The 56,554-nt window shown below is 33.6% G+C and overlaps 2 protein-coding genes across 2 annotated transcripts; both read left to right on the top strand.

Annotated features, from left to right (window-relative positions):
• Positions 11,922 to 14,667, top strand: LOC109350083 (BTB/POZ domain-containing protein At5g66560-like). Its single transcript, XM_019591210.1, has 4 exons — positions 11,922 to 12,258; positions 12,393 to 12,462; positions 12,599 to 13,891; positions 14,000 to 14,667. The coding sequence occupies exons 1-4, from the start codon at positions 12,218 to 12,220 to the stop codon at positions 14,609 to 14,611; spliced, it is 2,016 nt and encodes a 671-aa protein (XP_019446755.1). The 5' UTR covers positions 11,922 to 12,217; the 3' UTR covers positions 14,612 to 14,667.
• LOC109350840 (cold-regulated 413 plasma membrane protein 2-like) lies at positions 25,018 to 28,739 on the top strand. The gene is made up of 4 exons (XM_019592148.1): positions 25,018 to 25,269; positions 26,212 to 26,319; positions 26,435 to 26,505; positions 28,325 to 28,739. Exons 1-4 carry the CDS (start codon positions 25,088 to 25,090, stop codon positions 28,570 to 28,572), a joined length of 609 nt encoding a protein of 202 aa, XP_019447693.1. The 5' UTR covers positions 25,018 to 25,087; the 3' UTR covers positions 28,573 to 28,739.

Below are 56,554 nucleotides of genomic sequence, written 5' to 3'. Positions count from 1 at the left end.
ATTAAGTTTGTTTTCAATTGTAATAAGGCACATGTGCCAAGTCTTTTCCTACTCGAATTTAGTCTAGATTAGGAGTAGATTCATTGCTTATAGAGTATCCAATGTAAACGTGCAAGGCATGCACTCTTAGTTTCCAACCGAGGGAGCCTTGATGGCTTGCCTATATATGTAATGTTCTATGTTGAGGAATAAACAACTTTGAGTCAAACTAAATTGTATTCCTTTGTGAATCAAAGAGGATTATATCCTTGTGAGAGTATTCTCCAAACCTTCTTGGCTGAACCAAGATTAAAAGTTCTTATCAAGAACCAAGTTCTTGTGGCGAGCATCACTTGGCTTATCAAACAACTGAATTGTTTGTGGCGCCTCACCTCATCTCTTTTCCATCTTCTTTTATCCAAAACACAAGTTATTTCCGCTGCATATCTCAAAGGCTTAACTCAACCGTGAGCCTAGGCCATACACCAACCAAGATAGATTGTTTCAAGAGCCTTTTACCCAAGAGGTTCACATCAGTTGGTTGATAGGCTCTTGGAGCATATCTACATCTCATCACCATCTTCAATTTCTCCCAAGTACCAATTGGTTTGGCACCACATCTACTCCTCTCCTTTTGTACTTGATCCCACCAACTTAAGGCATATTCCTTAAATCCTGAAGTAGCCATCATAATTTTCTTCTCTTCATTGTAAAAATTATAATTGAAGACATTTTCCATTTTCATTTCACACTTCAAATAGGCTTTGGGATCATTTTTGTCAATAAAGGTTGGAACCTTTATTTTGGCTTCTTTTATAGGAAGTTTCCTATCCAACTCTAGCCTCATTTGTTCCATTTGGTTTTGAAAGGCTTGGACTTGGTTTGTAAACATGGCATACAACGTGGATGTGTTTGACAAATTGGCACTTGACACTTTTGACTCAATGTTTTTCAAACGTTTTGATTCTTGACTCATTTTTGACACTTTGCATGGACAATTTTCGGATAGACATTTTTAGACTCTCTTTGGACAATTTTCGAATAGACACTTTTAGACTCTCTTTGGACAATATTTTTTGGGTTGAAATGGGTTGGACACTTTGGTTGGACACTTTTTGGTTTTCGACAAATTTGTTTTTGGTTGACTCGTGTTTGACATTATGGCTAGACACTTTTAGTTTTGATTTGACACTTTTGTTTTTGACTAACAGTGAGAAGAAAAATAAAGATATGACTCAAGAAGGACTTGATACTTAAAAAGTGGTCTAGACACCAAACAAGAAGTGGCTCCGATACCACGTGACGTGAACCGCCTTTGGGATGGTTTTCATTTCACGATCGTTCTTGGATGGTGTATCACCTTTGGCCAAGATTGCTTGAGCATGGCCTAGGCTAGCTTTAATTTTGGCCGAGACAAATAGAGTAAATTTAGGCAGCGAAAATAAACTTGATTGGATAAAAGAAATGGAGAAGATATAAAGATGATGGCGCCACAAACAATTGAGTTGTTTGATAAGCCAAATGATAATCGCCACAACGAAGGATCCTTGATATGATTGATAATTCTTGGTTCAGTCAAGAATGGTTTTAGGAGCTCTTGCTCAACTAAAGGAAATCAATTCCAAAATAAAATTCCAATTCAACCTTTTTTTTCATTTAGCAAATTGAAGTACATTTATAGGCAAGCCATCATGGTTCCCCACGTGACCCTAATATGAATTAAGACTCATTTTGGTCTATATTAATCCTACTTCATGGCTGGTTACATTGGATCTTTTTCCTGCCATGATTGGCACGAAATAAAGCAAGTAAATATCCCACATGGGAATTCCTAAGTAATTAAATTACAAAATGCAAGATACTTTGAATTTCCATGAAGTGGTGCAGCCAAGTGAAAGAGAAATTCGGCCATCCTTTAATGCCCTGGTCCCCACGAGTTTAAGGAAACAATTTTGGACTTTGAATTGTGCATAGACCTTGGCTGGATGCATTGCACGAAACTCACACCCACATTTATCATGCTTGAGTTCCCCATTCGGTTGTATTAAGTGGATGGAGGCTTTGCACGAAAATTATACTCTTCATTTATTAATCTGGAGTTCCCCATTTGGATGCGTTAAGTGAGTGCACGAAACTCACACCCTCATTTATCATGTTTGAGTTCCCCATTCGATTGTAGAAAGTGGGTGGAGGCTTTGCGCGAAAATCATACTCTTCATTTATCAATCTGGAGTTCCTCATTCGGATGCATTAAGTGAGTGGAGACTTTGCACGAAAATCACACCCATAATTAATCATTCTTAAGTTCCCAATCTGGTGCATTAAGTACAACCTCTCTCCAACTTTTAATGATGTTGAATGAAGTTAATGCTATGGTCCCCACGAGTTTAAGGCAGCCTTTATTTTGAATTCAAATAAACAAAAGTAAGTTAGAACTAGTAAAAACAATTAGGACACATTAAAGATGTCCTAGCCATGCCTTGGACACGGCCTTGGCCCAATTAAGTTGTTTGGGAAATATTTTCCCCATTTTGGCCAATATGCAAAGTCACATAATGAATACTCAGGCCACGGGTCTGGGCAAGGCGCCAAAAATGGCCCTGGCACGTAGCCAGATGCATTAGGCTCCATTCCTGACCGAGACAACCCTGACCGGGTTCGGGAACTTGGTGCGCACAGTGATGCACCAGGTGCTGGGCCAGACTGGCCTGGCCAGGAAATCTGACCGAGGCGCATGCGCCTAGCATGCTGCATCAAGCGCTGGGCGTGGCCTGACCGAGTCAGGCCTAGTCAATTTAATAAGTATTGAGTCATCTTAATTTCTATAATAAATGTGCGGGCTAACTTTTGTCCAACACTTAGTTTAATTAATTTAAGTCTGTTTGTCATAAATCTACCCATAAAAATTGAACATAATAAAATTTGACTCATGAGTAGTTAAAACAAGCCTAAAAGTGTAACCGACACTTTAATGCTTGGACCAACTTAATATTTTCATGAACCAAACTTATTCTAACATTGTCTAACATTATTTGGCAGGTAATTAGAGTCTAATATGGCCGTTGGAAGACATTTGCTCGAGGGAATCTTCAAGATGACCGTGGAGAGGCTTAAAGGAGCATTTATGGAGCTTTAAGGCTATGTCTGGACCGTTGGAGCTAAAACCACCTTAGCATAATTCATTCTAAAGCATCCTAAGTCATTTCTAAGGCTGTTGGAGCAAAGTTGCTCGTGTGGAAATTGCATATGGCCGTTTGAGGCTTTATTGGTGCATTAAAGGTGCTTTATGCACATAACTTATCCGTTGGTAGCCTACCAACTCATCCCAACGGAATCCTATGATATTTATTGAGCCTTTTAGCCACACTCGAACGTGGAGCATTCTCCTTGATGCCTTTCATGAGTAGTCCTAGTGGCTCTTGTACCTGTTTGGCCCTTGCGCTTGTCATGGGACCACCAATGCCTCTTAGTTCATCATGATCCAATCTTGACTCATTTGGGTTCACATCAGTGGGAGTCTTATGTACTAGACAATATATTGAGCTTAAACATGACTCGTCATTACAACATGAAGAATCTGCATCAATAACATTAAATTTTTTTAATCTTCAATACATGATTAAAAGTTTGCATGGAACACACTTGTCGGAGGTGTATTCCCTTTACATAATGTCCTGAGTTCGTAGGAATATCTTATGTCGTTTATGAGAAGTGGATTTTTCATTTTCATGTGAAGATATGACTAAAGTACATGAACAAACTAATGAAACTCTTTATGTTATACCTCTAAAGAAGATGAACAAACTAATGAAGCCAACAACACCAACTTTTGACTCAATCTCAAATAGTCAGGATTTACTTCGCATCACGACAATCTCTATTATCTCATGATTTAGGTAACTCCACCCAAAGAAAAAATCAATTCCATAAATAAATAGAAGAAGATATTTCTTGGTACTATCAATGAGATCTCCACAACCTATGAGTAAAGAATTAATCTCTTTTGAGTTATGTGAATGTCCCTCCCAACTAGTGTCTGATATGATCCACAAAAGGCCCAACATTGATGAAGAGCATAAGGTCATCAAGTGCATCATCCAACTTGAAGAGCCATCTGATGGAGGCCACATTTTTCTTAGGAAGACATAAGATTTTTAAGTTGCATTTAATGAAGTGTGGGTCTTTAACCCCACATGTAGAGTAGAAGTTATTTTCCTTTTCTTATTTGAAGAACAATTAGTAGTTTCCTTTTTGGCTTAAGGTGGCCCAATTATTGGTTGTACTTTAGACATTAATATTTGTGTAAATCAAGTACAAAACCATGAGATTAAGGGTGGAATGAATGCATTCCTTTTTGGAAGAGGGCGTGTGATTTCATATATTGTAGCTTTCAATGGTTCATCAAGCAATAAAGATTGTTTCCTAAACAAGGTGGGACGTGAATTACAAGGTAAGATAAAGTCATTCATTTACATATTTGATCCAAGTCACGATCCTATTATTCAAATCTGATTTGGGGCGTGAATGGCAACATTTTATGGCTTATCCAACAATTACCAATTATGGAGAGCACATGTGATTCCCTATATGGAAACCCTCAATGGCTCATCAAACAATAAAGATTTTTTCCTAAACTAGGAGGGGCGTGAATCACAAGGTTGACTGATTTATTTCTTTCCATACTTGTTCTACATCATCCATCATTTAAATCTGATTTGGGACATGTAATTCAAATAATGAGGATATTTTTCCCTTGAAAACTTGCCTAAATGGAAGCAACATGCATGGAAATACATTAAGACAATTAAATCTTTCCTTATTGATGCCAATAGAATTGAATCTACCCACCAAAGAGACTTGGTACACGACTTCAATGTGTGGAAGGACAAAGGGAAAATTTCCATACAAGAACAACTCAAGATGGCAAGAATTCATGGGCATTATTTCTCATTAAAGTGTTTAACAAGTTTTTTATTTGGATTTGAATTCTTAGGAATGTCTTTGAATGTCAATAAATGCATTTTACTCCATTTTCACATGGGATCAAGACTTGGCCAAATTCCCCACTATATGTAACCAATTTACACATTTGAATAAGACACTTCAGATTTTGTTTGGATTAATTCCTTTTTAGTTGAACTTTGCTCCTAACTTAGAACTTATCAAGGAACCTTACTTGTGGAGTTCATAGGCTTATCACCATTGGTGTGATGCCTTACCTTAGTTCTCATGAAGCATCATTGCTTGTGGCGAATAACCTTGGCTTATCAAACACTTGTGTTTGTTGTGCCTTTATCTTTTAAATATTTACCATATTCTCTTATCCTAATCAAAATATAAATCCATTTACTCAAACACAACTCATTCATACACATTCCATCTCCAAATAAATACACTCATCATCTAATCAAGTTCATACAAATTTCAATCATCAATGATTTACAAATACAAATAGACCTTCAATCAAGAAGATCGACAAACAAAGACAACTCATTCAAGAAGGTTCGTATCAGGTGGTAATCAGAGCTATTTTTTCTTGAAAGTCTAAATACAATGTCCAGCCCAGATAGAACTCCAACAACATCCCCAAGGACGAACAACATGATTATGACCTTACAGGCGATGAACACTCAACTCCAAGCCCTTTAAAGGCAACTGGAGAAATTGAGGGTTCCAAATGGGAGGCGACGTGGTAGTGACTCAAGTGATTATGGGTCAGAAAGGAGGAGGAGGCGTGGGGAAAGGAGACATGAGGAAAGAGGCCGAGGAGAGAGGAGGCATAATTATAGGCATGGTGATGAATAAAGTGCATATGCTAGTGAAAGAATGAGGAGGCCCCGAGGAGGGAAGCATGAAGAATAAAAACATGGAAAAAGGAGGCCTGGAGATAGGAGTGATGGAGTAAAGGTTAAAGTTTCAACCTTTTTAGGTTTGAACAATAGAGAAGCCAACTTGGAGTGGGAACTCAAATCGGAGCAGGTATTTGATTACCACACATATAGTGAAGGGAAGAAGGTCAAGGTGGCAGCCTTGGAATATAAGGAGTATGTCATGGTGTGGTAGGACCAATACAGAAGGATACACAAAGGTGTGGAGCTGAGCCAATTGACACTTGGGAGGAAATGAAGATAGTGATGAGGAGGAGATTTTTGCCTAGTTCCTACAAAAGGGACATCCACAACAAACTTCAGAGGCTAACCCAAGGCAACAAATATGTGGATGAATACCACAAGGAGATGGAGTTGGCCTTGCTGAGGTCAAATTTCCATAAGGAACATGAAGCCACTATGGCATGATTCCTTCATGGGCTAAATCACGACATCCAAGATGTGGTGAAGCTACAACCCTATGTGAAGCTGGAGAGTTTGGTGGAGAAGGCCATAAAGGTGGAACATCAATTGAAGAGAAAAAAGTCTAAGTATTCCTCGAAGTTTCCATCTACATATTGGAGGGATGAGCCAAATAAGGAGGGAACACCTAACAACAAGGAGGTCATGGGTGTTTCAAAGAATCACGGCAAACAACCTTTGGAACTAACTAAGATTCTTGATGTAAAATTTTTGAAGTGCTTAGGTCATGGACACATTGCATCACAATGTCCCACAAAAAGGACCATGGTGCTTTTGTATGGGGTGGTGGAGTCTCAATCTGAGGCCTCAAGTGTGGAGGATACTGATGGAGATGCATTCATGCCTAATGGTGCCCTACTCATGGTGAGAAGGCTCTTGGGGAGTCAAGTAAAGGAACATGAGGAGGACCAAAGGGAAAATCTATTTCACTCTAGGTGCTTGGTAGAGGGACATGTGTGTTCCTTGATCATAGATGGTGGAAGTTATGCCAATGTAGTTAGCACAAGGTTGGTTTTCAAACTAAACCTTATGACTAAGGCACACCCTAATCCTTATCGGCTACAATGGCGAAGTGAGGATGGGAAAATGATGGTGGGCCAACAGGTTGAGGTTCCCTTTTCTATAGAGAACTATGAAGATGTGATTTTTTGTGATGTAGCACCATAGAGGCCAGCCACATATTGTTAGATAGGCCTTGGTAATTTGATAAGAGGATCATTCATGATGATTTCTCTAACAAGATCACCTTCATGCATAAAGGCAACAAAGTGATCCTAGCCCCTTGTCTCCAAAACAAGTGAGTAAAGATAAAAAAAAGAGAAAAAAAAAAGAGGAAAGTGAATTTGACAATAAAAAAGAAACAAAAAAAGAGAATGGTGAAAAAGCAAAGAAAGTTTGTATTGCAATAAAATGGGGTTGTAAAACTCAAGGCTTTTAACACTAATTTGCCTAGTTTTGTGAAAGTCTCTTTGCAGGAACTAGGTAAGGTATACAAGTTTGGTAATAATGATGTGAATTCAAGGTCGAATTCACTTCAAGAAGGAGGGTATGACGTGACCCAGAAAAGGCCCAACATTGATGAAGAGCACAAGACCATTAAGTGCATAGTCCAACTTGAAGAACCACTTGATGGAGACCACATTTTTCTTAAGAAGACATAAGATTTTTAAATTGCATTTAATAAAGTGTGGGCCTTTTACCCTACATGTAGAATAGGAGTTATTTTCCTTTTCTTATTTGAAGAACAATTAGTAGTTTCCTTTTTGGCTTAAGGAGACCGAATTATTAGTTGTATTTTGGATATTAATACTTGTGTAAATCAGGTACAAAACCATGAGATTAAATGGCTCATCAAGCAATGAAGTTTGTTTCCTAAACAAGGTGGGACGTGAATTACAAGGTAAGATAGAGTCATTCATTTACATATTTGATCCAAGCCAAGATCATATCATTCAAATCTGATTTGGAACGTGAATGGCAACATTTTATGGTTCATCCAATAATTACCAATTATGGAGAGCACATGTGGTTCCCTATATGGCAACACTCAATGGCTCATCAAACAAAGAAGACTGTTTCCTAAACAAGGAGGGGCGTGAATCACAAGGTTGATTGATTTATTTCATTCCATACTTGTTCCAAATCATCCACCATTCAAATCGAATTTGAGACATGTAATTCAGATTATGAGGATATTTTCCACTTCAAAACTTGCCTAAATAGACGAAACATGCATGGAAATACATTAAGACAAATAAATCTTTCCTTATTGGTGCCAAGAGAACCGAATCTACCCACCAAAGAGACTTGGTACACGACTTCAATGTGTGGAAGGACAAAGGGAAAGTTTCCATACAAGAACAACTCAAGATGGCAAGAATTCATGAGCATTATTTCTCATTAAAGTGTTTAACACGTTTTTTATTAGGATTTGAATTCTTAGGAAAGTCTTTGATTGTCAATCAATATATTTTACTCCATTTTTCACATGGATCAAGGCTTGGCCAAACTCCCCACTATATGTAACCAATTTACACATTTGAATAAGATACTTCAGATTTTGTTTGGATTAATTCCTTTTTAGTTGAGCTTTGCTCCTAACTTAAAACTTATCAAGGACCTTCCTTGTGGCGTTAATAGGCTTATCATCATTGGTGTGGCGCCTTACCTTAGTTCTCATCAAGCATCCTTGCTTGTGGCGAACAACCTTGACTTATAAAATACTTGTGTTTGTGGCGCCTTCATCTTTTCAATCTTTACCATATTCTCTTATCCTAATCAATATAAAAATTCATTTACTCAAACACAACTCATTCATACACATTCCATCTCAAAACAAAATACACTCATCACATAATTAAGTTCATACAAATTTCAATCATGAATGATTTACAAATACAAATAGACCTTCAATCAAGAACGATCAACAAACAAACACAACCCCCTTCAAGGAGGTTTGTATCAGAATTGCTCTTAGGAATTGAACCCATAACATTTTGGCTATTACAAGGATCAACTGGAGCCTTACACCAGTAGATGAACTTTTGTTGGTTAAACAGAAGAAAATGTAGAAGTATCAGATACTCGAGCAAGAATCTCCGTTAATTATAGCATTTACACCCATTCCTGTTTTACTGAGATAAATTCCATTCCGTATGACTTGTTTGGATGTGGAACTTTGGTCATTGTTGGCCCCAGCCTCGTTTAAAGGCCAGCCAAACATTGCAGGATGAGTGGAGGAAGCTTTAGAGATTATTAACTATATGCATCATAATTGACATTTGTATGGATGAAAAATCATATTATAATTTATTGGACATGACACATAGAAAAATTAGAAGCAGAAAATCATATGATATCAGTTGGTTCAACAAAAAATTCATATATTGGTTCATACAAAAGTTATATTGATTACGCAATTATATTAAATAGAACCGGTTAAAATTGGGCTGATTTACTAAAATGTTATTGTAGAGGATCAAACACATAAATACTTTTATTTGCATTTCTAAAACATGATCTATCTTAAAGTCAAATATTTTATTTTAACAAATAATGTAAATAAAAATATTTCTCAACTTCTTTATTAGTTTTTCAAAAGTGTGGTCAAAACAATGAGAAAAATATTATGGTATGAGTTTCTACAGTTTAATTGAATATTTTAAACTCAATTTTTTAGAAACCTTAATATTGAGATACGGTAAATTTTCGAAATAAGATTTGTCAATAATTCAGTTCCTTTTCAAAACACTCAATTATTTGAAATATTTAAATAACTACAAAATGAAATGCCTAATTGAATTCAAAATCAAATACAAAAACGCAGCTAGTTGTTTAGTAAAATTGCTTGAATGACTTCAATCACAAAAAACGTGCACTTTATAAATGTCATTTATTTATTATTCTAATTACAAAACAATATTATGTCATATTATATTAATTTTTACATACACAATTATCTTTTTATATAATAAAATAACAATTACGTCAATAATAAATAAATAAATAAAATGTGTGGATTTATTTGCCCGGGCTAAATAACTAACTATAATATAATTCGGTTATATTATATATAGTCTATTTCCCTGAAAGATTAAGAGTTATTTTAAGAGTATTAAGCTGGTCCTATTCTTGGAGTGTCGACCCATCAGTTTGACTGTATTTTCAACATTTTCAACATCAAGTTTGATTGTTTTTTCTCTCGTGTTATTGATGAATTCAAATGTCTCATTTTACTTTAAAACACCCCTCTATTCACTTTGAACGTGTGATTGGAATAATGTACGTTACAATGGTTGTTCATACATTAAAGGCCGCCATAAACTCTAAGGAAGTAAGGATGAGAGGGTAGGTATGGCATCATAAATGCATGGCAAACTCCTTTACCTTTTTTTTTGAATAAAAAATTCTTTTGTTTGAAGAGAAAGGGAGAGATTTTGCATATTTGTTGTCCTTTAAATTGTGTTATTACATATATTATTAGCTGTGTTTGGTCAGAGAAATAATAAATTATTAATTTTTAACTTCAATATTTTTTCCAACCAATTATACACTAATAAGATATGCAATGAGGAAGGTGGGGTTCTAGAAGATAGACCATTGTTACAAGAATTTGAAAGCTAAAGAGATCTTAAACATTGATTTAGAGATTCAAATCAAGCAACTTTCTTTTTATATAGCTTGTGCTAGGTATAAATATTTATACATACACAGATATACCATTTTGATAAAGTAGCAATTTTTGAACCAACCTAAGGCCGTATGAGATTTATGAGCTGGAGCATGATGGTGGTCACAAATCTATAATCCTTATGATTTTCATTTATGCAATAAAATAGATATGTGGTCCTAGTGAATTTGCATGCTTTTCCTCAAATATCTTGATTTTGAACAATTTTAGTTGATCTATTCTTTGTAAATGACAGACAAAAAGAAACTGCATTACTGTATAAGTATTTTATTTCTAGCTGTATGAATATAGAAAAAGACTTGCTGAGTTTCATGCTCTCGTGAAGTCTATTACATCCTTAATAAATGCATTGGTTTAGCTTAAGACATGGACAGTTATCTCACCCATTCAGTGTAATAATAGGACTACAATGGTAACTGGTTCATTAAACTAAGTGGTGGCAATTAAGTGGTCCACTAGTTTTTTTTTTTTTTTTTTTATGTTTTCCATAGGTATCCTTGCACTAGAGGCAATCCTGTCCGAGCCGGAAACATCCACAGGTACGTGAGACTAACTCTCCCATCGGACATTTTTTTCATCCACAAGACTCGAACTCATGTTCTTGCTTAAGGAGAATCAAGCATGTAACACTTGAACCAACACCCTTTTGATAGTGGTCCACTAGTTTAGTGTGTAAACACAGAGTTAAACTTGAAATAAAGTGTAATATAATTTAATGCCTAAATAAATTATAATTTACTGTGTAATTTGTTTAGCTTTATATAACATATCAATAAATTTTGTTTTCTACCTTCACTTTTTTTAATTTCTTTTTAGTTAGTTCTATGTATTCTTTTTATTTCTTTTTATTTATCATTACACCCTCAGATTTGTTAGCTCATTCTAAAATGAATACTAATTTGCACAAAAATGGGAAACGGCCATGCATACCCCCGTTTTTTATTTGCTAGCTTTTTGTGGATACAAGAACTGGGGACCAAGTCACAAGGACATGAAAATTAAATTAATAAAATTTGCATCATTCACCCAAGTGCAAGAACCTGGTTGGCATGCAATGAGATATGGACTAATGGGTGACTATTGTCTTTTCAAGTGTTTTAAGAAGAAAACTAAACAAATGATTATTTTTGTTTAGTCTATTTGCCCTCTTCAATCATGAGAGAGAAACGAATAGTAGGTGGGAGTGGGATTCTGATCTGATTCACTCAAAAGAAAAAGGATGAAAGAGTTTGGTAAAGGAAGGAAAAAATATCCAATATATGACCCCTTTTGGGAATTTGCGCAAGGCCCATTTGTCCTCTTTGAGATTGTGGATTCCATTCTGTTTCACCACTATTTTTATTTTCTTTTCTCTCTCTTTTTCTTAGTTTATGTTGCTTTATTTCTCAAAACCTCAACAAAAAGCACAAACAAACAATTTCTTTCATTCCCATCTTCTATTTCTTATTTCCAATTGGCAGACCAAGTCAAGTCTACTTGAACCCCTCTACAAGATCACCACATTTCTTGGGTTTTCTCAAAATCCTATTTTTGCCCCCATTTTTTCCTTGCATTTGTTTCCACACATATTCATAAAATTTTCAGTATCTTTGGATTCCATTGTATAACTTAAGTCATTTGCATCCATTGATTCTCATGGATCTGACTTTCCATTAACCTTGACTGAGATATTCAAAACAATAATCACACACAGAGGATAATGTCATCAGTAGAAAAACCCAGCAACAAAGGACAAGCATGGTTAGATATGAATATATTTCTCTCTCTCTCTCTCTTTCAGTTTGAAACTGCAGAAACTTCATTATTCTTATACACCCACTTTTCCATACAATATATCACTTTTAACAAGATTTACTCACAATTCCACTATGCAGGTTTTGTACAACTGGATTACCAAGTGACATTGTGGTTGAAGTGGATGACATGTCCTTCCATCTTCACAAGGTAAGCCTAACTTCAAATAACACCAATTTTTCTAGTGCACACACTTGAATTTAGAAACTTAGGTCTATTTCCACTTCCAGTAAGGACAACATTCCTATACCCTAACTTCTAAACTTTGTCTATGATACCGTTTCAGTTCCCTCTGATGTCAAAAAGTCGAAAGCTCTTCAACCTCATAACACAACAAGAATCAAATCAAACAAACTCTATTCAACCACAACAACAACATGAACAAGACGAAATTGACGAAGACGAAATCGTGGAAGAACAATGTCACGTGACATTCACGGGTTTCCCTGGCGGCCCTGAGGCATTCGAGACAGCTGTGAAATTATGTTATGGTGTGAAGATTGAGCTATCCTCTTCCAATGTGGCTTCTCTCCGTTGCGCAGGAGAATTCCTCGAAATGACAGAGGACTACTCTGAAGACAACCTTGTCTCCAAAACAGAGAGATTCCTCTCCCAGAAAGTGTTCAAGAGCATCAAGGACTCAATAAAAACCTTGAAATCATGTGAGGTATTGATTCCTCTAGCAGAGACTCTTGGAATCAAGCAAAGATGCATTGATTCAATAATATCTAAAGCTTCCTCCATTGATCCAGCATTGTTTGGCTGGCCTGCAAACGAGGCCGGAGCGAGCAATGATCGATGTTCCACATCCAAACAAGTCCTATGGAATGGAATTGATCCCTCTACAAGAAGAAAATGTGTCAATGCTATAATGAACGAGGATTATTGGTTTGAGGATCTCACACTTTTACGTTTTCCTCTGTTTAAGGAATTAATTTCCGCTATGAGAAGTGCTGAACTAAACCATGAGCTCATAGAGATTTGTGTGATGCATTACGCGAAGAAATACATTCCCGGCGTTTCGAGATCGATTCGAAAGCCGTTACCGTTGACTTCATCATTTTCTTCATCTTCTACAGAGGCGGAACAGAAAGAGCTTCTAGAAACTCTGATTTCTAACCTTCCATTGGAGAAGAGTTCGAAACCGTCGACGGCGACGAGGTTTCTCTTCGGGCTATTGCGAACGGCGAATATACTAAACGCTTCGGAAGCTTGCAGAAAAGCGTTGGAGAAGAAGATAGGGTTGCAGCTCGGAGAAGCAACGCTCGATGATCTTCTCATACCTAGTTACTCGTATTTGAATGAAACGTTATATGATGTTGATTGTGTAGAGAGGATTCTTAGTCACTTTTTGGAAAGTTTGGATGCAAGAAACGTCGCCGATGAAGAAGGAAACGACGGTGCAGGTACGTCGCCGGTGTTGATGATCGTCGGAAAACTCATCGACGGTTATCTCTCGGAAATAGCTTCCGACACAAATCTGATGCCAGATAAGTTTTACAATTTCGCGATCTCGCTTCCAGATGAGGCTAGACTCTTCGATGATGGTCTCTATCGCGCTATCGATGTTTATCTCAAGGTACAGATTCTGCAACATTTTTTTCTATTTTCTCTAAATTTTCAGATTTAGAATCAAAGACTGTGATTAATTAATTATCATGAAATTGATTATTTTCTTAATTTTCAGGCGCATCCTTCGGTATCAGAATTGGAGAGGGAGAAAATTTGCGGATTATTGCAGTGTGAGAAACTGACCTTAGAGGCTTGCACGCACGCGGCGCAAAACGAGAGGCTTCCGCTGCGTGCGGTGGTTCAGGTGCTATTTTTCGAGCAGCTTCAACTACGTCACGCCATTGCCGGAACACTGATGGCAGCGGAGGCAGCCGCCGTGGAGCCGGAGAGTCACTCAGCGGCGGCGCTGGAAGAGGAAGATGATGATAGAGAAGGATTGAGATTAGAATTAGGGTTGGAGTTAGATGGTGCACCGCACGTGCAAGAAGGGAGCAGCACGTGGCGTTCAGCGGTGAGGGACAATCAGGTCTTGCGGTTGGACATGGATAGCATGAGGACGCGGGTGCATCAACTGGAACGGGAGTGTTCCTCTATGAAGAAAGTGATTGAGAAGATTGATAAGTCGGGTTTACACGGCGGCGCTGGCGGCGGTTGGAGGGCGTCGCTGGGGCGGAAGTTCGGTTGCAAGTTCAAAACTCAAGTGTGTGATTCGCATGAGTCCACGGTTGTTGATACACGTAAGACACGGCATCAACAGCAACGGCAGCATCATCCACATCATGAATAGGCAACACGCTAAATTTTCTTCGTCACGTGACAATCATTAATGTAGTAAATTTCATATGCAACTTGTAATTGTTCTTTTTTTATTTCTCTAAATATAATTTTGATGAGTTAATTAATTAATATAAATAATTTTTCACCATCAAATACTTTTTACATCTCATATTTATCTTACTTGATTTAATATATTATAAAGGAAGCTTTATCCAACTTTACTTACCTAAAAATAAGAATTAATCATCCACTATCAAATCTAATACTAAAAAAACATCATTGTGGGAAAATTGTCTGATATTTTGTTACCTTTTCTACTGTTTTCTAGCCTCGTGGCACCAATTATTTTGATGATTAATCTATATTTTTGTGGTAACGGGGCTTTTGAGGTGATGGGTATAGTTTGTCACATAATATTAAAGGATATCAATGATAGTGGGTGGCATGGTTTAAACAACGAATAGCTAATGGAAAATTCTTATAACCTCTTATCGAAGTTTGTATGATTGTTATCGTTGGTGACGGAGTGACAGTACTCAATTGTGCTCATTATTGCTTCTGCTGAAAGTTGAAAGTACTTATGAATTATAATCATCATATGCATAAACAGTAACCACTACGAAGTACAAAGGTTACTTCACTTTTTGAGTTAAGAAGCTGGGAAAATTATTGATTTACTTCCATATCTTGTGGGCGACAGTGCCTTTGGTTGATTTTTGTTTTGTATTGGGTAGGTGACAGTAGCCAAACTTATTGTTTCACTTGTGTTCCAAAATTCTTCAACCCATCATCATTATATGTTGGGGAGTAGGATACAAATAAAAAAATATTATTTAATCGCTTGGTATAAAGTTATGGTACCGTTTGATAGACAGATTAAAATGAGATAGAAATGCCATGAACTTCATTTATGAGAAAAAAGATATGGAGTAATTATGTGAGTTTTATATATTATTATTGTATATTTCATCATTCATGTATAATTATTAATAACTCTTAAAAAATGTAATACAAACGAATAATGAATGAAATATTAAATGCATATAAATCTTTATACTTACTCTACATACATATTATAATATACTCTTCATTTATATATTATCCACGTTACGCTGCATGGATGCACTGTTAAATGAAGGTAGGATCTTATTATTATCTCACATTTTGCCATTTTCCATACTATAATTAAATAATTGTCAAAACACAAGTAAATCTAATTAGAAATTTGCAAATCATAATATTTTTATGAATCAATATTTTGACACGGAAAATGACAGTGTTATACACGGTGAGAGTTCCATGTGCAGCAGATTTGAGAACAAGATGTTGGAAGCAGTTGAGTGCATTGCTGGTGGGTGTTGTGTGGGAGGTGATGAACAACTTAAAACTGGAGGAGAGAGAGGGAAAAGAAGAAAAGAAAGAGAAAAGAGAAATCTTCGGTCATTTGATTGCAAGGAAAAAGAGGGAAGAATGAAAGAAAAAAATGGTAGGTTGCACGCTTTTTTTTATGCACTTAATTGGGTGGAAAAGAGAAGGAATTACCGGAATAGAGATCATCCGTCTTTTAATGGTGTTTCAATCTAATTAAAGATTGTTATATAGTTAAAAAGAATAATCATTAAAGTATATAATAACTTTTGTATGTTACTTATTGAAATGTGATTGATTTGAGACATGATAACAGAACTTTTTAGGACAGAAGATCTTTGTTGGTAATGACTGTTAGTCATAGTAATAATATTAAGATAGAGATCACTTGTTCCATTTGGTGTCTTTATTTGTGTCTTTATCTAATTATAAAGTGACACTTAATTAGAAAAAGAAGAAGTTATAAAGACATAAATTAATATTTGTATTTACTTACTGAAATTTGATTGGCATAGACATGAAAACATGTGTTTTTGGGATATGTGACTCTTGTTCATAATCCTGACCAACTCTTAAAAACTAGGCATGACAATAAATTCAATCAACTTGGTATTCGTTCAAAACTTGACTCATTATCTAGCTCGATAAAATTGATTCATGAACCAAATTATCTGAATTTAAGCTGAAAATTGAGCTCATTAAATAAACGAGTTAAACTTGAATTGTACACAGTTCGATTCGTTAGGTTCATGAGCTGACTCGATATATTTATTTATTTACATATATATTTATATATATAAACTATTTTTCTATGTTTATTGTGACTCATGCCTTATTTTTTTATTTTTAGTAAACATATATAAAAAAATTATATTTATATATAATCTTTGGTAGTATATTTTTTTAAATGAGTTACTTATTTGAGTTGTCCAAATGAACCAATTCGGTCCAGTTTGCGAACTTTAATTGAGCCAAATTCAAGCTAGAAAACAACTCGTATCAAACTCAAGACTAGTTTTGAGCTGAGCAAATCCTTATCAAGCTGAATCAAGTTGAACTCTAAAATAACTCGATTCGACCCATTTCCAACCCTCCATAAAACTTAAAAAAAAACTAACAACTACATAAATTATGCATAACCTCATTCAAATTTGAAAAGGGACACTTGAATTAGCTAGCACTTGTATAATTTTTTATTTAAATTATTCTTTTCTTCTTATTATATTTTCCTTTTCTATAATACCAAACTTTACATTTATTTTACTTTCTAGTCTTTACTATTCTCAATAATTCTTTCCATGAATTTCATTTCCAAACCTAGAACAAATTTAATTTGCACTCTAAAAAAATATTTTGGGTGGGATTGAGATCATTGATGCAACAAAAGTGATTGTTGTATATCATTGACAATAAACAATCAAATAAATGATAAAGATGAAATAGAAGATAATAATATAAAATATTTGCTAACATGATTTGACAAATTATACATATGTCTACTAAAGAGTTCAATGCAACCAATATAATATAAGAAATTAAGATTAACAACTACAACCACACTTTCCAACACATAATATTTATAGAACACATGTATATTGCCATCTACTTGGAGCCAATACATAACTCTACAAACCAATAAACAATTTCTAGAATCTACATGCAAAATGTTGATATCTATTAGCGGTAGCCACGATCCATGACCATATGCCCATACATGACTTTGTCGTGTGGCGCTGCCTATCACTAGATTTATCGCCTAAATGTATGTGGGTCATTCTACACCCTTGTCTTGGTACTAACTATAATTTTGTGTCTTATAGTGCTTTGAGAACACGATTATGTATCCCTTCACAGTCTGCTCATATTCCACTTGAATATGACCAATTTTTAAAACAATTTTCATCTTAGCGAATTTCCAGCTCCATACGCAATATGTACTGTTAGGTACCAGTGGCAGACTACACCTAGAAGGGGGTTGAATAGGTGTGACGGAGCTCAAGTTCCACCTTTTGGGTTTTTGCACACTTGCTGAAAATGACTAGTTAATCGATTAAGCACTATGGTTAATCGATTAAACACAGTAAAAACGGGACGCAGAAAAACTTGTTTAACTGCTCTTTTGCCCAACAGGTTATGAGAAATCAAGCAATGATATAATAGATGTTTTTACATGAAATTAAACTAGTTATAGCATAGAACCAGTACACAAATTATCACATTATATCATGCAATATTACAACTTGAAATGTAAAAGAGAAAGGGATAGAAAAGATTGTGCAAGGATTTTATCCTGATTCGTTTTGCTGTCCAATGCAAAACTACATCCAGTCCTCCCCTCTGATCCGGAGATTTTCCTTCTTCACTATAGAACACAATGTACATTACATACACGCTTCTAAATACAGGACTCGAACGCTCCTTTCTTGGAACCCAAAGAACTTCGTCACCCTTGGTTTGACATTTCCCAAAACCGCCTCCAAGAAAACCTTTCTTACCGCGATTCGACCACAACCAAGGTATCAGTCTTTATCCCAAGACCTCCAAGTCTTTGTGAAGAATACCTTACCTAACCGCAGCTAGGATTTTCCAAATCCTTGAATAGCAATGCTTTGAGTTATCAATGAGTATTTAATACTCGAATATTACTATAAAGATCAAAGCCTAAAACCTAAGCATGAACTCACAAGACTTCCTAGTCTAATATGAATGTACATGCATGAGGTTTATGAAATTATGCAATCAATAAAACACTTTCTCTTTTCTTTTCAAGAAACACAAGAATGATGCAAGAAAGCTTTTTCAAAGAACATGCAATATGAATGTGAAACTTAAAGCCTTAGCATGACCTAATCTTCCTTCTAATTCAATGCTCTCTAATAGATTCTAACAATGATGATCTATCTCTATTCTTTGTGTTTTTCTCTCTTTTTCTTCCACACTCGTTTCTGCAATTTGCCAGAGTTTATACAAAATAGATTTTGCCTCCAAAAACGGTTTTTTCAGTTATGTAGTTGAACCAGTAGAAAACAGACACGTTAATCGATTAAGCCATGAGGTTAATCGATTAACCAGTGTAGTTTTATTACATGATTAATTGGTAAACTACTTATATGTTATGCTTGATTCCTATACATATTTTAGCCATTATGTTATGCCTAATATGCACATATAACATGTATGATTATTGCATGAACATATAATGAACTAGATGATGTCTCATTTTAGTGGATTAATTACTTTATTAAGTCTTGTGAGACTCACTCCTAGGTTTATCTAACCTAGACTCAATATCCATGGCAAACATCTTAGACTTCTATAAAGATAATAAAGAATTATAACCTAAGTCTAATAAGTCACCACTTCACCACTTGAGTCATTGGTATATTGATTATTGAGCCATCTTCAAGCTTTAATAAAACCTTGTCTTCATCATAACATAGGCAAAGCATTGCTAATGCAATCCTTGACACTTTGCACTTTTAATCTCCCCCTTTTTGATGATGACAAACACCACATCAAATAATGCATTACATTTGATGAATTAGCTTGACGATGTTGTACATTTGCATAATGGTTGTGGATTTAAAGTTGAAGCGCTTTGCTCTCCCGCTTAGGTAAGCACTTATATGTCCTTATCCCCCTTAGGTAAACACGGAACCTTTTATAACAACCTGCAAATAACATCAAACACAACAAACAACCTTTCTCCCCCTTTTGACATTATAAAAAAGATACAAATACTCAATTCTATTCAAAAGTAAGAACAGATATATCAATTTATTTTGAAAAAATTGTAATTATTAACATAGGCAATAACCAGTTTGAGAAGCTTAAACAAATGCATTGATTTCTGACTCTAAAACTGATTATAGACAGATTTTGCATGACATATCCATTATGTAAAGAGTTATTACATGGAATGATTAAACATATATGTATGCCACTTGTTAGCACCACTTGTGAGATGCCATTATCACCACTTGTTAGATGCCACTTCTTAGCACTTATTAGGCAATTTTCATTTTAAAACATATTTCAATCATTCAATTATAATACACAATTAAGACATGTTCAAGATTCACGCAAAAACAAATTCTATTTAACATAATTAACAAGGTTCAACATAGTTACAAAATACTAAAAGAGGGTACATCCATAACGATGAGATGTACTTGAATCAAAACAACAAGAATTAAATTTTAAAAAAAACTTGAGCCCATATAATCGATTAACATAAAATTTAATCGATTAACATGATTTAGTTCAGAAAGATTTAGCTAAAAAGCTTTAGCTACTGCAACTCATTTAATCGATTATACTGAGGGTTAATCGATTAATGACAGAAAGTTGACAATTTTAAGCATAATTTTGAGCTTACTAAGAAATAATTTTGTAACCTTGTTAATATAATTACCTTACTTACCCTTTGGTGATAGGTCAAGATTACCACTTGTTTGATGAAAATTTTAATGATATGATCAATGTTGTGAATTTGACATTCAAAGTGCGTTACTCCCCCTTTCATTATTCTTCTCTTTATCTTCTCCCCCTTTATTACTTAGAGAAGTACTCTTGGTAGGTAGCATAATACGGAAGCTCATTTAACATCCTTTCTCAATAACTTTTCTTCTTAATAACCTTGATCTACTCACCAACCTTGTGTATAGAACATCNTTGATTTATCCCTTGATGATCAAATGTCCTTTGGCACACCTGCAAACACAATTTACTTGTCTCTTTCGGGTACCCAAGTTATTTTTGGTCCCTTCTTGTTAGTAACTAAGGGATCTTGCCCCTTCTTTAAACAACCATATTTGCCACTTGACACACCAAATTTTCTAATAAAGCATGTAGTGCATGTGTGACCATGTGTACCACAATAGAAAAAAGTAGGCATGTTATTGTTTAACTTCTTATACATATGAACTACTTGATTTCTATATGGTCTTTTCTTAGGTTCAGGTTTATATCCAATTCCAGATCGGTTACCAACGTTTCTTGTATTAGCTAGCAATGTGTTAAGGTTTTCTTGACTATATGTGAGCTTTGAAAGTTTTTGTTTCAAAATAGAACTTTCAGCATTTAACTTCTCACAAGTATCACATATAGTGGTTGACATAATTTAGAAGTAGAGCAATCACATGAGACACATGCATAGATAAGATCAAGAGTTTCATTTTCAAGTTTAAGTTCATCTAATTCATTTTGCATTTCAATTATTTTATTTTCATGCAAGGAGATAACTATTCCTCTATCTATATTTATTTTAACAATTTTCTTTAATTCCTCATGCATTTTGACTAAAGCTGCATATAATTCATCGTATGAAGGAGAGTCATTAGAGCATGATGAAGGATAGAAATGTACCTCAATAGAATCATCTTCTTCACTAGATGTGCACTTCTCATGCACTTGTGCTATTAGGAATACCTTTGAATTTTTCTCCTCACTAGATGAGCTTGAAGTCGAATCTTTCTCGGAATCGTCCCAAACAATGTATGATCCTTTTGACTTGGACATTCGAGAGTTACTCTTCTTGTTCTCGACTTTCTTGAGGTGGCTTGGGCACTGATGCTTCATGTAGCCCGATTTTCCACACTCATAGCAAGTGAAGCCTTCTTTGGGAATCTTGCTTTTCTTGGTCGAGTTCTTGGCTTCTTTCTTGAAATCTTGTAGCCTTGAGTGTGATTCTGTTCTTGACTGATTCTTCATTCAGTGTCAAGCGCCCTAACTCCATTTCATGTTCTTGGAGATTCCCAAACAGAGACTAATGGTATATTGTCTAAGTTCTTTGACTCCATTATCGCGGTTACCTTTGGTTGCCATTTCCTATCAAGACAACGCAAAACTTTGTTAGACAAATCAGCATTAGTAAATTTTTTATCAAGGGCGACCAAATGATTTACAACATGAGTAAAACGTTTTTGCATATTACATATAGATTCATTAGGAAGCATGCGAAATAACTCATACTCATGCGTAAGTGCATTTAGTCTAGCGCGCTTAACTTCACTTGTGCCTTCATGGGTAACTTGCAAAGTATCCCATATTTCTTTTGCATTAAGGCATTGCGAGACTCTAAAGAATTCGTCATAAGATAAGACCGAAGTAATCATGTTCTTGGCCTTAAGGTCATGTTGGACCTTTCTTTTCTCAATATCCGTCCATAAGCCTTTAGGCTTTTCTTTAGGCTCGTCATCCACCATATAAAGTGGAATGTATGGACCATTGACAACGGAATCCCAAATGTCCGTGTCAATTGCCTTGATATAGATTCTCATACGAACCTTCCAATAGGCTTAACCTTCGCCATTGAATATGGGAGGGCAGTTAATGGATGCGCCATCACCGTCAAATGGGTTAATAGAGCCCATGTGTAGTCCCTCTCGGATCACGCGGATGCGGTTGAGCTTGAACGTCGTACTAGCTCTGATACCACTTGTTAGGTATCAGTGGCAAAATACACCTAGAAGGGGGGTTGAATAGGTGAGCGGAGCTCAAATTCCACTTTTTTGGTTTTTGCTCACTTGTTGAAAAATGCCTAGTTAACCGATTAAGCATTGTGGTTAATCGATTAAACACATTAAAAACAGAATGCAGAAAAACTTGTTCAACAACTCTTTTGCCTATCAGGTTATGAGAAATCAAGCAATGATATAAGAGATGTTTTTAATAGAAAAGATTGCACAAGGATTTTATCCTGGTTCGTTTTGTTGTCCACTGCAAAACTACATCCAGTCATCCCTTCTGATCCGGGAGATTTTCCTTCTTCACTATAGAACACGATGTACGTTACATACACGCATCGAAATACAAAACTTGAACGCTCTCTTCTTGGAACCCAAAGAACTTCGTCACCCTTGGCTTGACCTTTCCTAAAACCGCATCCCAAGAAAACCTTTCTTACCGCGATTCGGCCCCAACCAAGGTATCGCTCTTTATCCCAAGACCTCCAAGTCTTTGTGTGAAGAACACCTTACCTAACCGCATCTAGGATTTTCCCAATCCTTGAATAACAACGCTTTGAGTTATGAATGAGTACTTAATACTCGGATATTTCAATAAAGATCAAAGCCTAAAAACCTAAGCAAGAACTCACAAGACTTTCTGGTCTAATATGAATGTACATGCATGAGGTTTCTGAAAATATGCAATCATAAAGAACTATCTCGTTTTCTTTTCAATAAACACAAGAATGATGCAAGAAATCTTTTCAAAGAATCATGCAATATGAATATGAAAACTAAAGCCTTAGCATGATCTAATTTTTCTTCTAATTCCACATTCTCTAATAGTTTCTAACAATGATTATCAATTCTCTTTTCTCTATTTTTTTCACTCTTGGTCATTTCTGCAATTACACGGTATTTATACAAAACAGATTTTGCCTCTAAAAAGGTTTTTCAGTTATGCAGTTGAAACAATAGAAAAACACTCACGTTAATCGATTAAGCCATGCTGTTAATCGATTAACCAATGTATTTTAATACATGATTAAATGGTAAACTACTTATATGTTATGATTGATACCTATACATGTTTTAACCATTATGTTATGTCTAATATGCACATATAACATGTATGATTAATGCATGAACATATAATGAACTAAATTATGTTTCATTTTAGTGGATTAATTACTTTATTAAGTCTTGTGAGACTCACATCTAGGTTTTCCTAACCTAGACTCAATATCTATGGCAAGCAACTTAGACTTCTAAAAAGATGATAAAAAATTATAACCTAAGTCTAATAAGTCACCACTTCACCACTTGAGTCCTTGACATGTTGATTTTTGAATCATCTTCAAGCTTTAATAAAATATTGTCTTCATCAAAACATAGGCAAAATATTGCTAGTGCAACACTTGACACTTTGCACTCTCACCCAGTATATCTAGACTCATTACCATCCTTGCTTTGTGATGGCTAATGACCAAGTCAAATAATTAAATATGTTCAATGTATTGTTGACATGAAATCAGTTAGAAAAGAAAATGCAAGTATCAAATATGTAGACATCTTATGAAATCATTAGTTTGAATACTTTAGTGATTAAAATTTAGAATTGAATTAATTGCAAGAGTAATTGTCATGGTTTGTGAAGTTTAGAGTGAATAGTTTTGGAAATGGAAATAATAATAAAAATATGTTTTGAGGAAATGATAACATAGGAATGAAAATGATTTCTTGAAAATGAAAATAAATAATAGAAATAGAAAAGATTTCTTGAAATGAAACACACCCTAAATTCTCTCCATCTTTGTTCTTCTTCTACTCGCTACCACCGTCTTTTGCGACACCGTCAACCAGACCTCTGGCGATTCCCCCTGTTGGTCTTCCTGGTTATCATATTTGCTAAAGAAATTACTTTTGAAAAAAACTATTTTCCAAAGTGTTTTAACAAACACAATTCAATAATATTATTGTATTTATTTGCCTTTCATTTTGTACTTCATAATTAATAACTTTCGTGAATCTTAACAAAACTTTAGCCTCTAGAAAAAATATTTCATTAATTCATTTTTCCCCCTTCACTTTGTTGGTTTTAATTTCTTAATTATTGTAAATATAATATATATTTGAAAAATATATTTATTTTATAATTTAATAAGCAAAATCACACATATATACATATATAATTCATTAGGAGAATATGGTTTTGTTATGAATCATATATATACATATATGTTGCTTTGACTATAAAATATTGACACACATTTCAAACAAATTTATCTAAGTTTTATATTTAGAAAATAGACGTTAGTGTCATTGCGTTGCATTCCATCACACTCCACTGGAGAATAAGGCATGAATTGTAGTGACGTGCATCACAAATGTTTAATGACATGTTGAATCAATCAACGAAAGTAGTCAAAGCCTAGAAAATAGTTGGAAAGGGAAGCGGATCCTAAAGTTCGCATCATTTTACATTTCCTTGCCATTGGTTGAAAGCTTTGAATTAGGGTCCCCCACATCTTTGTTACTTCATATTCCTATAAATATCAACCTAAACATAACACTAACAAGTATATTCTATACTACGGGTCTTTTCCAAATTCTTGAGTGTATATATATAGTTTATTTTTGTATCTGTGTGAGTTAAGATTTGAAGTACAATGGGGAGAGTATTAATGCAGTATCTGGCAATGAAGACGGACCCTGTTATGGCTAGTTTAATTGACTCTGACATAAAAGAGCTAAAGATTGCAGCCACAAAGCTCTTCAAAGATGCAACTATGCTTGGAGGCATAGGGTTTGGTACTTCTTTCCTTAAATGGATTGCTTCCTTTGCCGCCATGTAAGCTTGAATTTAATTTTTTTTTTTTTTGCTGATAAAATTATATTTTGTTTAGTGATAACACAATCAATACATCATTTATCATTAATTTATTATTACTTTTATTTAAGAGTCTATGATAATTAAAAATGGATGATAGATAATGCAATAAAAGTATAAAAATCACTAGGTTATACATCTTTTTTTCCAATAAAAACTGTACAGGAAGGAAGAGTAAACTATTACTTCATTAATTAATGCGGCTGTTCTTTAGTTTACTTCTACGTGGTTTTTCATTACATGATAATGGATATTCTTTCCTAATATATTTAGTATGTTAAGGATGTCCTTGTCATTCCACCAAAGAAGAATGTCCTTGTTAATTGTGGATAACTTATACTTTTCCTAATATAGTCCATGTTTGTATAACACTAGTACACTACTATTAAATTGTGAATTCTCTATATAAGAAATGAAATGATGGTGTGTTAAACTTAAATCTTCGAGAGAAAGAAAAATTTGTAATTAGACAAAATGTCCTATTATTTCTTGAGTAGTGTTCCTTTTCCTCTATTCCAATTGTTCTCCATAAATTCTTTATAATTTGTCATACCTGCAATTCCTTTTCATATTCTATTGATGTTTTGGAAAAAGTGGAAGATAGAAAGCAGGAAAAAAAGATTTAGTTTAATGAAAATTTTACGACATTATGACAAGTTTTTTTGAATCCTTTTGCATGTGATATAGATAAGGAAATTTAATACAAGAAAAAGCAAACATGTTAAAGTTTTAATTACCAGGAAAGACTCGTATTTAATAAAGTCATAATGTTGAAGATTAAAAGTGTTTAAGACTCTCTCAATATTATCGAAATATTTTATATGTAAATAATAGTATTATAGAAGTTGACTTCGCTTTCATGTTTTTCATCAAACTGATTGCGTGGGAAAATGTAAATTTCAGTTATTTATTGATATTGGATCGCACAAATTGGAAGACAAATATGTTGACTTCATTGTTAGTTCCATATGTATTCTTCAGTTTACCTGGGTCACTATTCCACTTCTTCAGGTAAGAACTTCTATTGGTCGATTTCTCCTCTCCTTTCTTTTTATTTTCTAATCATTATTTACACTTGTTTTTGTTATATATCAATATTGGCTTCAAATTCGTTACTATGAATTAGAGGAGAAGTTGGAAAATGGATAGCGTTCATTACAGTCGTGCTAAGACTTTTCTTCCCAAGGCATTTTCCTGGTAAGTTTAAAGTAGAAATGCATGCATAAAAATACTTAGACTTCATACATATATATATATATATATACATATATATATATATATATATATTTACTTTTACCAATCTTTTTATGATATTATTACTATATAAAAGACGTGTGTCATTAAACTAGTGAATGTACTGGGTCACTTTTTCAACTAATAATGTATATATAATGAGAAATTCATTTACATCTAAGTTTTGTTTACGCTAATTATATCTAATCTCAGTTATTTATTTTCTCAGATATAATGGACCAAATGGGTAAATGCAATAAGTTATTTAAGATTTTTCTTTTTCTCTCTCATAATTTATTGCATTTACCAATTTGGTAGATTAGATTTTAGAAAATAAATGTATAAGATTGAGTGTAACTTATCTTTATTTATATATATATATATATATAGTATGTAAATTAATTGTATGACATTTAATAATATATCGATATTAAAATGTAATATTATATGAATAAGTTTGAAAAAAATAAAACTATAAGTGAATAAATATATTATAACACATAATAAGAAACGCCTAAGCATCATGTTCCAGTGGTAGGATGCACTTGTTTAACCCAGCAAGATAGTTTTATCACCCTGGCACACACATTTTGGATGAATGGATTAGTTTAGTTTTGAAGAAGAAGGAATAGTAAAAGAAAGTTTTAGAGTCTTCTTAGAAATATATTTTAAGGTTTTTGAGCTTTGTTTTTACTTCCATTATTCTTCAAAATTTAACGAACAATAGTTAATAACAATATAATGAGATAGTTTATTTTATAAAAAAAACTAGAGGTAGCATAGGGAAATGTAAAAGTGTTGTACTTATTGGCAGTCCATTATTTTATCTGTACACAACGGTCAAATTTTGTTCTCAAAATCATTTTTCAACAAGTTAAGATGATGTCAAGTGGAAAACATTTGGAGTTTATTCTTTATAGTTAATTAGGACATTTCTTATTAAGTTATAAACGTCATCATGTTAATATGTCATCTTTTGCACTTTATCATAATTGTTGAAATTTCTTAACTTTCATAATTCATGTGTTACTGTAAGTAAAACAATATTAGCACCTTTCTAACCCATTAAGTGTTTTGCTCCAAGATATGATAAATACTCTTACAAATGAATGTATTAGAGATATTCAAGTGTGAAATCAAATTGGATATGAGAGGCTAAGTGAAATAGTTTATAAGTGGAAAAGATTCGTAGATCAGTGTCTAAAGGTTTAATTTGATTCAAGATGTAGTTTCTTACTTATAGCTCTTCACTCTTCTCATGTCCCAAAAACAATGAAACTTCTAGTGATGGGGGCTCTCTGGTTGTGGTCGGGTCCAACAATTAATATTAGAGTCGATGATTTGATTGTGACATGATAGACTTAAGATGGAGCAGATTAGTGTGTGGTACCCACATTGAGGGGGAGATTATTGAGTTTATTCGAGTGTGAAATCTCATATTTAATATGAGGAAAAAATTAAGAGTTCAAGCTGTGGTTTCTCACTTGTGGCTCTCCATTCTTCCCATGTTCTTGTAACAATGAAATTATGTGGTAGTTAGAGGCTCATCGGTCGCAGTCTGATGTAACATAATCTTAACCGCTGCTTTACTACACTAAAATGAGTAGCTGAGTTTTTCTTATAATGGTTGTAAAAGATAGGTTGATCTTTGTTTGCCACAATTTCATTATCTATATGATTTTTGTGAGGAAATATTTGTGACAATATGATTACTAGATATTATATAGATGAACTATTTACACCCTACTATTTCTAATTTTAAATTGGTTGTAAATTCTTCTAGATTGGTTGGAGATTCCTGGATCAATGATTCTTATTTTGGTGGTAGCTCCTGATTTCTTTGCTAACAAATTGAGGTACATTTGGGTTGGCGTGGTGATAGATCTTGTCATTGGTGGTTACCTATTGCAAGAACATATAAGGGCTTCAGGTGGATTCAAAAATTCTTTCACACAAAAACATGGAATTTCAAATACTCTTGGCATTCTTCTCCTCTTAGTCTATCCAGTATGGGCGTTAATTATCCATTGAATATATTTATGCATATTATCAAAATAAAGCATTATCATATAGTAGTCAAAGATGATATGTTATTTGTTTGAAAAATAAGTGTGTAGGTGATGGTGTCATATATGTAACATACCTAAAATGGTGTAAGAGAACCACATTTTTTAATACAATTCATTTATCACTGTTGATGCAAAATTTATTGCAAATTGCTCGCAAAATTATATTGTTAGAATTTAGATTAATGAGAGATATTAAAGATGATGATTACATACTTAATCATATAATAAGTTCATTTATGAGAAATAGAGCAAAAGTATATATAAATATATTTCCAGAGAATATGAAGAAAGAAGTTACATTTCTATGAAGAAAGTATATGTGATGAAACATTAGAATAGAAATTGAATGATTGTCACATATGATTAAGGACCATAACCTCTATTTATAAGTTCTTCGAAAACAGATTCAAAAATTGAATATGTCACAAATCATATTATTCAGTTGAGGCGTGTATTATGTTGTTCTTCTTAAGATGTTTTGTGGCCCTTTAAAAATATGCAAGCACATTATATTAATAATGATGTCCCCAGAATAAAACAATTTAGATCATTGTTACGGATAATTGCACCATTGTGGAAATCATTTTAGAATTACATCCGTAGACATGATTTTCACCACTCAAATATATGGCTAATGTCAGTCGAAGGATATTAGTGACACGGAAAGAAAAAGAGAGAGATAAGAAAGATGGAAGTGATTTTCCAAGAACCAAAAGGATGTGGGAACCTAAACTGCCACAAAAACAATGGTATAGATTACATATGTTATAAAAAACTAACCATAACCTTTATTTATAAGTTCTTCAAAAACGAATTCAAAAATTGAATATGTCACAAATCATATTATTTAGTTGAGGCGCTTATTATGTTATTCTTCTTAAGATGTTTTGTGTCCCTTTACAACTATGCAAACACATTATGTTAATAATGACGTCCCCAGAATAAAACAACTTAGATTATTGTTATGAATAATTGCTCAATTGTGGAAATCATTTTAGAATTACACCCGTAGATATGATTTTCGCCGCTCAAAGATATGGCTAATGTCAGTCGAAGGATATTAGTGACATGGAAAGAAAAAAAGAGAGAGAAGAAAGATGGAAGTGATTTTCCAAGAGCCAAAAGGATGTGGGAACCTAAACTGCCACAAAAACAATGGTGTAGATTACATCTGTTATAAAAAACTAACAACCACAAAAAGCGCATGTGGAGTGGGTGCTAGAGTATGCACGTCGAGTGCTAGTGTTGTAGGACGTACGCTGACATGTGCCTAACTTTCAAAAATATGTGTGAGACACATGATAGGACTTGTTGATGTGTAGTGTCTTTTTTTTTCTAAAGAAAACATCTTGAAATTGTTACAAAACAAATACAAAATTTGAATATGTTACTAAAGATATTAGTAGGTTGAATCGCGTTCTAGGATGCTTGCTTTAAGACATTTTATGGTAAAGCTAAAAATATGCAAACAAATGATCAATCATGATGTCCCCAGGATAAAATAGTTTGGATCATTGTTACAGATAAGCATCACACTGCGGAAACCACTCTAGAATGATGCCCACATATACGACTTTCGCCACGTTAAGTGTCACATTGATCATATATTATACACTCTTTTTTGTGGCACTTTAACTAGTTAATCAACTCAAATCAGTAAAATTATACACATACATGGTTTAAACTTAATTAAATGGATAAACATCATCTATAAAATGTTTTTTATGCCTAAATCAAAGGAATTATTGCAAAAAGCTAAGTTTCGGACAAAAGCAATGATTCAACCATGAGTATTCCAAGTAAATTGTGATACTACATTTGTTCATCATTGGATCATGCTGAATTTTGGAAATGTTTTTCTGGACATATGGATCTTCAACATGAACAGTTCGATCGGTGAAATTTGAAAATTTGGCTACTCTAAGCACCATTCTTGCGCTTAGCACAAGTCGGAAAATTTCTGGCAAACCTGTGCCCAATGTAGAGGCCACACTCAATGAAAGTAGCATCGTGCAACCCGCACTCAATGCAGCCATGGCACCCAGTGAAATCAAATATGAAATTTATCATTTAGTCATTTTTGCATGTGTCAAGCGCCACGTCCACGCTCAGCGGAAAAGGGAGGTGCACTGAGAACAAGGAGATGCACCTAGCGCAAAGAGGTGCATGCAGCACAATGTGGTTCACTGAAAAGTCACACTTAGTGCATAGACGATGCGCTAGGCATGTAAGCTAGATCTCATACACAATTTAAAGAGGTCCATCTCGAGCCATTAGATATACACTTTATAATATTGATTTATAATACCTCTTTTCTGAGTTTCTAGGGTAGTTTAGCTCACTTTGATTGTGAGAACTAATATAAGCACTATAGGAATTAATATATGCTCATGCGTGAGTGGTTCTACCACCCCATGGGTTGTGTAATATCCACATTTTGCTTGCATTGTGTGAACATGAGTGGCTAAGTACTCACTTGTTGGGATTAAATGTCATACAAGCTTGATGTATACACGTGTTGAAAGAGTTATTGTTGCTTGCTTAATGAAGTGCAAGTCTCTGATTAATTTATTTAATGACAGATCGATTCTTTGCTCTCCATCTCGACTTTGTTGGAAAAAATTTCAATGTTGGTATAATGGTTTCAAGAATGTTCCTTTAATCAAAAAAACTTAGCATTAATGAATTATTAACAATTTCATATCATATCGGCTTTGTTGGAATAAATTTCAATGCTGACATAATGTTATGAATTTAGCAATTTAAAACAAGTGATAATGAGTGATATTTAATTTCGTTTCCATTTATTAACCAAACTATTTCTTTATGGAAGGTTGGTAAAGAACAAATAAATAAAGTTATAATTTAATTGTACCACTTCTTTCGAAGGGTTGATATAAAGAATAAAACAATAAATGTTAGTTGCGGAAATATAAATGACATAAAATAAATGTTGGTTGCGGAAATGTAAATGACAGAAAATAAATGTTAGTTCCAGAAATATAAATGACAGAAAGTAAAAGTTAGTAGTTAGATCATTCGTTATAACTGTGTATTTTTCCTTTTCACAAAGATACAATTTTGAATTAAATTGTACTTTCATTCAAGGTTTCTTTCTTTGTCAACAAATAAATTTATAAGCTAACACTTTACTATTTTACATTTGCATCTCTTTCAAGATTCAATTGTAGTATAGTATAGGGTTATGTCGAACCACAAGGTATTGTCTAACAGAACATTATTATAAACATGCTATATTACTAATAAAGTTTTGAACATATTTTTGGTTTGATTTTATTTACGGATTTTGAACATGTTAACATAAATAAACATAAACAAATATTATGCACAAATTCTTGAGGACAAAAATAGTTTGAATGATGAAAATATTTATTAACATGTTTCTATGAAAAATGTTTATAAAAGTTATGTGTTATATTGTGTTTATTCCAAACATCAGTTCATAAAATTTCCCCAATCCCTCAGCGAGAAAAAGTGATTTTCAAACCTTGCAAAATACACTAATCAATAGAAAACTGTCACTCGACGAAATAAGTTGTCACGCCTTATTTCAAGCTCCGTAAACATTTGATTAACATTGATTACAAGTCGCTTAAAATAGATGCTTTGATTTGGCAAATGAACTAAGGTGTATTCCTATTTTTTAGTTCATTTGTCAATACTTTAAAAAGAAGCATTTTGGATCTTGAAATCAAGTTCTAGGTGATCAAGCTAAAATCGCATTAAGCACTTTCTAAAGAATTGAAATTTCCAAAGTAATAACTTAAACATGATTCAATATAATGAAACAAAAAATTACAAGAAATATTAGTGAGCCAAAATTCAACTAAATTTAGGAGCATTGGCCATCTTAATCCAAGGATTTAAGACACTTTACATGCACAAATGATATTGCAAAATAAACTTTTACATCTCATTTGATTACTCATTATCCTCTTGAATTAAGGAGAAACTACAAAATAAACTTACCTAAACTACTTTGGAGAAAAATTCATCTAAGAAATTACAAAGAAGAAGTAGAAAAAAACGAGAATTTCGGATTCTAGAGAGAAGTGTAGAATGTGTTGATGAGAAAATGTGTATATGAATGAATTAATTAAGCCTGGAAGTGCCTCCTATTTATAGGAGTTCTCTGCCACTGCCAAGCTCCTCTCGTCCACCGCCAAGTTGCTGACCAAACCCTTAAGCATGGATTTGACCAAGCAGCTTAGTCACCTACTTGGGACTGACTCACCCAAGCTAGTTGTGAGCTACTGGCCCAGCTATAGTGAGCTACCTCTAAAAAGCCTATGGAAGCTACCTAAATCCTACAATTTGTTTGGATTTGATTAAATCTTCTCTTTTCCACCTAAATCCTACAAAATATAATAAAAAGGAAATACACAAAGCTTATATACAAAATTTTGATTTTTTATCCAAAAAATATTGACTTCAGTTGGTTTTCTCAATTTTGTCAAAGAAAGTGCCATAAAAAGTGTATGAAATTTAGGCATTTTTGGCACTTATCAACATACTGAATTAATTATATTAAATTTACGAAGTTTTGATTATTTTGAGATGTTGCATGTGCTTAATGCTTGCTTTAAGTTTAATCGTCTTATGCCATGATTTTTGAATAGAATGCTTAGTGTCATATTTGCATAATCCTGAACTTGCATACTCTACAACAATATATTTTCTAGGCATCGACTTGTATCAACTTGTCATCTCATACATGTTACGTGATTGGTATCTAGACGTGAAATTAATTCTGTAATTTTATAACTCTTAAACTTATTGACATAGACTACTAGACATATAGGTATGGTTAATGGTTCATATAACTTAACTTTATTAATCTAGACTACAAGACATAGAGGTAGATTTTTTGGGTACTACCAAGGGTATCCCCTCACTCTTTAGACATATAAGTAGATTAATAAAGTGTTAGTATAAATAAAGAAATTGGTGGCTAATATAATTGATATATTGCCTTCAACAAAACTTTGCATGCATTGACTACTTAACATAGAGGTATGTTATGCGGGTCATAAATCTTAATCTTATGAGTAATGTTGCTAGACATAGAGTTTTGTTGTATAAGTTTCTAGACATAGAGCTCTGTTGTATAAGTTGTTAAATTGACTAATACATCAGCTTTTAGTAATCTTGAGGTCCTTAGTGTGGAATACTCTTCACTAAGTGAATTGACATTATGAATCACGCGTATATGGATAGTAAGTATAATATTCAATCCATCCTTTTATCATTATATTACATTTGAACCATATTATGTCATCAAATCAAATCTTTTTTCTAAACTAGCTTAGGATAGTGATATGATCTTTGAATGACTAGATTTAGTAAGTCCATGTGGATACGATAACTACTTGTCTAATACTTAATTGTGACATCATTGGTTGATTATAATTACGAAATTGTCGGCTAGCAAAATGATGTCGTTGCTAGGGACTTGCATCTACTCTTAGTATTGATTAATTATATTACCATTTTTGAGGAATTTTAATTTTTGTTTTTATCTTTCTGCATTTTAGGTTTTTTGTTTGTTTATGGTGTAAAGTCAACATGGATTATGAGACGTTTAACCACGACTACTCAATTTGTGCTAAACTTTTTCCCAAAATAGGATGTTCCTATAACAGTTGGACATGCTCAATTGGCAGATGGCCACCATCCAAAAGAGGGTGACTTCTAAGTGATGTTATGGCAATCACCAAACCATGTATTGTCTGAAACCCTTTACCGGAGGGGGGAGGGTAGTACATGGAAGACCCTTGCCTAGACAAAACCTCCAAGCTGGAAAGTATGTTGTAAAAATTTATGGAGTTGACAACTGAGAACTAGAAGAGTACTAACGCCTCCTTGAGAAATTTAGAGACTCAAGTGTGTTTGTTAACCACACACTTGAGTAATTTCCATGTTTCTCAATTAGAGGAACCACTAACCACCACACCGGTCTACATTGAGCATAAACCTCTCACTTAGAGAGTTGAGGAATCAATAGGTAAAATTGTCAAGGAAAGGTTAATCAATAATTTACTGATCGTTAGCCCATATACTACACAAATTAAATGGAGCATACAAACATTGCCAATCATTTCATCATTGGCCTACATCCTCCCTTAAGAGATTTGATAAATCAAAATATGAGTCTTCGGAAGAGCATAAAAATGATCAAATCAATTAAGCCTAGTGACACTTGCTGGAAATGATTAAGCATCGTTATAGAGTGATATCGATATATCAATGTCATACTGCTTTGGTTGATCCAACTCCATAATCCCTAAGATCATGAAGTAACGTGAAGCTAGTGATGCTAAATAAGCGCTTCCTGGGGGGGAATCCAATGTATTGTATGTTTTTGTTTTTGTTTTTCGTTTTTTGTTTTTTGCTTTGATGTGTGTTGTTGTGCATATTGAAAGCGTACTCTTGATGGACGAAGGATAGTCCAAACTTCGCGAAGGGGGTTTAACCACCAGTCATCTTAATAATCAAAAAGAAAAACTCAACAAAAAATTAAAATAAAACGATGAGTGGTGGAGTAATAAAAAAAATGGAAAACAAAAATAGCTTGTAGTACAAATAAAAGTAGTATATGAGTTTAAAATTTGCTCTCTTAGCCTATTAGAACCTCTTTGTATCCAAAAAAACCATGTCTTTTGTAGTCCAGCCATATTACAATCCATGAAAGACCTTAGTGATCCATATTGTATATCATTCTTGATTAATTATGAAATAATACCAAAATTGACTTTGTTGCTTGTTCATGCTTGTGAGAGACATACACTACTAAACACTTACGACTTTACACTTCCTAAGTATTGGCATATGAGTTGTTTAAATGATTATATGGATTATGTAGCTAGGAATGACTTTCATGAATTAGATATCATACTTTAATTTGAGTTTGAAATTCCTTAATGTACTTAGCTACTTGTGCAAATAACATATCTTTGAATGTACTCCATGATAATTGATGTGTAAGTCCTACTTGAAAAACTCAAGCATGTTTTTGAAAATATTCAATTGGACTCTTGTATAAGGACAAACAAGGTTCTAAGTTGGGGAGAGTTTGTTAAGTGCCAAATTAATCATATATTATACACTCTATTATGATACTTTAACTATTTAATCAACTCAAATGAATGAAATTATACTGATACATGATTAAAACTTGTTAAAATGGTCAAATATCACATCTGAAGTGTTTTGCAGGCCTAAACTGGAGGAAATATTACAAAAAACTAAGTTTTGTACAAAAGCAAATATTCAGCCATGTGTAGTCCAAGTAAAATAGTGCTATTGCATTCGTTCAGTGTTGGATCGAGCTGAATTTTAAATATATTATTCCTACCACATGGTTCTTCAATATGAACTGCCAGATAAGTAAAACATAAAAACTTGGTTGCGCTAAACGCCATTATTGTGTTTCACATAATTCGGAAAATGTATGGCGAACCTGTGCCCAGCGTAGAGGCCACACTCAACAATAGAAGTAGGCTGCAACCTGCACTCAGCGCAACCCTGGTGCCTAGCGAAATCAATTACGAAATTCAACATTGAGCCATTATTCCATTTGTGCCAAGCACCACGTCTACGTTGAGCAGAAAATGGAGGTGTGCAAAGCGCAAGGTGGTGCACTGAAAGGTCGTGCTCAGCACAAAGGCGATGCACTAAGCATGGAAACCAGATCTCGCATACTATTTAAAGAGATCTAACTCGAGCCATTAGATACATACTTTTTAATATTATTTTGTAATAATTCTTTCTTGAGTTTCTTGGGTAGTTTAGTTCACTTAGATCATGGTAAATATGTGTAAGCACTATTGGAGTTTATCAATACTCATGTGTGGGTGGTTCTACAACCCCATGGGTTATGTATTATCCTTATCTTACTTCCATTAGGTGAATTATATCATTGTATTATATTTGAACTATATTGTGTCACCAAATCAAAACCATTTTCAAAACTAGCTTAGGATAGTAATTTGATCTTTGAAATGCTAGATTTAGCAAGTCCATGTGGATATGACAACCCTTTATCTTATACTTTTTTGTGACACGATTGGTTGATTTTATTCATCAAATTGTCGGCTAGAAGCCACTCAAAGGTATGGTTAATGTCACTCGAAGGATATGTGTATATATATATGATACAAAATGTAAGAGGGATAAGAAAGTCAGGAGTGCTTCAACAAAGAATGGAGAATTGAGGGACAAAAGAAAAGTATAAGAAATGAGTCTCACCTTGTATGATTTGTCAAGAGCTCGAGGAATCTATTTGTAGACCTGAGAACCAAAACGGGCAGAAAAACAATGCTCCAAATTACAATGGTTATAAAAATAAATGCCCACATGAAGTGCAACCAGAGCAAACGCTCACGTGTACTGGAATATAAGAGGTGTGTGTCCAATGTTCAAAAACATGTATAAGACACATGCTGAAGTGGATTAGACTTTTAAAAACATAATTAAAATAATATCTAGTCCATATAAAAATATTTACACCAGAAGGCCCAAGCCTAAGCCTGAACATGAACTAGACTGTGTCATGTAGTGTCGAGCCGATAGTGGCATGAGTGTGGTTGTCATGTGTTGTGCATTCTTCCCCTCCACAAAATTGTTGTACCCCTTCGGGTATACCCAATACACAATATCCTTACTTATAAACACTCTTTAAGTATTTCCACTTCCAAATGTGAGACTTACTATTTTTTCAACTCACATACTTCAAGGTTCCAACAACGGTTTCAAGAGAAACTCATGCTCTTTCAGGATATTGATGCCCCTTTGAATTCATACTCTATCATAATGGTCTCATTTGAATTCAAACTCTTTTATGAAGAGTTATGCTCCACACTTTTCTTATTTGTAATTTTTGTATGTTATAGAAATAGAAATAAGAGCATTTCTTTCTACACAATAATATTCTTGATAATTATGATTATAGTCATAAAATTTACTTGAAACATTGAAACGTTGCATGTGTGACAGAAAACTTCTAACAATCTCTCACTAGTCAAATATGTAACTATACAAATGTATTAGACTACTTTATGATCTCAAAACATCACCACTATAAACCTTAGACATATCTCTAATTCGTCCATTACTTATATTTATATATAGAACCAAAGTGACTCTCAATATATCAATCATAATTAAAGGCATCAATCATCACTATTATTAATGTAACTACAAGACATTAGAGATGACAATAAAAACTGAACTCGTGGGTACCCACCTGAACTGAACCCAAATTTAACGGGAAAAACCTGATGTGATTGGGTTCGGGTTTTACCTAGGTTTAAATTTCGGGTTCGAGTTTTATCTGGGTTTAAATTTCGGGTTCGAGTTTTACCCGGATTTAAATTTCGGGTTTGGGTTTGGTATAGCAAAGACCTTAACCCGAACCCGCCCCGAAGTAAGGTAATTCAATTTAAAATTGAAATTTCTATCATTTGCCCATTGTTTTTAATTTCTAATTTTACTTTACATATTATTGGATTTTCAAATATAAAAGAAATGAAATAATACAAGAGAAAATAGAAATGTTAGAGAAAAATTACATGAAAATAATATTTTATTTTCTTTAATACTTTGTTATTTTTGGGTTTTTTCGGGTTCGGGGATGGTATTTTTATTTTCAACCTCATTGAGTTCGGGTTCGGGTTTTGAATTTCGGGTTTGGGTTTGGGTATGTGCAAACCTAACCCCGCCTCGCCCCGTTGTCATTCCTACAAGACATGCATTAACCATGACTTATGCAACAAGAAAATCACACGAAAGTATACATGTCGATTTTTAAGTGGTCCTACTTTACATTAGTGAGATTCTTGTGAAAAAAAATTTAGAGTGAAAATGATCCGTAAACCTTATTTTGCAACAACAAAAAATCCATAAATATGTCAATTTTGGAAGAGCATACTAATACAAATTCTCAGCAGACTGACATATCATTAAGTGGTCCAATACCTATATGAGTAATATGTTCGTAGAAGACATTGGATGATAAACCTTAAATGAGTAGATATGCAACAATGAAATTTACATCAATGTGCTTTATAGACATTTAATCACTTTGAACTCTTTCTTTAAGTGAGATATAATAAAACTAACATTTTATCACGATATAACTTTAATGATTTTTCAATATATCCAAAATTAAATATAATATCTAATGATCTCTAATTTAATCACGAATAAATTTATTCCTTGTACAACATCATTATATAACATTTTAGGTTGGCTTGGAATGATTTAGAGTCTCCACAATGGTGCAACCCATTTTTTGTTCTTAAATGTGTCTCACTGATTATTTTATAGTTTTTTACACATTCCAACAGCTTAAGCAACTCAAACCAAAATCACCTACAGTGGTGCAACTCTATTTCCATTCTTAAATGGACCCCACAAACCAACCTCATATTTATATTTCACATTAATATTGATTTATTCTCTCTCTTCTAACAGTTTTTTTCTTTTTTAATGTTGTATCAATTATAAGAACAGTATCCATTTAGTTCAGTGTTGCGAAATAAGAACAAGAATGGTTCTTCTTTAATAATAAAATTAGAAAAAGAACATTTTTAATTGACTATGAACTCATTTTTTCACCATTATAGGTGCTCTTATCAATGAGTTAATTTGTTATATGAATTCTAGTCAAGTACATAATATTTGACATGCACGGCTTATGTGCATGCTAGACTTGCTAAGCGTGTAGATCTAATGTTTATTTCTTATAGTCCAATTTATCCTTAACAGAACACTTAATATCAAGGAGTTGTTTTTTTATTATAAAATGCACGATTTAGATCCATCCATCAGAGAATAAACATAATATTTTCTTCTTATTTCTTAAAGTTGGTATCTTTTATGACAAATGTAAAATAAATATTTACAAATATTATAAAAGTAGGTAAATTAATAGATAAAAATAAATTGCAATTATTCTTGCATTAAACTCAAAATCAAATTTAACACATAAATTCAAATATTTATATAAATCATCTCAAGATACCCAGTGCAACATCAATATGAAGTCTTTGGACAACATAATAATATCAATTTCAAGTGACAATCTTGTTGTAAAGTCAAATATTGATAACAATGCATGTCAAATAATAATGACTTCTCTTAACCTTTTAATCATTCACATATTCAACCTTATAATTCTCTCATGTTTATCATCATGTGTGCAAATAATCCAACCAATATATATATATATATATATATATATAATCTACTAAGAGATGGTAGTTTGATAACTTCTTACTTTAATTGGTTCAAATAAAATATTAAACAATTTTATAATAAAAAAGATATACAAATATGTTAGTTTTTATAAATATATTGTACTTACTTTTAGTCTATAAAAACATGTTTTAGCCTAGCAGTAATGCAGCCTTTTATCTACCAAATGTTTCGAGGTTCGAATCCGATGGAAATGGCCTAATTTGTTATATATTTTTAGAAAAGGAACTTAGCAAATTTTAAAAGAAAATAAAGTTTAGATAACTTATTTTATTGTTTAACATATGTTTTATTTTTTATTTTATAATATATTTTAAAATGGAAACATCGAGATCGAAGGAAAATAAAAAATTTGTTAATGAATAAATTTAAGAAGATTTTATCTCATATTATAAGGATATCCTTTATTGTCATTATTAAATAATGTATAACAAGAAGATGTGAGAATCAAACAAGGAACCACTCATGAAATGGTGCAACAATTCAACAATTGGAACATTTGTTACTAAAGCGAAATTTTAATTATTTATATTCACTTCAATGTTTCAAGAAAAATCGCAAAGAAGCAACCATATAGAAATTTCATATGGTACCTTTCCATGTGAAATATTTTGGAAACAAAAATATTTTTCTATCTAATTGTATAATATATCCATGTGAGCATTATTTATATGAGGATAAATTTATTTACACATAATATATTAATTACACTCAATCTCAGTCATTCATTTTCTTAAATCTAACGGATTATAAGAGTAAGTGAAATAAATGATGAGAGAGAAAAAGAAAAATCTTAAATAACTTTAAATTTAACTCATTTGGTACGTTAGATTTAAGAAAATAGATTGCTAAAATTAAGTGTAATTAAATATATAAATAAGATGTTGAATCTATAATGCCTACCATATATCTATCACACTCAAAAGAAACCACATCTTCATCTATTTTATTGTTATTGTACCTTTTGTATTTGCTTTTGGAGATGGTGGGTGGAGTGACACAAAATTTGTATTTTCCAATACATCATTATGAATTGGATTAGTCTTTTTAATAAATATTCTTAATTCTCTCATCTCTTAAAACTATTTACTCTACATCACAAAATGAAAGGAACTTGAATACTTTCAGATTTTGTGACACATTAAAATAAAATAAATTGAATATTATATTCAAATATGTTTTAGATATTGTATAAATATTAGATATTCATAAATATTTATTAGATATTCTATTAGTAGCGAATAAATATTTATAGAAGTATTAATATATATAATATAATTTTTTATATTTTGACTTACCCTAATAGAGTATCAGACCTAACTCTGTATAAATCAAATCAATATATTATTTATCTAGTACTATAAAAAATATGGACATAGTCGAATGATTAAATTTCTTTTTGCCAAGGAGAAGACGCAGGTTTAATTACCACTATCAACCCCTACCAGTTTTATTTTGTATATATTTAATTGGCTTTGATATTACTTATTAGATTTAATTAATGTGAGATACTAAAAATAATGAAAACTATCATTATATAGTCAAGTTCATTCATGACAAATCACCAAGAATAAATATAGAGTGAAAACATATATGAATATGTTCAAATGGAAATGAAGAAAGAACTTATATGTCCTTCATTTTGTATCCAACTCCTTGCTCGTGATGTAACATGTAGGTTAACCTAAAGTCTTTCCCTCCTGATGATTAGATTTTATAATAAGAAATTGATTCTTCACTATATATGGAATTGAGGACCATATTCCCCTATTTATATGAAGTGCATGCACTTTCTTGAAAAGTGGTGTCCATTTGCACTCATTGTTTAATGAAGAGTAATCCTTTGAGTTCAAACTCTTGAAAAATTATGATTATTTTTTATTCGTATTTTTTCTCATCATTAAGATTACCAATTTTGTCCATAGTTATAAACTTTACTTGAAATAGACCACTTTATTTTGGGTAATTATAATAATAATCCTAACACATTTAAACATTAGATATGTAACATAAAATTTATAACATATATTAATGACAATATTGTAGTAAGCACCCCAGAAAATTTCTCATTAAAAATTATTGAGAGAAAATATGAAATATCCTCTTTATAATAAAATATGATACCATTTAAGAAAGAGAGGGAATCTACTTACTCCAAGAGTTAGTTTAAAAAACTTATTTCCTATATTAACCATGAATTATAGGAAAATTCAATAGTTTGAATTATTGAGTAAATCCACACCAATAGATTTATTTAGAATTGATAACTAAGATCTTGAGTAGATTTTTTAATCTTGAAGTAAGTAGATCTACTCTCTAGTTTTATAATTAAGTATTCTTTCTTTCTGAGCTAGCCCTGGTCTATAATTGAGTATTATTTCTTCCCAAGACTAGGCTCCATACAAACACCACGTTCATCAACCACCATAACCTCAAATTCATATTGATGCTCAACTACAAGGATAAATGGCCTTGCAGAGCTCTCTTTTATTAGAAAAGCAAGGTGATAAGGTGAGTAACAATCTAGATCACGTTAACTTTTGTTTTACCAGCATATTATCAATCAATTACATTTACTACAATCAATTACATACATTACAATACACTAGCAACAATATAAAAACTTCAATATAATTTTCTCAAAGATAGGATATTCATTAACCTAAACAGTAAATTTTAAAAACTTAATTCACATCTTAATAATCAATACTAGGAACATTTAATAGTTTAAATTTATTCACTAATTCAAACATTGGATTTGTTAGTACAACGGAAGCGATCGTTGCGCAGCGTTGGCCACAAGCAATCAAGTAAAGGACATACGAGTAAATAGAAGAGAAGAAACAAGAGAATTGTTAACGGGGTTCAGCCAATTGTGCATACGTCCCCGGGAGCACTGAGCGGCTCCCGAGATATTATTAGAGAATAAGGATTACAAACCCTAGCACACCCATGGGCCTACCTGCCCATGAGGTGTTTTTATTAGGTGCTTATATCTGGTGCACATTATAACAAGGGACTTGAGTCCAATATATAATATTGATATTCTACTCTATTAGACTTCATATAATAATATATTTCAAACATCCCCAAAAATCTCCACCTTGATTGAAATAGACGAATATCTCGCTCCTTAGGAAATCTACACAAGAACCTCCACCTTAGCGAATATATGACTCCACCTTGTTCAATGTCTAATTCTCTTTAATTGCTCCCCTACAACATAGACCTTCTGAGTATCATTGACGATGCTATCAAGAGCCTAGCTCTCCAAACTTATAGTGCAGCTTCCCGTACCGCCATCAAATGGAACACGCCGCCTAGCCACCTATTGCTAGGAAGTCTTTCGATATATTGGAACCTCTATACAAAAAAGTTCACCAACAATCGTCTTCTTTAATACTCAGTCAAACTGAACCTTTGAGCTTCCTTAGAAAGCCTCAACCGCTACCACCATTGTCTACTTCGACAATCCTAGTTCAAAAGAACTATCATACTCCACCATAAGGAGTATACCCACAACACACACCTTGTGTCAATGCTAACTAATGTATGTGTCACATCCTTGCATCCAGGCCAATGCCCATGTTACACCCCTGCATCTCTACCATTGCTCGTGTTACAACTTGCATCAAAGTAAAGGACATACGAGTAAATAGAAGAGAAGAAACAAGAGAATTTGTTAACGGGGTTCAGCTAATTGTGCCTACGTCCCTGGGAGCGCTGAGCGGCTACCGAGATATTATTAGAGAATAAGGATTACAAACCTTAGCACACCCATGAGCCCACCTGCCCATAGGGTGTTTCTATTAGGTGCTTATATCTGGTGCATATTATAATAAGGGAATTGAGTCAAATATATAATATTGATATTCTACTCTATTCTAATTCTAGGCAATGTGAGACTTCATATAATAACATATTTCAAACATCCCCAACAAGATTTCCCTAAAATAAATGGTTAAGATGTTGAATAAGTAATTTAAACTTACTATAAAACTAGACGCCTAGAAGTGGCATGAGAAGAAATAATACTTAGTGAAGTCATCAGAGTGGTTGATCGAATAATACTCTTGTAGTCGATTTGATCATATTGGATAAAATAAGAATGGTGATACTAAGGACTAAATTTAGTGTTCCATATTGGTAGCGAACTTGGATAAATATATATGTTCATCTATGCATACGAAACACATTTTTTGTCCCAAATATTGTATCATTTCATTTACCCTTTATTTCTCATCACATATTGTACAATGATTGAGACAAAATATGTGTACATTTTGTATAATATGGTTATTTTTATGCTGTTCTTAAGGGAAGAATGTATATTCAAAGCATCAGTTTAAATAAGAACATCTCTTTATCTTCTTTCCCACTCACTTAGCAACATTTCAAGTTAAGTAATAACTCACCAACAAAATGCCTCAATTCAAAATCTTTTTTGTTGCCAATTGGTCTTTCACCTAGATCGATCAGAATGATTAAAATGACTAATACCTACAATTTTTTTCTTCTACATTCTGAACAGCCAAATTGAGATATAACTAATAGAATAGAAAAAAAATAAAGAATTAGAATGTGGTTTTGTTAATGTTTCATCCTTTATTGTTTACAGCCTTATTTTTCTTAATGTATTTCTTGAGGCTGTTACAAATGGAGATGAGATTATTTCCAATAATAGACCCTCCAATATTAGAGTATGAGGTTAAGAATTATTTTTTGAATTTTTAATTTATTTAATTAAAAAAAACAAAAGATTTTAACCCATAATTATTTTTTGGTATTATATGCCAAAATCTCAATATAGTGCTAAACTATCCAATACTGAAGAAAATCCTAATTCATTACAAATGTAGAGATCTAATACCCTTATGGCTATGGTGTCCACTCCTTTTAACAATTACATTACTCTGAATTCGAACTTATGCACATTAAGAAGAGACGTCCAATGATCCAATTCTGCCTGCCACTAAACTAATAGTCATTTAAATATTAAAGAAACCTCTCAAATTCTTAATTTTCAAATTTACTATATTGATTTAATAGTATAAGACTCTACTAGATCGCCGAAATAACTAAAACATCAATAATTTGATTCTTGATAATGACACTTATTGGGAGAAATATTACACACCTAAAATGGATTAGTTCTTTATAAAAAAAATGGTAATGAGTATAGAAAAAATCTCAAATCTCAAATATTACTATATGTGCTAGAGCCTCTAATCAAACCAAAATACCAAGCCTAGATACCATTGGGGCCAATTTTTGCTATGAGGCCCATTAGGAAATGTGACAAACCCTAATTTCTCCTTCACAGGTCTATAAAATGCATTACGAGCACGTTCTCATCCCATCAATGGCTGTAAGCGACCATAAATCCTTCATTTCTTCTTTATCCATCACTATTAGCTCCTTTTACTGTTATGTTTTTTTTCATTCTTTTTATATTAGCATTTAATTTAGTTAATGTTGTCCAAAGTTTGGTGTTTCCTCGGTGATGATCAAATAACGATGACGAGTCTGATGAAATTTCCATTCATTAAAATACTGATGACAAAACGAGGCATTTGTCTGACAGGATTCAATAACGCTTATTATTTTCAACTTTGCTCTATTATTATTGCGGTTGTTTATCTTTGAAAATTTTCCCCTCTATTACTTAGGCATGATGATGATTCTTTTGATTTTTTTCATATGATTAGCCATGTGATGAAATATAATCCTCCTACTCATTCTGAGTGCCATTTTTTCTTTTAAATGCTTTATTTTGTCTTCTATTTTGTTATTTTTCTTTATTAGCGAGGGAATGGTCTCGCATTGGTGATTTTGATTTTATGATTAAAGATTCATTTTGATGTTTCAAAATTTCTGTGAAGTTGTTCACGGGTATTAGGAAACTCATAATAGTCTCCACATATTTAGTACTACTAATTTTTCGGAAACTTCTATGTCAAAGTTTATTTTAATCCCAAATTATCGTATAAGGGACTGATTTGGATTTTTACTTGTGGAATTTTTAAGGTGCAAACTAAATATTCACTCTTTGATTATATAGTTTTTGAGTTTTCTGTGATTTTTATCCACGAAGCAATTTGGACCAAATTATTTTAGAAGGAAATAAAAAGCCAATACTAATGATTGGTCACTTCTAATAATAATATTTATAAATCATTTTTCATTTGAACAAATTATTAAAAAATTTCACAAAGGTTTTCTATTTCTTTGTAGAGAAGAAATTATATGATTCATTGAACGGATTGAACCGGTAAAACTGTAAACTTGTCTCCTGGTTCAAAGTTGGTCATCTCTTCGATTAATATTCAATCCATTAACGGAATTTAAGGTTTCACTTTTTTAGACCAAAAAAATCCTCTCAACAAATTATGAGTTATTTTTTAATGTCACAATTTTATTAGGTAGGGATATGTTTGAGACCTATTCTTGTAATAGGTGATCTGTATTTGAGATCTGGTGAACTTGTAAGGTGATCTATATTTGAGATATTATGATGAATAGAGATTAACTGTTCTAAGAGTGTCCTAAACCTTCTCCCCATCCAATAAAAATAAAATCTTACCGATTCAATATTAGTGGAAAAAACAACTAAAATTATGTGTTATTTTTAATATTCTAATAACACAACCTTGGGACAAGTAAGTGACTTCTATCTAATATGATGAATAGAAAGTATTTCTCATATGTTCCCAGCCACAAATAATATTCGATTATATTCATCTTAGACTTACGCTAGAGATGCATGATTATCTTTGACACAATTTCTATCCTCATGTATAAAACACTTGTCTCCATCACTTCACCTTTCCCGGTACTAACACTTCCTGAAACGTTGAAGAGATTGACCTAAAAGAGCTATAGACACTTCAATATATCCAAATATTTCATTTGGATACAAGTATAATCTTAACCAAGCACGATAAGAATTTCACAGACTATTTTGGCCCAAAAGCCCAGAATTGGCATAGAAGGCCTCGGTTTACTTCGGGATAATTTCGGGACTTAGATAACCGGAGGAATGTTGGACCATTTTTAAGATGGAACTGAATACTTAACATATTTTAGTTCCACTTATGTCCTAGAGGTCCACACATACCCTACACCTCAACCATGGATTTTGAGTTCATTAGAGTTAAAACTTAAAAAGATGTAAACTCTTCCCATTTGCCTTCGTTCACCTGAAATTCAGAAGAATCACACAGAGAACCTAGAAAACTACACATGCAGAACGAAATTTGAATCTAGCCACACTAATCTTTACTAAAATGAAGGCTTATGAAGTCATTTATGGATTTCCCTAACACCTGAAGTATAAATTTGAAACATAAAATCGAGGAACTAACAGTGGAATCAACTAAAACTAAGACCAAATTAAGAATACTTATACCTCAATTTTGAGTAACGACCACTCTTTCATGCAAGAAAACGAGGAAAAACCAGTCCTCCACCCCCTTGGAACTCACCACCCATGTTAGAGAGGAAGGGAGAAGAAAGCTGAATATGTTTGACTTAAAATGGATATTTTGACCCTTTCCACTTAGCTACGGCACTTTATATCTGAATGGGGAATAATTTAAGAGGCTTGGCCAATTCTGGCCCAAAACCAAAATTAATTAAGGCTTAATGGTCCGTAATTATATGGAAGGCAGTGATTTGATTCCTATGTTAATAGTCATGCATGGATGATATTTTATGTGCTATATATATATATATATATATATATATATATATATATATATATATATATATATATATATATATATATATATATTCTTGCATCCTATGACATATTAGAACTATGTTGAACATTGTATAGATGAGTATAGATGATTAATTTATACTTTTAGGGTTAATTTGGGAGTTGGATTTTGGAAGAGAAAGAAGGGAAATGAAAGACTTGGAGCCATGAAATACACTTGTGAGATGGCTCCCAAGTTTTCCCTTTCCTTCTCCTCCAAAATCTAACTTCCCAACTAACCCTTAAAAGACTAACAAAAAAAAGTTGTATGTATTCATAGACAATTTGTCAAAGCTCACTAGAAAACTAGTCATTATCATAAAAGTTTTATCTTAACTTTTTATTAAATTATTGGGTTCACGCAAAAACTTTCTATCTTCACTAATTTAATCCCAAATGACATATTACAAAGTCAATTAGATTTTATGACCATTAGAGCCATATTTTTTATGTTGTCATAACTAGACTTGTCCGACGGGTAAACCCTAAACTTATGCAACTTAACATTTTAAACCTAAATGTTCTATATTTTTTATCCTAAGATTATTTCTAAACCTAATTCTATATTTATAACTAATCCATGAAGGTTTTAAGAAAAAATTATGGATCACACCTCTTAACTAAAACTTCATCAATATGTTACTTATAATTCAAGTAAGCTACCTCTTAGTGGAATAATCTTTATTTCACATATGGATATAATGCCCATGTCCTTCTATCATCAATAAAAACATAGTAACACATATTTACACACATAATATCTATACCTTTATCTTCTTAAGCAGAGAGCTGAAAAGAGAGATGTTACATATACCCAAGAAACATATACCTATTAACATTTTTCTTTGTCATTAATAAGACACTATACCCATAATTTATCTTTCATTAGTATAAGGTTTAATAACAAACATACTTAAACATATTACTTTAATCTCATTATTTTGTAATGATTTTTTTAAATATATAATACTAAAATCAAATACTCCTAACCATAATAAATTTTCATTACAAATAATTCATGTGACATAACCATTGGATGAGTTATAATTCAACATTTATTATAAATCAAAATAAAACTTAATATCCAAATAATAAAAAATACATGTCAAATATCTGAAAATTTTATAAGCTTTGATGGTCATTTTCATCCAAAGATGATCATGCACACTTTCAACATCATTATTTGTCTAAAATAACCAAATAAAATATTTAGTTGAAACAATTAATAAATCTTGGTAATTATAAGAAGAGGATGGATACACTTATCCCAAGAGTAACATACATTCACATAGTCGTCAATTCTAGGAAAATTAATGATTTGAACTAGTGAGTAGATCTAAACTATTAGATTTCCATAAAATTGATGACTAAGATGAGGGGTAATTTTAAAATTTTTACTATTTGAATAAATGGATCATAACTCTTATAATATAAGAATTGCTAATAAAAACTACATATATGCCTCCCTTTTGAATTGATTAAGAAAGAACAAATCCATAAATAGTGTATATTGTAGGAAGAGAAGCTGCTTGGAAGCTCAACTCGTAAAACATTCTTTGAAGCATGTTGCTCTCAAGCAGTGTTGTACTGCACATGCACCCAAGGACAAACCTTCCTACAAAACAAACTACTATTACAATAACACTAATTTATCAAGTAATATCAATTATATTTCTAACCTTCCTACACTATTTCTCATCCATATTTTCCAGCACTCTAACAAGTTTTGGAGACTAACATAGTCTCTAATACCCTTTGATCCACAATTTCGCCAATTATTTCAACCTGACAAAACCAAATCAATAGTAGGATGATATACATAAGTAACCAGTACGGCACAAAGAGCTACTGGAATAATTCATAAAACAAAAACATCACTCAATTCCCTCTTCTCCAGATCTAGCACCTTCAAGAAGCCATGGTTCAGAACAAAAATAATAATCGACCCCTCATCCTCCACCACATGTTTCACAGCATCATAATCCTTTACATCTGCTGTCTCCTCCACCATGCGTTACACAGAAGCTGATGTTTCTGAATCTGCCGATGACTAATGACACAAAAGTTAATAAGGTTACATGATAAGTACAAATTTATTTATATATTCAAGTTAACAAACGACAATTGGTAACGTAGTAAAAAATCGGAAAATGAAGAAAAGGAAGATATCATGATGACAAAGGAATGGAAATGGAAGAAAGGGAGATAATGGTGGGACAAACATCATCTCCTCTATTATTGTATCGGTCCAATAAAAAATGTCACTAAATTTAAAAGAAAATTTTTAAACACAAAATAATATTTTTACATTACATATAGAAAATTGATTGACTAGGGACATGAGTATCAAATCTTATACATCTCAACTCCATAAACAACAAAGAAATGATCACACCAACCATATGCCTCACTATGCACCAACCAACATCAACACTACACATAACAAGGCAACAAAGGAAGTTCATCGAGCAAAATACCACTTGATCGAGGGAAAAATCATCTTGACCGAGGTAACTACAATCATGATCGAGAAAATAGAAGCCTAACTGCAAAGCATCAGTATCGTAGAAACCAGCACCAGACGCACCAGGCCTTGGCCAACCAGCACCAGATGCACCAAGCCTTGGCCAACTCGGCCAACTCACAACAAGTCTTGAGCTATTCGCACCAGGGTTTAAGCATGGTCAACAAAAGGCAACAACCAAAGCATTTTAGTTACGTGTTATTCAAGCAACTTATTTTGCACGTGTTAAATATGTTAAATACACTATCTTTCGGTTATTTTTAGTTAAACTAGTTAGCTTACTTAGGTACCATTCCTTGTTATAAAAGAAGGTTGATTAGATCATTCAAATCAATCAATTGTATTCTCACATTCAAAGAATTCAATAATTTTCTTGAGGAATTTTTCATACTCTCTTATTTTCGGGTATCAAGTTTATCTTGTGCCATTTGTTATTTCCTTCTTGTCTTTCAAGAATCAAGAGGAAATTTAAGATGGTATCAGAGCTCTACTAAGAGCTCTGCTACTTTTAGAATGTCTTCAACCACTTCCTCAACAATACATATCATCCTTACTTCAATGGATCTTTCACAAGATCCCGAATCTTCTTACTTCCTTCACCCTTTTGATAACCCAACAAGTGCATTAGTCTCACCAGTATTAAACGGTGAGAATTATAACTATTGGAGCATAGCAATGAAGAGAAGTCTCATATCTAAACAAAAATTGGCTCTCATTGATGGCAGCATATTTATGCCACCAAAAACAGATCCAACATACAAAGCTTGAGAAAGAGCAAATAATATGGTGATCTCATGGATCACCAGATCAGTTAGTCCATCTATTGCTCAGAGTGTTGTATGGATGGATAAGGCTTATGAAATATGGTAGGAACTTGAGGAAAGATTCTCACAACGCAACCTTTACAGAATTGTATAATTGAAACAATGCATCTTCAATTTCAGACAAGGAGAACTTGATATTTCCAACTATTTCACTCAGTTAAAGATACTCTGGGATGAGTCGGATAACTTTAGGCCTCTACCTAAGTGTACTTGTGATGCAATGCCAGATACCAAGAAATATTTCACGGAGGACAGGGTCATTGCATTCCTCAGAGGATTAAATGACACATATGCAGGAATAAGATCCCAAATTATGATACTTGAGCCCCTACCAAGTTTGAGAAAAACTGTTTTCTTTGGTCATTCAACAAGAAAGACAAATCTTTGGGAATGAAACAGACACAAAGGTGATGGCGATCAGTGGATCTTGGAAGAGAGGTGGATCTTCTTCAATATCAAGAGGCTCCAGTATTAATAGAGGAAGAGGCAACTACAACACATATGAAACAGGTACATGGAGCAAATCCTCCACCACAGGAAAATTTTGCACACACTGCAAAAAGACAGGGCAGACTGTGGAAGTTTGTTACAAATTGCATGGCTATCTAGCAAAATTTTCAAGCATAAGAAGAGAACAAGCCAATTCAATGTAGAGTGATATGACAGATGAAGATAGCAAGAATTCCAGCCACCATGGAAATCATAAAGCACAACAAAATCAATCAATATTTGGTCTTAGAAAAGAACAATATCAAGGTCTTGTAAACATGCTCCAACAGAGCCAATCTTTAGGAAAGCCGAATGAACACTCAAAGAATCATGAGGCTACGAACATTTGTCTGCAACTTCAACACCTCAAGATGAAGAAATTGAAGGTAATGTCAATATTGATAACACATATATGAATTGGATTTTAGATAGTGGTGCTACTGACCACATCAACTCAAACCTATCATATTTCTCTATTTATAACAAAATCAAACCATTCGAAGTAAAGCTTCCCAGTGGCAATGACATAATCACATATATATCTGGAACTATATCACTATTCCTTGGACTAGATATTCATAATGTTCTATACTTGCCTAGTTTTTCATACAATCTATTGTCCATACCTAAACTTAGTGCTATGTCATCTTGTGTTTTATCATTTGATGAACATTGTTGCATAATTCAGGAGAAGAAGACCTTGAGGATGATTGGTACAACTAAAGTTTCAATTGGCTTATATGTACTTAGAACTATCATTCCTTCACATAATATTGAATACTCCAATGTTGTTTGTGCAAATATTACATCTTCAAGTTTATGGCACTATTGGCTAGGACATGCCTCTCAAGGATGTATGAAGAATAACTTTCCTGTTGTTGTTTTCAATAAGACTCACATTTGTGATATTTGCCATGTAGCTAAACAAAAGAAACTTTCTTTTCCTATAAGTAATACTTGTTCAATGAATTGTTTTGATTTAATACATGCTAACATTTGGGGGCCCATTTCCATCCCCTCTATTCATGGACATAGATATTTTTTGACCATTGTTGATCATTATGCTAGATATACTTGGATTTATCTTATGAAATCCAAAGGAGAAACCTCCAAAACCCTACAAAATTTCATAAATATGATACATACCCAATTCAGTACCAACATCAAAATTGTGAGGACTGATAAGGGTGCTGAATTTTCTATGAAATCATTTTATGAAGGAAAGGATATTTTGCATCAAACTAGTTGCACATATACCCCTCAACATAATGGTATTGTTGAGAGAAAACACCAACATCTTCTGAATGTAGCTAGGGCTCTCTTATTTCAAAGCCACTTACCTAAAGTTTATTGGTCCTATGTCTTAAGACATGTTGTCCATATCATCAATATTCTACCTACTCCTGTCCTAAACAAGAAGTCACCTTATGAAGTCCTGAACCTTAAGCAACCAGACCTTCATCAATTAAGAGTGTTTGGCTCTCTATGCTATGCAGGGACACAAAACTATTCTAGGACTAAGCTAGATCCTAGAGCCTCATAATCTGTTTTCTTGGCCTATAAGGAAAGAGTGAAAGGGTACATAGTTTTAAACCTTACCTCAAGAGCCTTAGAAATCACCAAGAATGTTATCTTCCATGAATCAATCTTCCCTTACAAAACAGAGATCTTCTATGACCCTCAAGGTAATTCTTCTACCCCTCCTATGTCCACTAGTGAGAATTCTTATTATGATGATATCTTACCAATCCCTTCTCAGGAGGACACTCACCCACCTGATTCTGCTCCTGCACCCACCACTGCTTCCCACCATAACAATACCCCTGCAGCCTCTCCTCCCCAAGTTAGAAGGAGTTCCAGAGTCCCAAAACCCCCCAACTTATCTTGCAGAATACCAATGTTCTCTATCTCAAGCCACTGATCTTCCTTCAAACTGTGTTTACCCTTTATCCCTCTTATATCTCTTATGACAAATTATCCTCAAAATACAAGTCCACCATTCTATCTGTTTCTACTAACATAGAGCCTAGAACCTATTCTCAAGCCATTAAATTCCCTCATTGACAGGCATCCATAAATAAAGAATTGGCTGCCCTCCAATAGAACCATACCTGGTATCTCACTGAATTACCCAACTTAAGAAACCTATTGGTGGTAAATGGGTGTTTAAAATTAAATACAAAGCAGATGGCACTATAGAGAGATATAATGCAAGATTAGTTGCCAAAGGTTACACACAAACTGAAGGAGTAGATTAATTAGACACTTTTTCACCAGTTGCTAAGATCTCAACTATCAGATTGGTCCTTGCTTTAGCCTCCATTCACAATTGGTTCATCAAACAGTTGGATGTAAATAATGCATTTTTGCATGGAGACCTATCTCAAGCTGTTTACATGGTTCAACCACCAGGTCTCCTATCCCCTAATTCTAAACTTGTTTGTAAGCTTCAAAAGTCCCTTTATGGCCTTAAACAAGCTAGTAGACAATGGATTCCATAAAGCAAGAGCAGACCATTCCATTTTCTTATTGGAAACAATCTTATAGAAATCAACCATTTAAAGTCTGTCTTAGATAAGACTTTTAAAATTAAGGACCTTGGTGTCCTCAAATTTTTTCTTGGCTTTGAAATTGCAAGATCCAAGAAGGGCATTTCCATGAATCAAAGGAAATATGTCTTAGACATTCTATCTGATGTTGGTTTACTAGCCTGCAAATCCTCTCCTACACCTATGGTAAATAATACTCATTTATACCAGGACAATTCCCCTCCTATTACCGATATCTTTGCCTACATAAGACTCATAGGTAGTTAATCTACCTAACAAACACCAGGCCTGATATCACTTTTTCAGTTCAACGATTAGCACAATTTATGGCTAATCCAACCACAACACATCAACATGCTACCTTCCGAGTCATCAGGTATTTAAAAGGGTCTCATACCCTATGTTTGTTTTCCCCTACCAATTCTATTATTCAACTTAAAGCCTATAGTGATCGTGACTGGGCTGCCTGCCCAGACACTAGAAGATCAATCACTGGCTATTGTGTTTACCTTGGCAATTCTCTAATTTCTTGGAAATCCAAGAAACAATAGACTGTATCAAGAAGTTCTTGTGAGGTTGAATACAGGGCTATGACTCTCACATCATGTGAAATTACTTGGCTAACATATCTTTTACAGGATCTTGAGTTTCCTTTTTCCCTTCCTGCTATTTTCTATTGTGATAACCAGTCATCAATACACATTGCAACCAACCCAGTGTTACACGAAAAGACCAAGCATATTGAAATTGATTGCCACACAATAAGGGAAAAATTCTCCTCCGGATTCATCAAGCTTCTTCATGTCCAATCTCACCTACAACTTGCAGATGCCTTAACCAAGTATCTTCCTGCTAGAGACTATGCTTCCATTCAATCCAAGCTTGGCTTCATTAATATCTGCGCCCCAACTTGCGGGGTGTAACGCCCCGAAAAATACTTCTCAAAAACATTGCGGAAAAATGGGTAATTTTTTTTTTTTGAAATTGTGATATATAAAATTGTTTCTTTTTAAAACCTTCCTTTTCCGGGACATTACTTTAAGTAACTCAAATGCGGAAAATCAACTTATCGTTATCGAATGATAACTTAACTTGATTCACAATTTCCTGAATAACACAATGCATATAATCAGTTAAGTCATAATTAGTTCGTACAAACTAAGTCAACAAAGGCGGAAACTACCTCGCCACTAACATATACAAAATCAAAAAGAAGCACATCCCCCACTAAAACAAAATGGGACATCGACGACCCACAAGCTGACTCAGAAGAATCCAGGAATGCTGGACCCCTCACTCGGGTCCTCTTCCGAGTCAGACACGAGGTTGATCACCTCCACCGAGCTCTCTACATTTACGAGCTCAATGACCTCGTCCTCCTCCTCCTCCTCTTCCTCCACTTCATTATGCCATAACCCAGTGGCATAATTTGGAGGGGATGACATTCTCAACACCAGGGTCTTCTTACAGGGACCTCCTCCAAGAACCCGACTCCTCTGGGCTCTACTGGATGACGGAGCATCCAAACAATCTGACCACGTCCTCCGACCATGGGAAGGAACAGCGCCATTACACCTGACTGGCGGGTATAGAAATCCAAACTCCAGAGACATCGGCCTCTTTGGTGGCAGGGTGAAGGAAGCATCAATGTAGGTGTCAGGTTGAGGAATCATCGTCGATGACCCGTTGCACATCATGTGCAACGACAGGCTGCATGGGCCTGTGTATGTGTATCTATACCCATCACTATTCCATTGTCCCATCGGGGACATGGTGAAGTGATAACCTCGAACGTGATTGTTGCTGCTGGACATCTACATAGTGAACATGCACAAACAAGAACAATACAACAGAGAGAGTAAGACATCTAATGAACATAAATTCATTGACAGTGTGGACTTACTAAGAATATCACACTCAGACATAAAATATATTCAAACATATAATTCAACATTTATCATTGACATAATGAAGTTATACATAACTTACCACTCATTTCAACATTCCCAATATATCAAATAATATAATCAATATTCTACTCATAACCATATCGCACGCATAAACGTAGGAATACACAATGCTTGTAGCTCACACATGGGAAATTCACTTCCACAATAATAATGTATACATGATACGTCATGATTATCCACCTTACACCAATATCCATCCAACATCCTAATCGGAAATAATCGAGAGTACAGGTCCTGTACCAAGCCGCTTTGTACACACCCGAAATAACGTATCCTAGCAAGGAAGTAAAAAAAATAGATCGATCGGTTCCCTCAGGAACAGTCCTACTCGGACCTAGGTCGTACAAATGCTTTCTGGGCATCCCTCTCATCGATCTCGAATGTAATCCCGGGGTTGTCAGAGAGTGCCTAGTTTGGCCTGGGAGAACTGTCCGATCCAACAGGGTACCTCCCCAGGAATACAAGGGACTCGTCTCACCCAGACTCTCCCTCAAGACATTGTTGGCGAATCACCGTCCAATCAGTGTCGTCCCTACTTACATCACGGTGCTC

Source organism: Lupinus angustifolius, chromosome LG06, assembly GCF_001865875.1.
Source record: "Lupinus angustifolius cultivar Tanjil chromosome LG06, LupAngTanjil_v1.0, whole genome shotgun sequence".
In the NCBI taxonomy this organism is placed as follows: Eukaryota; Viridiplantae; Streptophyta; class Magnoliopsida; order Fabales; family Fabaceae; genus Lupinus; species Lupinus angustifolius.
Note: the sequence above shows the minus strand (reverse complement) of the source record. Positions and strands in the feature narration are given on the sequence as shown.

Bases quoted from the DNA above. Each gene is read 5' to 3' on its own strand.
- LOC109350083 (XM_019591210.1), top strand. From the start codon at position 12,218: ATGTCATCAGTAGAAAAACCCAGCAACAAAGGACAAGCATG. The intron at 12,463-12,598 runs GTAAGCCTAACT...ATACCGTTTCAG, and splicing joins TGTCCTTCCATCTTCACAAG to TTCCCTCTGATGTCAAAAAG. The intron at 13,892-13,999 runs GTACAGATTCTG...CTTAATTTTCAG, and splicing joins CTATCGATGTTTATCTCAAG to GCGCATCCTTCGGTATCAGA.
- LOC109350840 (XM_019592148.1), top strand. From the start codon at position 25,088: ATGGGGAGAGTATTAATGCAGTATCTGGCAATGAAGACGGACCCTGTT. The intron at 26,320-26,434 runs GTAAGAACTTCT...ACTATGAATTAG, and splicing joins TCACTATTCCACTTCTTCAG to AGGAGAAGTTGGAAAATGGA. The intron at 26,506-28,324 runs GTAAGTTTAAAG...AAATTCTTCTAG, and splicing joins CTTCCCAAGGCATTTTCCTG to ATTGGTTGGAGATTCCTGGA.